The sequence below is a fragment of the Anser cygnoides genome, chromosome 2, assembly GCF_040182565.1.
Source record: "Anser cygnoides isolate HZ-2024a breed goose chromosome 2, Taihu_goose_T2T_genome, whole genome shotgun sequence".
NCBI lineage: Eukaryota > Metazoa > Chordata > Aves > Anseriformes > Anatidae > Anser > Anser cygnoides.
Genome location: NC_089874.1, coordinates 13,516,099 through 13,588,187, shown reverse-complemented (window position 1 = coordinate 13,588,187; position 72,089 = coordinate 13,516,099). Strand labels below are relative to the sequence as shown.

The following is a 72,089-nucleotide window of genomic DNA, read 5'->3' as shown; positions in this document are numbered from 1 at the left end:
CTCCGTGCTCCAACAGCTGATGGTGGGCCAGCCGAAAGGTGCGCAAGTAGCTGGTGAGCAGGGACTTGATTCCTGCCAGGCGTTTTGCAGCGTGTTCTTTATAGAATTGCAGGGAGAGGGAAACTCATGCAGCATCCAGAAGCGCTCCAGGGCAGGTGTATTGACGAGTGCCCAGTTCCCTTTCTGTGGAGGAAAGAGGAATCGGTGGATTTAGAAATGGTGTCGTCTGTGTCAGGGACCCAGTAAAATAGTGTTTCCTTACCTCTGGGGAGTAGTCCCAGATTCGTCCACAGCAGGTACTGGAGAGCTCTTGTCCGTTTTGAAGGTAGGTCCGTGCCTGCTCGTTCCCCTTGCGTCCTCGCAAGCATGCCTTTGTAGCATGTTTTGGATAAGTTGATGGTTTTTTCTACCTCCTGAGAGAGGTTTGGTTCTGGATAGCAGCCCCAGATTCCTCCCGGGCTGGTAACGGAGACCTTTTGTCGCTTTGGGTGGTAGCTGCATGCCTGGAAGCTACCTTTGCCTCCTCCTGGGCATGCGTTTAGAAACTTTTAGGATAACTCTGTGGCTTTTGGCTACGTCCTGAGAGAGGTTTGGTTCTGCATAGCAGCCCCAGATTCCTCCTGGGCTGGTAGCGGAGAACTTTTGTCTCTTTAGGAGGTAGTTGCATGCCCTGTAGCTACCCTTGCCTCCTCCCAGGCATGGCTATGGCAAGCATTTCACATGCTATCCGAGCTTTTTGTCTACCTCCTGAGAGAGGTTTAGTTCTGCATAGCAGCCCCAGATTGCTCCCGGGCTGGTAGCGGAGAACTTTTGTCTCTTTAGGAGGTAGGTCCATGCCTGGTAGCTACCCTTGCCTCCTGCCAGGCATGCATCTGGAAATTTTTTGGATAACTCTTTGGCTTTTGTCTACCTCCTGAGAGAGGTTTAGTTCTGGATAGCAGCCCCAGATTCCTCCCGGGCTGGTACCGGCGAACTTTTATCTCTAGGAGGTAGGTCCATGCCGTGTAGCTACCCTTGCCTCCTCCCGGGCATGCCTTTAGAAACTTTTTGGATAACTCTTTGGCTTTTTTATAACTCCTTAGGGTGGTTTGGTTCTGCATAGCAGCCTCCCATTCCTCCAGGGCAGGTAGGTGGGAATTTTCTTTTCTCACGACTCCGTGCTCCAACAGCTGATGGTGGGCCAGCCGAAAGGTGCGCAAGTAGCTGGTGAGCAGGGACTTGATTCCTGCCAGGCGTTTTGCAGCGTGTTCTTTACGGAATTGCAGGGAGAGAGAAACTCATGCAGCATCCAGAAGCGCTCCAGGGCAGGTGTATTGACGAGTGCCCAGTTCCCTTTCTGTGGAGGAAAGAGGAATCGGTGGATTTAGAAATGGTGTCGTCTGTGTCAGGGACCCAGTAAAATAGTGTTTCCTTACCTCTGGGGAGTAGTCCCAGGTTCGTCCACCGCAGGTACTGGAGAGCTCTTGTCCCTTTTGAAGGTAGGTCCGTGCCTGCTCGTTCCCCTTGCGTCCTCGCAAGCATGCCTTTGTAGCATGTTTTGGATAAGTTGATGGTTTTTTCTACCTCCTGAGAGAGGTTTGGTTCTGGATAGCAGCCCCAGATTCCTCCCGGGCTGGTAGCGGAGACCTTTTGTCGCTTTAGGTGGTAGCTGCATGCCTGGAAGCTACCTTTGCCTCCTCCTGGGCATGCGTTTAGAAACTTTTAGGATAACTCTGTGGCTTTTGGCTACGTCCTGAGAGAGGTTTAGTTCTGCATAGCAGCCCCAGATTCCTCCTGGGCTGGTAGCGGAGAACTTTTGTCTCTTTAGGAGGTAGTTGCATGCCCTGTAGCTACCCTTGCCTCCTCCCAGGCATGGCTATGGCAAGCATTTCACATGCTATCCGAGCTTTTTGTCTACCTCCTGAGAGAGGTTTAGTTCTGGATAGCAGCCCCAGATTGCTCCCGGGCTGGTAGCGGAGAACTTTTGTCTCTTTAGGAGGTAGGTCCATGCCTGGTAGCTACCCTTGCCTCCTGCCAGGCATGCATCTGGAAACTTTTTGGATAACTCTTTGGCTTTTGTCTACCTCCTGAGAGAGGTTTAGTTCTGGATTGCAGCCCCAGATTCCTCCCGGGCTGGTACCGGCGAACTTTTATCTCTAGGAGGTAGGTCCATGCCGTGTAGCTACCCTTGCCTCCTCCCGGGCATGCCTTTAGAAACTTTTTGGATAACTCTTTGGCTTTTTTATAACTCCTTAGGGTGGTTTGGTTCTGCATAGCAGCCTCCCATTCCTCCAGGGCAGGTAGGAGGGAATTTTCTTTTCTCACGACTCTGTGCTCCAACAGCTGATGGTGGGCCAGCCGAAAGGTGCGCAAGTAGCTGGTGAGCAGGGACTTGATTCCTGCCAGGCGTTTTGCAGCGTGTTCTTTACGGAATTGCAGGGAGAGAGAAACTCATGCAGCATCCAGAAGCGCTCCAGGGCAGGTGTATTGACGAGTGCCCAGTTCCCTTTCTGTGGAGGAAAGAGGAATCGGTGGATTTAGAAATGGTGTCGTCTGTGTCAGGGACCCAGTAAAATAGTGTTTCCTTACCTCTGGGGAGTAGTCCCAGATTCGTCCACAGCAGGTACTGGAGAGCTCTTGTCCCTTTTGAAGGTAGGTCCGTGCCTGCACGTTCCCCTTGCGTCCTCGCAAGCATGCCTTTGTAGCATGTTTTGGAATAGTTTATGGTTTTTTCTACCTCCTGAGAGAGGTTTGGTTCTGGATAGCAGCCCCAGATTCCTCCAGGGCTGGTAACGGAGACCTTTTGTCGCTTTGGGTGGTAGCTGCATGCCTGGAAGCTACCTTTGCCTCCTCCTGGGCATGCGTTTAGAAACTTTTAGGATAACTCTGTGGCTTTTGGCTACGTCCTGAGAGAGGTTTGGTTCTGCATAGCAGCCCCAGATTCCTCCTGGGCTGGTAGCGGAGAACTTTTGTCTCTTTAGGAGGTAGTTGCATGCCCTGTAGCTACCCTTGCCTCCTCCCAGGCATGGCTATGGCAAGCATTTCACATGCTATCCGAGCTTTTTGTCTACCTCCTGAGAGAGGTTTAGTTCTGCATAGCAGCCCCAGATTGCTCCCGGGCTGGTAGCGGAGAACTTTTGTCTCTTTAGGAGGTAGGTCCATGCCTGGTAGCTACCCTTGCCTCCTGCCAGGCATGCATCTGGAAATTTTTTGGATAACTCTTTGGCTTTTGTCTACCTCCTGAGAGAGGTTTAGTTCTGGATAGCAGCCCCAGATTCCTCCCGGGCTGGTACCGGCGAACTTTTATCTCTAGGAGGTAGGTCCATGCCGTGTAGCTACCCTTGCCTCCTCCCGGGCATGCCTTTAGAAACTTTTTGGATAACTCTTTGGCTTTTTTATAACTCCTTAGGGTGGTTTGGTTCTGCAGAGCAGCCTCCCATTCCTCCAGGGCAGGTAGGTGGGAATTTTCTTTTCTCACGACTCCGTGCTCCAACAGCTGATGGTGGGCCAGCCGAAAGGTGCGCAAGTAGCTGGTGAGCAGGGACTTGATTCCTGCCAGGCGTTTTGCAGCGTGTTCTTTACGGAATTGCAGGGAGAGAGAAACTCATGCAGCATCCAGAAGCGCTCCAGGGCAGGTGTATTGACGAGTGCCCAGTTCCCTTTCTGTGGAGGAAAGAGGAATCGGTGGATTTAGAAATGGTGTCGTCTGTGTCAGGGACCCAGTAAAATAGTGTTTCCTTACCTCTGGGGAGTAGTCCCAGGTTCGTCCACAGCAGGTACTGGAGAGCTCTTGTCCCTTTTGAAGGTAGGTCCGTGCCTGCTCGTTCCCCTTGCGTCCTCGCAAGCATGCCTTTGTAGCATGTTTTGGATAAGTTGATGGTTTTTTCTACCTCCTGAGAGAGGTTTGGTTCTGGATAGCAGCCCCAGATTCCTCCCGGGCTGGTAACGGAGACCTTTTGTCGCTTTGGGTGGTAGCTGCATGCCTGGAAGCTACCTTTGCCTCCTCCTGGGCATGCGTTTAGAAACTTTTAGGATAACTCTGTGGCTTTTGGCTACGTCCTGAGAGAGGTTTGGTTCTGCATAGCAGCCCCAGATTCCTCCTGGGCTGGTAGCGGAGAACTTTTGTCTCTTTAGGAGGTAGTTGCATGCCCTGTAGCTACCCTTGCCTCCTCCCAGGCATGGCTATGGCAAGCATTTCACATGCTATCCGAGCTTTTTGTCTACCTCCTGAGAGAGGTTTAGTTCTGCATAGCAGCCCCAGATTGCTCCCGGGCTGGTAGCGGAGAACTTTTGTCTCTTTAGGAGGTAGGTCCATGCCTGGTAGCTACCCTTGCCTCCTGCCAGGCATGCATCTGGAAATTTTTTGGATAACTCTTTGGCTTTTGTCTACCTCCTGAGAGAGGTTTAGTTCTGGATAGCAGCCCCAGATTCCTCCCGGGCTGGTACCGGCGAACTTTTATCTCTAGGAGGTAGGTCCATGCCGTGTAGCTACCCTTGCCTCCTCCCGGGCATGCCTTTAGAAACTTTTTGGATAACTCTTTGGCTTTTTTATAACTCCTTAGGGTGGTTTGGTTCTGCATAGCAGCCTCCCATTCCTCCAGGGCAGGTAGGTGGGAATTTTCTTTTCTCACGACTCCGTGCTCCAACAGCTGATGGTGGGCCAGCCGAAAGGTGCGCAAGTAGCTGGTGAGCAGGGACTTGATTCCTGCCAGGCGTTTTGCAGCGTGTTCTTTACGGAATTGCAGGGAGAGAGAAACTCATGCAGCATCCAGAAGCGCTCCAGGGCAGGTGTATTGACGAGTGCCCAGTTCCCTTTCTGTGGAGGAAAGAGGAATCGGTGGATTTAGAAATGGTGTCGTCTGTGTCAGGGACCCAGTAAAATAGTGTTTCCTTACCTCTGGGGAGTAGTCCCAGGTTCGTCCACCGCAGGTACTGGAGAGCTCTTGTCCCTTTTGAAGGTAGGTCCGTGCCTGCTCGTTCCCCTTGCGTCCTCGCAAGCATGCCTTTGTAGCATGTTTTGGATAAGTTGATGGTTTTTTCTACCTCCTGAGAGAGGTTTGGTTCTGGATAGCAGCCCCAGATTCCTCCCGGGCTGGTAGCGGAGACCTTTTGTCGCTTTAGGTGGTAGCTGCATGCCTGGAAGCTACCTTTGCCTCCTCCTGGGCATGCGTTTAGAAACTTTTAGGATAACTCTGTGGCTTTTGGCTACGTCCTGAGAGAGGTTTAGTTCTGCATAGCAGCCCCAGATTCCTCCTGGGCTGGTAGCGGAGAACTTTTGTCTCTTTAGGAGGTAGTTGCATGCCCTGTAGCTACCCTTGCCTCCTCCCAGGCATGGCTATGGCAAGCATTTCACATGCTATCCGAGCTTTTTGTCTACCTCCTGAGAGAGGTTTAGTTCTGGATAGCAGCCCCAGATTGCTCCCGGGCTGGTAGCGGAGAACTTTTGTCTCTTTAGGAGGTAGGTCCATGCCTGGTAGCTACCCTTGCCTCCTGCCAGGCATGCATCTGGAAACTTTTTGGATAACTCTTTGGCTTTTGTCTACCTCCTGAGAGAGGTTTAGTTCTGGATAGCAGCCCCAGATTCCTCCCGGGCTGGTACCGGCGAACTTTTATCTCTAGGAGGTAGGTCCATGCCGTGTAGCTACCCTTGCCTCCTCCCGGGCATGCCTTTAGAAACTTTTTGGATAACTCTTTGGCTTTTTTATAACTCCTTAGGGTGGTTTGGTTCTGCATAGCAGCCTCCCATTCCTCCAGGGCAGGTAGGAGGGAATTTTCTTTTCTCACGACTCCGTGCTCCAACAGCTGATGGTGGGCCAGCCGAAAGGTGCGCAAGTAGCTGGTGAGCAGGGACTTGATTCCTGCCAGGCGTTTTGCAGCGTGTTCTTTACGGAATTGCAGGGAGAGAGAAACTCATGCAGCATCCAGAAGCGCTCCAGGGCAGGTGTATTGACGAGTGCCCAGTTCCCTTTCTGTGGAGGAAAGAGGAATCGGTGGATTTAGAAATGGTGTCGTCTGTGTCAGGGACCCAGTAAAATAGTGTTTCCTTACCTCTGGGGAGTAGTCCCAGATTCGTCCACAGCAGGTACTGGAGAGCTCTTGTCCCTTTTGAAGGTAGGTCCGTGCCTGCACGTTCCCCTTGCGTCCTCGCAAGCATGCCTTTGTAGCATGTTTTGGAATAGTTTATGGTTTTTTCTACCTCCTGAGAGAGGTTTGGTTCTGGATAGCAGCCCCAGATTCCTCCCGGGCTGGTAACGGAGACCTTTTGTCGCTTTGGGTGGTAGCTGCATGCCTGGAAGCTACCTTTGCCTCCTCCTGGGCATGCGTTTAGAAACTTTTAGGATAACTCTGTGGCTTTTGGCTACGTCCTGAGAGAGGTTTGGTTCTGCATAGCAGCCCCAGATTCCTCCTGGGCTGGTAGCGGAGAACTTTTGTCTCTTTAGGAGGTAGTTGCATGCCCTGTAGCTACCCTTGCCTCCTCCCAGGCATGGCTATGGCAAGCATTTCACATGCTATCCGAGCTTTTTGTCTACCTCCTGAGAGAGGTTTAGTTCTGGATAGCAGCCCCAGATTGCTCCCGGGCTGGTAGCGGAGAACTTTTGTCTCTTTAGGAGGTAGGTCCATGCCTGGTAGCTACCCTTGCCTCCTGCCAGGCATGCATCTGGAAATTTTTTGGATAACTCTTTGGCTTTTGTCTACCTCCTGAGAGAGGTTTAGTTCTGGATAGCAGCCCCAGATTCCTCCCGGGCTGGTACCGGCGAACTTTTATCTCTAGGAGGTAGGTCCATGCCGTGTAGCTACCCTTGCCTCCTCCCGGGCATGCCTTTAGAAACTTTTTGGATAACTCTTTGGCTTTTTTATAACTCCTTAGGGTGGTTTGGTTCTGCATAGCAGCCTCCCATTCCTCCAGGGCAGGTAGGTGGGAATTTTCTTTTCTCACGACTCCGTGCTCCAACAGCTGATGGTGGGCCAGCCGAAAGGTGCGCAAGTAGCTGGTGAGCAGGGACTTGATTCCTGCCAGGCGTTTTGCAGCGTGTTCTTTACGGAATTGCAGGGAGAGAGAAACTCATGCAGCATCCAGAAGCGCTCCAGGGCAGGTGTATTGACGAGTGCCCAGTTCCCTTTCTGTGGAGGAAAGAGGAATCGGTGGATTTAGAAATGGTGTCGTCTGTGTCAGGGACCCAGTAAAATAGTGTTTCCTTACCTCTGGGGAGTAGTCCCAGGTTCGTCCACAGCAGGTACTGGAGAGCTCTTGTCCCTTTTGAAGGTAGGTCCGTGCCTGCTCGTTCCCCTTGCGTCCTCGCAAGCATGCCTTTGTAGCATGTTTTGGATAAGTTGATGGTTTTTTCTACCTCCTGAGAGAGGTTTGGTTCTGGATAGCAGCCCCAGATTCCTCCCGGGCTGGTAACGGAGACCTTTTGTCGCTTTGGGTGGTAGCTGCATGCCTGGAAGCTACCTTTGCCTCCTCCTGGGCATGCGTTTAGAAACTTTTAGGATAACTCTGTGGCTTTTGGCTACGTCCTGAGAGAGGTTTGGTTCTGCATAGCAGCCCCAGATTCCTCCTGGGCTGGTAGCGGAGAACTTTTGTCTCTTTAGGAGGTAGTTGCATGCCCTGTAGCTACCCTTGCCTCCTCCCAGGCATGGCTATGGCAAGCATTTCACATGCTATCCGAGCTTTTTGTCTACCTCCTGAGAGAGGTTTAGTTCTGCATAGCAGCCCCAGATTGCTCCCGGGCTGGTAGCGGAGAACTTTTGTCTCTTTAGGAGGTAGGTCCATGCCTGGTAGCTACCCTTGCCTCCTGCCAGGCATGCATCTGGAAATTTTTTGGATAACTCTTTGGCTTTTGTCTACCTCCTGAGAGAGGTTTAGTTCTGGATAGCAGCCCCAGATTCCTCCCGGGCTGGTACCGGCGAACTTTTATCTCTAGGAGGTAGGTCCATGCCGTGTAGCTACCCTTGCCTCCTCCCGGGCATGCCTTTAGAAACTTTTTGGATAACTCTTTGGCTTTTTTATAACTCCTTAGGGTGGTTTGGTTCTGCATAGCAGCCTCCCATTCCTCCAGGGCAGGTAGGAGGGAATTTTCTTTTCTCACGACTCCGTGCTCCAACAGCTGATGGTGGGCCAGCCGAAAGGTGCGCAAGTAGCTGGTGAGCAGGGACTTGATTCCTGCCAGGCGTTTTGCAGCGTGTTCTTTATAGAATTGCAGGGAGAGAGAAACTCATGCAGCATCCAGAAGCGCTCCAGGGCAGGTGTATTGACGAGTGCCCAGTTCCCTTTCTGTGGAGGAAAGAGGAATCGGTGGATTTAGAAATGGTGTCGTCTGTGTCAGGGACCCAGTAAAATAGTGTTTCCTTACCTCTGGGGAGTAGTCCCAGATTCGTCCACAGCAGGTACTGGAGAGCTCTTGTCCGTTTTGAAGGTAGGTCCGTGCCTGCTCGTTCCCCTTGCGTCCTCGCAAGCATGCCTTTGTAGCATGTTTTGGATAAGTTGATGGTTTTTTCTACCTCCTGAGAGAGGTTTGGTTCTGGATAGCAGCCCCAGATTCCTCCCGGGCTGGTAACGGAGACCTTTTGTCGCTTTGGGTGGTAGCTGCATGCCTGGAAGCTACCTTTGCCTCCTCCTGGGCATGCGTTTAGAAACTTTTAGGATAACTCTGTGGCTTTTGGCTACGTCCTGAGAGAGGTTTGGTTCTGCATAGCAGCCCCAGATTCCTCCTGGGCTGGTAGCGGAGAACTTTTGTCTCTTTAGGAGGTAGTTGCATGCCCTGTAGCTACCCTTGCCTCCTCCCAGGCATGGCTATGGCAAGCATTTCACATGCTATCCGAGCTTTTTGTCTACCTCCTGAGAGAGGTTTAGTTCTGCATAGCAGCCCCAGATTGCTCCCGGGCTGGTAGCGGAGAACTTTTGTCTCTTTAGGAGGTAGGTCCATGCCTGGTAGCTACCCTTGCCTCCTGCCAGGCATGCATCTGGAAATTTTTTGGATAACTCTTTGGCTTTTGTCTACCTCCTGAGAGAGGTTTAGTTCTGGATAGCAGCCCCAGATTCCTCCCGGGCTGGTACCGGCGAACTTTTATCTCTAGGAGGTAGGTCCATGCCGTGTAGCTACCCTTGCCTCCTCCCGGGCATGCCTTTAGAAACTTTTTGGATAACTCTTTGGCTTTTTTATAACTCCTTAGGGTGGTTTGGTTCTGCATAGCAGCCTCCCATTCCTCCAGGGCAGGTAGGTGGGAATTTTCTTTTCTCACGACTCCGTGCTCCAACAGCTGATGGTGGGCCAGCCGAAAGGTGCGCAAGTAGCTGGTGAGCAGGGACTTGATTCCTGCCAGGCGTTTTGCAGCGTGTTCTTTACGGAATTGCAGGGAGAGAGAAACTCATGCAGCATCCAGAAGCGCTCCAGGGCAGGTGTATTGACGAGTGCCCAGTTCCCTTTCTGTGGAGGAAAGAGGAATCGGTGGATTTAGAAATGGTGTCGTCTGTGTCAGGGACCCAGTAAAATAGTGTTTCCTTACCTCTGGGGAGTAGTCCCAGGTTCGTCCACCGCAGGTACTGGAGAGCTCTTGTCCCTTTTGAAGGTAGGTCCGTGCCTGCTCGTTCCCCTTGCGTCCTCGCAAGCATGCCTTTGTAGCATGTTTTGGATAAGTTGATGGTTTTTTCTACCTCCTGAGAGAGGTTTGGTTCTGGATAGCAGCCCCAGATTCCTCCCGGGCTGGTAGCGGAGACCTTTTGTCGCTTTAGGTGGTAGCTGCATGCCTGGAAGCTACCTTTGCCTCCTCCTGGGCATGCGTTTAGAAACTTTTAGGATAACTCTGTGGCTTTTGGCTACGTCCTGAGAGAGGTTTAGTTCTGCATAGCAGCCCCAGATTCCTCCTGGGCTGGTAGCGGAGAACTTTTGTCTCTTTAGGAGGTAGTTGCATGCCCTGTAGCTACCCTTGCCTCCTCCCAGGCATGGCTATGGCAAGCATTTCACATGCTATCCGAGCTTTTTGTCTACCTCCTGAGAGAGGTTTAGTTCTGGATAGCAGCCCCAGATTGCTCCCGGGCTGGTAGCGGAGAACTTTTGTCTCTTTAGGAGGTAGGTCCATGCCTGGTAGCTACCCTTGCCTCCTGCCAGGCATGCATCTGGAAACTTTTTGGATAACTCTTTGGCTTTTGTCTACCTCCTGAGAGAGGTTTAGTTCTGGATAGCAGCCCCAGATTCCTCCCGGGCTGGTACCGGCGAACTTTTATCTCTAGGAGGTAGGTCCATGCCGTGTAGCTACCCTTGCCTCCTCCCGGGCATGCCTTTAGAAACTTTTTGGATAACTCTTTGGCTTTTTTATAACTCCTTAGGGTGGTTTGGTTCTGCATAGCAGCCTCCCATTCCTCCAGGGCAGGTAGGAGGGAATTTTCTTTTCTCACGACTCTGTGCTCCAACAGCTGATGGTGGGCCAGCCGAAAGGTGCGCAAGTAGCTGGTGAGCAGGGACTTGATTCCTGCCAGGCGTTTTGCAGCGTGTTCTTTACGGAATTGCAGGGAGAGAGAAACTCATGCAGCATCCAGAAGCGCTCCAGGGCAGGTGTATTGACGAGTGCCCAGTTCCCTTTCTGTGGAGGAAAGAGGAATCGGTGGATTTAGAAATGGTGTCGTCTGTGTCAGGGACCCAGTAAAATAGTGTTTCCTTACCTCTGGGGAGTAGTCCCAGATTCGTCCACAGCAGGTACTGGAGAGCTCTTGTCCCTTTTGAAGGTAGGTCCGTGCCTGCACGTTCCCCTTGCGTCCTCGCAAGCATGCCTTTGTAGCATGTTTTGGAATAGTTTATGGTTTTTTCTACCTCCTGAGAGAGGTTTGGTTCTGGATAGCAGCCCCAGATTCCTCCCGGGCTGGTAACGGAGACCTTTTGTCGCTTTGGGTGGTAGCTGCATGCCTGGAAGCTACCTTTGCCTCCTCCTGGGCATGCGTTTAGAAACTTTTAGGATAACTCTGTGGCTTTTGGCTACGTCCTGAGAGAGGTTTGGTTCTGCATAGCAGCCCCAGATTCCTCCTGGGCTGGTAGCGGAGAACTTTTGTCTCTTTAGGAGGTAGTTGCATGCCCTGTAGCTACCCTTGCCTCCTCCCAGGCATGGCTATGGCAAGCATTTCACATGCTATCCGAGCTTTTTGTCTACCTCCTGAGAGAGGTTTAGTTCTGCATAGCAGCCCCAGATTGCTCCCGGGCTGGTAGCGGAGAACTTTTGTCTCTTTAGGAGGTAGGTCCATGCCTGGTAGCTACCCTTGCCTCCTGCCAGGCATGCATCTGGAAATTTTTTGGATAACTCTTTGGCTTTTGTCTACCTCCTGAGAGAGGTTTAGTTCTGGATAGCAGCCCCAGATTCCTCCCGGGCTGGTACCGGCGAACTTTTATCTCTAGGAGGTAGGTCCATGCCGTGTAGCTACCCTTGCCTCCTCCCGGGCATGCCTTTAGAAACTTTTTGGATAACTCTTTGGCTTTTTTATAACTCCTTAGGGTGGTTTGGTTCTGCAGAGCAGCCTCCCATTCCTCCAGGGCAGGTAGGTGGGAATTTTCTTTTCTCACGACTCCGTGCTCCAACAGCTGATGGTGGGCCAGCCGAAAGGTGCGCAAGTAGCTGGTGAGCAGGGACTTGATTCCTGCCAGGCGTTTTGCAGCGTGTTCTTTACGGAATTGCAGGGAGAGAGAAACTCATGCAGCATCCAGAAGCGCTCCAGGGCAGGTGTATTGACGAGTGCCCAGTTCCCTTTCTGTGGAGGAAAGAGGAATCGGTGGATTTAGAAATGGTGTCGTCTGTGTCAGGGACCCAGTAAAATAGTGTTTCCTTACCTCTGGGGAGTAGTCCCAGGTTCGTCCACAGCAGGTACTGGAGAGCTCTTGTCCCTTTTGAAGGTAGGTCCGTGCCTGCTCGTTCCCCTTGCGTCCTCGCAAGCATGCCTTTGTAGCATGTTTTGGATAAGTTGATGGTTTTTTCTACCTCCTGAGAGAGGTTTGGTTCTGGATAGCAGCCCCAGATTCCTCCCGGGCTGGTAACGGAGACCTTTTGTCGCTTTGGGTGGTAGCTGCATGCCTGGAAGCTACCTTTGCCTCCTCCTGGGCATGCGTTTAGAAACTTTTAGGATAACTCTGTGGCTTTTGGCTACGTCCTGAGAGAGGTTTGGTTCTGCATAGCAGCCCCAGATTCCTCCTGGGCTGGTAGCGGAGAACTTTTGTCTCTTTAGGAGGTAGTTGCATGCCCTGTAGCTACCCTTGCCTCCTCCCAGGCATGGCTATGGCAAGCATTTCACATGCTATCCGAGCTTTTTGTCTACCTCCTGAGAGAGGTTTAGTTCTGCATAGCAGCCCCAGATTGCTCCCGGGCTGGTAGCGGAGAACTTTTGTCTCTTTAGGAGGTAGGTCCATGCCTGGTAGCTACCCTTGCCTCCTGCCAGGCATGCATCTGGAAATTTTTTGGATAACTCTTTGGCTTTTGTCTACCTCCTGAGAGAGGTTTAGTTCTGGATAGCAGCCCCAGATTCCTCCCGGGCTGGTACCGGCGAACTTTTATCTCTAGGAGGTAGGTCCATGCCGTGTAGCTACCCTTGCCTCCTCCCGGGCATGCCTTTAGAAACTTTTTGGATAACTCTTTGGCTTTTTTATAACTCCTTAGGGTGGTTTGGTTCTGCATAGCAGCCTCCCATTCCTCCAGGGCAGGTAGGTGGGAATTTTCTTTTCTCACGACTCCGTGCTCCAACAGCTGATGGTGGGCCAGCCGAAAGGTGCGCAAGTAGCTGGTGAGCAGGGACTTGATTCCTGCCAGGCGTTTTGCAGCGTGTTCTTTACGGAATTGCAGGGAGAGAGAAACTCATGCAGCATCCAGAAGTGCTCCAGGGCAGGTGTATTGACGAGTGCCCAGTTCCCTTTCTGTGGAGGAAAGAGGAATCGGTGGATTTAGAAATGGTGTCGTCTGTGTCAGGGACCCAGTAAAATAGTGTTTCCTTACCTCTGGGGAGTAGTCCCAGATTCGTCCACAGCAGGTACTGGAGAGCTCTTGTCCCTTTTGAAGGTAGGTCCGTGCCTGCTCGTTCCCCTTGCGTCCTCGCAAGCATGCCTTTGTAGCATGTTTTGGATAAGTTGATGGTTTTTTCTACCTCCTGAGAGAGGTTTGGTTCTGGATAGCAGCCCCAGATTCCTCCCGGGCTGGTAACGGAGACCTTTTGTCGCTTTGGGTGGTAGCTGCATGCCTGGAAGCTACCTTTGCCTCCTCCTGGGCATGCGTTTAGAAACTTTTAGGATAACTCTGTGGCTTTTGGCTACGTCCTGAGAGAGGTTTGGTTCTGCATAGCAGCCCCAGATTCCTCCTGGGCTGGTAGCGGAGAACTTTTGTCTCTTTAGGAGGTAGTTGCATGCCCTGTAGCTACCCTTGCCTCCTCCCAGGCATGGCTATGGCAAGCATTTCACATGCTATCCGAGCTTTTTGTCTACCTCCTGAGAGAGGTTTAGTTCTGCATAGCAGCCCCAGATTGCTCCCGGGCTGGTAGCGGAGAACTTTTGTCTCTTTAGGAGGTAGGTCCATGCCTGGTAGCTACCCTTGCCTCCTGCCAGGCATGCATCTGGAAATTTTTTGGATAACTCTTTGGCTTTTGTCTACCTCCTGAGAGAGGTTTAGTTCTGGATAGCAGCCCCAGATTCCTCCCGGGCTGGTACCGGCGAACTTTTATCTCTAGGAGGTAGGTCCATGCCGTGTAGCTACCCTTGCCTCCTGGCAGGCATGCATCTGGAAATTTTTTGGATAACTCTATGGCTTTTGTCTACCTCCTGAGAGAGTTTTGGTTCTTGATAGCAGCCCCAGATTCCTCTATGGCTGGCACCTGGGAACTTTTTTTTTCTTTTGGAGGTATGTCCGTGCCTTTTATTTCCCCTTTATTCTTACCGATCATGCCTTTGTAACTGTTTTGTATGACTGTATGGCTTTTGGCTACCTTCTCTGAGTTATTTCCTTCTGAATATTTGCCCCGGATTCCTCCAGGTCAGGTACCTGAGATCTTTTTTCTCTTTTGAATGTACGTGTTGTGTGCCACTTCGTGACGCGTCCATGACACCCCGGGGTTCATCTCCAATCTTTAGGGGTTCATGAACGGCCGTTGCTGCCTTTGTACGCAGTTTTCCTTTCATTACAAGGTGAGACGCTGAGTTTTGCAGGGAAATGCTGTGGATTTTTTCTAATTAAGCTTTCTGAAGGCCATGGTTGTTTTTTTTCCTACAGCATTTTCCTGGAGACCTGGGCCAGAAGCTTTTGAAAGTGAACACTAAACATAGCTTATTTAATCAACAGAGCAAGAAGGTATGAGAAAGGACAATCCATATGATATCAATTTCCAATCCCTCCCATTTCGCATGCCGAGAAGCATTTCTAATGGCAACAATTTGTCATCCCCCTAGCTCCCCGTCCCATTCTGTTTTTCCCATCCCCACAGTTTCTAACCGTAAAGAGGAGTTTTGAGGAAAGATGATTTTTGGAAGGGAAGGGATGGGGCTGGTGGCGGTGGCCTTGGACACTGGTGTTTGTGCTGTCCCTATAATGGCAGCCAGGGCCAGGACACACTGCCCAGGTAGAGCACTAAAGAGGGACGAGGGCAAGGCAGAGGGAAAGGGCAGAGGAGCTTGGCCGCATCAGGAGCGGGTGCCTGCCGAGGTGTCTGTGGCTGCGTCCTGAGTGTGCCTGGGCACTGCAGGGGCCATAGAGGAGTGGAGGGCTACGGGTAGCCAAACCTCTTGGCTATGGCCATGTCCTTCTCCGGCTGCTAGAAGAAGTGCCCGGGGCTCTGTGTGGGGAAAAGCCAAAGGGGGTGCTGGGGTGAGTTGTGGGGCCCTGGGCTCACCTGCAGGGCCGCAGCCCCCGGAGGAGTGGGAGCCAGCTGCTGTACCTGCCATGGTGGCTGGAGAGTGGGGCACAGGGGGTTCCATCCCAACGGCCAGCGTTCCGACCAACCCCTCGCCGGCAGGCTTGTGATGATTTGATTTTGGGTACCCAAGCAGGTTTCCCATCTCAAGGATTTCCCATCCCAAGGAGGATTTCCCAGCCCAGGGAGGATTTTCCTTGCCCAGGACAGTTTCACATCCCAAGGATCACCTAGCTCAAGAGTAACTTCCCATAGCTAATGGTGATTTCCTACCCCAATGATTTCCTACCCCAATGATTTCCCATCCCAGTGGTGATTTTCTCTTCCCACAGTGACTTCTCTTCCAAACAAATTCCCATCACAACCATCTTTTCCTATCCCAGTGAAACAATTATTATAAAACACCAACTACGTAACACAGTAAGCTGAAGGGATATCTGAAATTGCTAAATTGTTCTATTGGCCGCATGCCATAAGCCTCAACTCTAGCTACAAAATCAAGGCTGAAGAAGGAAGACAGTGCCCAAAGTAGAAGTTAAACAACTGAATTAGCTGAGTTTGAAGAAAAGCAAAACTGCTGAAGTGGTAAACAACGAGAGAACATGCGCAGAACAGAAAGGAGAAAAGTACAAGGTGAAGAAGGCTACGAGCCTTCATCAGAAGGAGCTCAAAGTGTGACAGCCAGAGGGTACTGTGCATGCGAAAGTAGGAGGGACAATATGATAATTAGTTCTCAGAAACATTAACATAAATCCTGCCCTTTCTTGGAAAATTGAATGAATATATATGTCACCGTACCTCAAATACCGTGAATATGTATGTCACCATACCATACCTCTGTCTTGCGAGAGGAGCTCGACAGGCGGCGAAGCATCCAGAAATCTGAGGAAGAGACTGATGCTTGGTATCAAGCACTGGCACAGGCTGAGCAACAGCCCTGCCTTAAGTCCTCTCAAGGGACTGGTAAAGGAGCCTCCAAGCCTGAATTGCCACAACTGATGAACTTGCGAGACAAGGGAAGCTGGACCCTTGTCTCTGCTTGGAGCAGGAGGAGGAATCTCTCCCTTGCCCCTGAAGTGCCTCTATGCAATAGGTGTGATGCTCTGGGGTAAAAAACAAAAATGGTAATGCTCAGGCCCTAGGAAAGGGCAACAGTATAAATGTGGACCAGCAAACCTTGTGTGTAAGAACCAGTGCCACAAAGAAAGCACGAAGGGTGCTGGTGATTGGAGACTCCACTCTGAGAGGCACTGAAGCACCCATCCGCCATCCAGACAATCTCTCTCGAGAAGTTTGCTGCCTGCCCGTGGCCCGCATCTGTGACATCACAAAGAGGCTACCAAATTTTGTTAAGCCACGGGACTACTGTCCTGCTACTTGCCGAGGCAATCGGCCCTGGGGCAGACGCGCTCTGCAGTGGAGCGGGGAACTGAGGCAGGGTTTTTTTTTTGGCATTGAGGCCACTCGAAGCAGCTGAGGGAGCCGCCAGGACCCGGCAGCCCTTGCGAGGGAGGCTGACGAGGCGTAGGCGGAGCCAGCAGGGCCCCCTTCCCTGACGTTCAAAAGCAGCCCCTAGGGAGTCCGAGTGACCAGGAGCGCGGCAACCAGGACGGGCAAACAGGGCGTGGTGCATCAGAAGTGCTGGGTGTGGCAGTTTGTGCGGCAGTTCACGCAGGCAGGGCAAGCAGGGAGGACCCCTCGCGGTTCTTTTGCACGTATCCTGGGGTGCATCAAGCACGGCATTGCTAGTCGGTCGAGGGAAGTGATTGTCCCGCTCTACTCTGCGCTGGTGCGGCCTCACCTTGAGTACTGTGTGCAGTTCTGGGCACCACAGTACAAAAAGGGTGTTAAACTGTTGGAGAGTGTCCAGAGGAGGGCGAAGAAGATGGTGAAGGGCCTAGAGAGGAAGACATATGAGGAGTGGCTGAGGTCACTTGGCCTGTTCAGCCTGGAGAAGAGGAGGCTGAGGGGAGACCTCATCTCATCTCAGTCTACAACTTCCTCGCAAGGGGGAGTGGAGAGGCAGGGGCTGACCTATTCTCCATAATCACCAGTGATAGGACCTGCAGGAACGGTGTTAAGCTGAGGCAGGGGAGGTTTAGATTGGTCATCAGGAAGAGGTTCTTCACCAGGAGGGTGGTCGCACACTGGAACAGGCTCCCCAGTGAAGTAGTCACTGCACCGAGCCTGTCTGAATTTAAGAAGCGATTGGACTGTGCACTTAGTCGCATGGTCTAAAATTTTGGATAGACCTGTGCGATGCCAGGAGTTGGACTTGATGATCCTTATGGGTCCCTTCCAACTCAGGATATTCTCTGATTCTCTGATTCTATGACTACCACCCATTCCTACTTTTCCACGTAGGGACAAATGAGGTTGCAACAAGGAAACTACGAAACATCAAAAGGGACTTTATGTCCCTTGGAAAGATGTTGAAGGGATCGGGAGCACAAGTAGTGTTCTCCTCAATCCTCCCAGTTGGAGACTGGGACCCAAGGAGGAGGCAGTGTACAAATCAGGTGAATGATTGGCTGTGTAGCTGGTGCCATGCTCAGGGTTTTGGGTTCTATCATCTTGAGCATTTTTCTGAGAGACCAGGAATGCTGACACCAGATGGGGCAAGTCTGACGAAGTGGGGCAAGAGCGTCCTGAGTAGCAAACTGGCTGGACTCATTAGTAGGGCTTTAAACCAGACTTGGTGGGGGAAGGGAATGTACCTGTAAGAGACGCAAAAGAACCAGTGGATGCCAATACACTAGAAAACAATGGGGAGACACCAGTGAATCATCCTGTAGGAACTGGGAATGACTCCTCTAAAAAGGTAATGCAGCCCATAGCCCAGCTGAATTGCCTCTACACCAATGCACACAGCATGGGGAATAAGCAGAAGGTTGGAAGCCATGGTGCAATCAGAAAACTATGATCTAATTGCTATCATGGAAGTGTGGTGGGACGAATCACACAACTGGAACGCTGGAATGGAGGGCTACAAGCTGTACAGGAGAGATAGGCAGGGAAGGAAGGGTGGGGACATTGCCCTTTATGTTAAGAAATGGGTAGATTGTGAAGAGTTGCCACTGAGAAACAGCCATGAGCGGGTTGAGAACATGCGGGTAAAAATTAAGCATCAGACCAATAAAGGGCACCTTGTGGTTGGGGTCTACTACAGGCCACGCGATCAAGGGGAGCCTTTTGATGAAGCCTTCTAGATCCAAGTACAATAAACATTGTGCTCACAGGCTGTCATCCTGCTGGGGGATTTCAATCACCCAGATGTCTGCCGGGAAAGCTACACGGCAGGCAGTAAACAATCCAGGAGACTCCTGGAGTGCATTGAGGATAACTTCCTCATCCAGGTATTAGACAAACCAACCAGAGAAGAAGCGTTTCTGGACCTGGTGCTCACTAATGTGGATGACCTCATTAAAGAGGTTAAGATTGGAGGCAGTCTGGGTTGCAGTGACCATGCCCTGGTTGAGGTTGTGATCTCGAGGGATGTGGGCCTGGCAAAGAGCAAAGTCAGGACCTTCAACTTTAGAAGAGCAAACTTCCAGTTATTCAGAGAATTAGCGGATGAGATCCCGTGGGACACTGTCCTTAGGAAAATAGGATCTGATCAGAGCTGGCAACTATTTAAGGATATTTTTTTAGAGCGCAAGAGCTCTTCATCCCCACGTGGGGGGATCCCCGCATTTAGACTACACATTAGGTCAAAATTCTTCACTGTAAGGGTAGTGAGTCACTGGAACTGGTTGCCAAGAGAAGTTGTAGATTCCCCATCTCTGGAGGTGTTCAAAGGCAGGTTGGATGAGGCCTTGAACAATCTGATCTAGTGGGTGGCATCCCTGTCTATGGCAGGGGAGTTGGAATTAGGTGGTCTTTAAGGTCCCTTCCAAACTGAGCCATTCTATGATTCTGTGTGAGGATAGGAGTGACAGTAGTCAAGGAGTGTAAGAGCTGAAGCTTTTTTTTTTTTTTCTTTTTTTAAGTACATCTTGTACTTTGCTAAGATGTTACCACAGTACTGGGGTCATTGTGGGATTGAATATCTCCATCATGTTTTGAACACTGCAATTAAAAACTAATAATAAATGTTTATTCAGAGGAACTTCAAAACCTCTTATCTCACAAGTTTGACAATGAAGATTTTTGTGATGCAGATGTTGCAAACATAGAAACCCTGTTTAAAAGTCAAACTTTGATTATTTGATTGCAACAATGGGCCAAAAAGTGTGGGAGATATCAAGGAATCAGTCTTCTCCCTTGATCACATGGGGAGTGTTGTCTATAATTACAATTACTACACTTTACTGATTGCAGAATAAGTTCCTGAATAGCATTGATAGCTAGACCAGGGCTAACCACATGACACCTACCAGAAAAAAAAAAATATAAAACCACTGTGTTCTTTTAAAAGAATGGCACAGCAGCTGTGGAATGGCTCTTGCTAGGCATAGTTCTTCCTTCTTATTTTTTCCTTGCAATAAATTATTAAGCCTAGACAGAATGTCTTATGTCTTCCTGTCTCATACATGTTTTGAATTATTGAATCCATACACAATCACAGCACTTGCACATGCAGTTTACTGTGCAGTCATGTAAAAGTTTGTTTGTTTACCAGTTAGTGTAAATGTGAAAATTGCAACATATATATACGTATATATGTAATGCAATTGACACAAAGAGAATAACAGAAATATGCAAAAAAAGTCAAGTTCAACTGATAAGCCCATCTTCAAAGGCAGAGAGAAGCCAAACTTGTGTTTCTGTTTTTTTTCTAAAGATTCTGATGCTTGCATGGTTGAAGTGGGTGGGCAAGTATGGCAGAGGATGAGACGTGTAAAGATCTAGCAGCCTACATCAGCAGTAAATTTAAAACAGAATTGTCTATTTTTTGACTTTTTAAGTGATGAAACGTGACATGGCAGTTATGTTAGTATTTTAAGGGGTATGTTAGTATTTTTTAAGGGTAAAAAAAATGGAAAAGAGAAGAAACCATTATTGAAATATAAATCTTCACTAGTTAATACCTCTACAGAAGTGTGAAATAAATAAATAAATAAATAAATGAAATCCTGCTTCTTATTGAATTCTATAAACTGGCATTTATGTCAGTAATAATGGAATTGTGCTGTCTTTACTTCACAGCATAATGCTTTGGTTCTTCAGGGATATATTTCACTGTCAATTCACATTAGGCCATTAAAGCAAAAAGAGCCTTCCTAACTTTGGATGGAAAATAAATTTTACTGTTGTTGCTATGACTAACATAAAATAAAGACTTTTGCTTTGAAAATTGGTACATTTTTTTTTATCACTGATTGATATTCTGTGCCATATAACTGGCCCAATACACAAAGGGTTTAATTTTCTTGTGTCTTTTTGTGATAATGTCACATCCATGAACCGTTTGTGATATGTCAGTGTTTCTGCCTCTCTTCTCATCATCATCTCAGTTCCTCTTGTCTCAAGAGGGAACACAGAACCACCAATTATTTGAACTCCAAAGAACAATAGAACTAAATGCTAGCCTCTGATGATCAGTTAAGGCTTCTCCTGAATTCAGTATTGCATATTTATATATATCATTTCTGATATTGAAAATTGCTGAGTGAGCTAAATTAACTTAAATATTTTGTTTTTATCTCGGTATGTTTTTGGAAGGTTTTATTTAACATTCTTGTCATAGATTTTGAATCATAAATATTCTGTTATTTATTTTAGCAGTCATTAAGGCCTCATAAATATAATAACCATAACAGGACTTGACTCATGACTTTAAGGCTCATACATTAAGATAAGATATCTTTTGACCCCTTTGTAGGATATCTGTTTCTTTAAATCACTACACCAAGTTTAATTTACTGTATATTTTTCTTCGTTTAAAACAAAAAAAAACTTTCAAGGGGATGAGGAAAATGTGAATGAATAAATTAACACAAACAATTTCCTTCTAGGGAATACAGCAATTTTTTCTTGATGGTAATAATAGAACCTATATCCTTCTTAGACAATCATATATATTAGGTGTATATCCTAAATTTACTATATGTAGTTCTAGTCCAAATTTTAAATGGAAATGAGCAATTGATTTTTATGTTTGTAATTTTTTGGTCTCATGAATTGCTTTAGAGAGAATTTATTGTGCAGTGTGTGAAATAAAGCTTGCTTTACCAATATAGTAAAAGTAAACCTCGTTAAATTATTCATTGTCAAAATATTTAGTTGCAAATGTAGCCCTTTTCATATTAATTAATCATAGACATAGTGGTCCCAATTTCTAAAATATATGAACTTGCCCTAATTCCCCATTTTGTTATACAAGCAGTAGGTGGATGTTCTGAAATAGAAGAACAAATGTATGGTAGCATAAAATTAAAGAATTATTAAACAGAAAGTAACGATTTTTGTTCATTAGAACTTTCTAAGTAATGCTCGTTGAACACATAAGTAGTTTGCAGACTTTAATAACAAAGCTTGCAAACTGGGGCTTTTGGTTAGGGCGGCTGTTCATTTTTTTCATAGTGTCTGTTCCACTCTATGGTTTATTTTTTCTATAAGATACATTTTAAAGATAGAAAGAAGCCATTAGGTCCCTTGCATTATCTTTGCAGAAACATGTGTGAGCCAGTTTTTACACCATATACAGAGAGAGAGTGTGTAGTCTGTTATTTACTCACTGTTGGCATGTTTCATATATAATCTCAGCAGTTGTACCTCATATGCTTAGCTGTCAACACTTTAATGAAACATTCAGTAGATCAAATTATGTCTGTACCTTAGCATACATGCTAAGCAAAGGATTGAATCTGCATCAGTTTTACTTGCAAAAATATGGACATTTTTTCCTCTTCTGAACTTATTAATAACCTAAAATGAAAGCTAGTTAAATTCAAGGAACTTAACGTCATAGAAGGTACTGGAAATAAAACAGAACTGATACTTTTAAATCTGTGGACTTTTCCACAAGTACCCTTTAGGAACCAGTAAGTATTTAGATGGTTTCAGGTAACTGATTCTGACTTAAGCCTCATCTTGCATTTGTTGATGCTGTGACAAAGTTCCCAGTGGTACAGACATAACGCAGTATACAATCAGCTCTTGTTTTACCCTTTTGAGGGACTGCCAATGTGCATTGCATCAGCTTCTCATGAAGTCCAATGTGTGTCAGTTGCCCTGTGTGGAAAGAGACTGACAGACATATAGCTTTCACCTCCTGCTTCTGAACGTTAGGCATTAGTAGCCTTACAACAGTTTTTTCTTCTGCATTTTAATTTGACTTTGTGTATTATCAAGATGCATATTCATGCTAGGGGAGGAATATTGGCAAAATTTCTGCCTATATTTCTTAAGAGTAAAGAACTTGTTTTGTTAAGGGGATGGAAAATGGACTCTTAATTTTATTGTTGAAGCAAAAATGCCTGAGGGTAATTTGACACCTAACAGTTGTTCAATACAACAGAAAGAATGTGAACTTCTATTGTTTGCTTTAGAGTATCAACAGTTCAAACAGCTAAGAAAATGTACTAGGTTACACCTTCCAAATACAGCAGGTGTAAATACACATTAGGCACATACTTTGAATTACTGATAGGTTGGGCTTTAAAGAGCTAAAGAACAAAAAAACACACTGAGAAATCATTTGAATCATTTTCAAAATAAACCACTCCCTGTACTTGACCTTAAAGATTTATAGTTTAGCATTTTTTAGTTTATCCCATCTATTTATGAGTAATACCACCCCTCCCCCCTGCAAAAAAAAAAAAAAAAAAAAAAAGACGACTTGAGAGTCTTGCTTTTATACAGTAAGGTTAGTTAATAATTTATGAAGGGGATTATTTCTTACAAAGCAAAATTATTTTTTTCCCAGTACCCAATTTTAAAACCTGCAATGTATGAGATTAGAGATTAAATAAGCCAAAATGAAAATGCATACTTTTTTATGCTCTGTTTTAGTATTGCCATTGTAATTAAAAAAAAAAAAAAAGTAATTAAAATAAAATACATAGTGACATAAGCCAATGTTTTGAAAGTTCAGAGTCTAAATTAAGACACTTAAAACAGAATTAATTTACTTTTCAGGAGTGCTGAGCACTTACAGTATAACAACATTACGAGAAATGAGTGTTCAGTACTGGTGTAATGAAGACCAGTAAATTGGGAAAAGGTGTTTGAACAGCCTGCCCTTCAGCATCCAGAAGTAAAACTGAAACCAAGGACTCCCTCCTGTGAAGGAAGCTTCTTGCAGGTCTCATATTGGTCTTTCCAGTCTGCCCTTTAAGTAGCCAACTCTAAATACCCTGACCTTTTTCCCTCACAGATGTATGGAAGCTCCTGGTCAATGACGGCACCTTACTTCATTTAGGGTATCAGTTATGAACTTTTTGTTCCATTGGAAACCTAAGCATATTGATCATTTCCACAGAAAAATAATGAAAACAAAAACACACATCAAAAAAAAAAAAAAAAGAGAGAATGACTACCTGCTACATGTTCTCCACTTCATCGTACTTTAATTGTTCATAAGAGAAAGAGGAGGTATATTTAGAAGGTATTTAAATTTGTCGTGTACTTCAAATACCCATACCAGCTGTCTTGGAACAGGAATTAGAACCCAAATTTCAAATGTTCCAGGCTAACAATTTAATTCACAGAGTATGAACTATTTGAGACTTCTGAAATGTCTCTTGCTGGATTTTTTTTTTTTTGACACCAAAAAAAAAGCAGTTTAAATATTCATCGGTACAAAAATGTGAAGATTTTATCTTAATAACTTACCCTTACATTACAGAATCACATACTTTCTACCTCTTCTGGCTACCACTCTTCCTCTCTGCTCTCATTTTGCAAGCCAACAATTATTAATTCATAACAATGTAAATTCAAGTGGGTTTCAAAGGAAATGCATGCTATAAGCCACTTAAAAAAGCTCTTCTTGCTTAAGTTCCTCTGTGGATCCAGCCCCAAATACCTACATTTCCATGTAGATACCATCTTTCAAATGAGTTTTAGACAAAGAATTGAACTCTAATTTCTTTCTGGAAGTGTGTTCTGGAGTGAGTAAAAAGACACTTTTTTCAGTGGCATGTTTCATATTTAGGTGTAGTATTGTTCATAATAAACTGCAACAAAAAGATTACAATGGTTTGCAATATTTGAAGATAGAGAATTAAGAATAACAGAAGTAGATACTGATATGGACAGTAGATTACCATTCTTTTGAGAGTTGTTTGCAATCTGGTAATGGTGTATGACAAATAAGGTGGTGCTTTGAATGATGGAAGATATGAATAAGGAAAGATTATCTGAAATAACATCTGAAGTCTAAATCAATGTTCTTCTAGAGTCAATTAAAATACTATCATTGCCTCAGTACAATTAGGATTAAAGTCCCCAAAGTTGTTACTTTTCATTAATACTAGTTCAATATTTTTTTCAATGTTTCTATTTTTATTGACTGTGTAAGTAGAGGTATCATTGGCTTTACTTTTAGAGATCTTTCCTTTTTTTCTTGACTTCTATAGTCCTTCTCTGTTGTCACTGTTAAGAAACATTTCAGGCTGTGCAAACAGCAGATCCCCAAATTGAGACCAACCAAAATTTAAATGAAGGTAGCAGTAACCTTCTCCCATAAGCCCAAACCCCTGAAAACCTGTGTCTAGAGTCAAAACTTAAGAGGCTGATCTGGTCCCTGAGCAAGTAACATCTCAATCCAAAATTCCCTGAAGTCCAACTAAGACTTCCAGGGCTTCAGTGCTGCCTATTGTCTAGAGACTAGATCTGACAAGCCTGAAAGCTGTTATTTTATCATCAAGAAACTGCCAGGGTGACAGTCAGGATTTTTTGACAGTTTGCCCAGATGGAGACATTCCATCTTCTTTTTTAAACAAACTTTTTTTTTTTTTTTAAACAATGAAATGTCACTCACTTTGAAAATTTCTGTCTCTAGTAGAGACTGCCGTGTAACTTTACTAATTTTCCCCATTACATTAGTTTAGACTGATAATATGTATACATGTGGTTGCTGTTTATTGATCTTCATTGAGGTTCATTAGATGTTGTCCGCTACACCTAGTAAAGTCTTTGTAAAGAAACAAAACAAAACAAAACAAAAAATATTGGTTTCCCAAATAAAGAACCAAAACATGTAATCCTGATACGTACAGCTCTTCTGTAGATTTCATTGCTTAACTCACTCTGTTCTTCTGCATGGACATTCTCCTTTACTACGCTATAACGTGTTCCAGGTCAAAGGATTCATCTGCACCAGGAGACATGGTCATTAACACACTCAGTCCAAACAGAAGAATGGAAAAATTAGATATGAGCTTCAATTTCCTTTTCACACACAGGCAAGCTAAAATACTGCAGGAAAAAATCAAAATGGAAAATGAGTTTTCTACAGAGAAAAAACAAAACAAAAAAAGTATATTTTATCCAAATGTTCTAGAGTCTAGACTTCCCTGATTTGAATGAGAAGAAAATATAATTTGATCCATTGATATTTACATAACAGAACAAAGTATCTGTAAAACTACAAGAATGTCCTAATTAAATTTTAGCATTTTCTATCTCATGAACTTGCATGGGATCAAAATATGATTTGAAAATCCTAGCAATTATTGCAAAGATTTACTCAACTGAGTCTGCAGTTAATTTGGAGCATGTTTGCTTAGTTTAAACAAGTTAGGATTTTCCTAATATAAGACATGTAGGTCTATTGAATTCTACATAAGAAAGAAGTTTTTATTAATTTCATATGGAAATGTTTTATTATGAAAACTTTTTAGCCTAGAAATTGCTACATAGAAGACAAAATTACTTAATGAAAACATTTAAATGCACCAGAATATTTTCCTCTTGTCATTATCAAGTAGCTGTTGCCAACAAATTAAATAGCAACCAATGTTTTTAAAGTGTTCTATATGAGTTGTTGCAATCAATCATGTTCTGAAGGCAACTTTCCATTGGCTAAAATTAACAAGAAGAAGGCGTGCTTGTGAATCTGAGTCCTTATGTCTTCTGTTTAATACAGCAACCTAAAACACACCTGAATTGAGTCATTTGACTGAATGTACATTCATTTGCATTTATATCTGGGCTTTTCACACTGAAACCTTATAGTCAGTACAGATTAATGTGAAACCAATAGTCATTAAAATCTGGGGTGTTATTTATTTCATTCTGGGTAGGCAAATAAAGTAGGTCAAATGCATCATGGCCTAAAAGTATTATATCCCTCTGTTGGTTAGTAAGGGACCCTGGAGAACCTAAGTTAGCAACTTCCCATGCATGGATATTACTCAGTAGGTTTTCTTGAAATCCTTGTTCAGATACTAAATGCCCTGAATTCTTGCTGACTCTCCCACGTATCTCAAAGGCGTATCACTCCTTTTGCCATGTTGAGCCTGGTTAGGATAATTAACTTAGATGTGGGAGGCTTGGTGTCTAATTATGCCTGTCCTCAAACACTGGAAAAGCTGACATTTAAAAACATTTTTCACCTTTTATTTTTGTACTCCAAGTGTTTTGAATACCAAATGACAGACTATACAAAGACTTAAGGATGCTGGGTGAGTACTCGGACTAAATCCACAGTACTTGGATATTCTTTCTTGGAGTTCTGACCATGTTTCATACTTTATTTATTCTGCAATTAAATATCATTAGTACAGTGAGAATGACTGAGCAAACAACCATTCGTATAGGATTTGGAAAAGTAATGTTCAAAACTTCAGAAAAACAGTATTCAGATACTTATCTATTCAAAATGGCTTACAACTAGAGAAAGTATGATACCCAATGACACTCTTTACAATTGTCAAAAGTGTATTTAGAGTGTTCTAAAAGCAGGAAGAGGTCTGTTTTTTGTTGTTTGTTGTTGTTGTTTGTTTGTTTGTTTGTTTTAAATCATTGATCATATTTGGGAGAAGTATTGAGTGACAGTACTCATAGCTCCTTCTTTCAGGCACCAACTTCTGACCTGATGGAACTTCTGGTAAGGAGAAGGTTTTGCGTGATGTTGGAAAACAAATATACATAAGTAACAGATGTGGATTTTTACATTTGCAATGCCTTTCTTTCTGAGTAGTGAGAGTCCTGAGAGATATTTTGACATAGCATGCTGACAGGAAACAGGAAACAGACATGCTAGGGATGAGCTAGAAGACCACTGAAGTAATTTAAAAGAATAAAGACTGTCAAAAGCAATAACATGAACATACTGATCTCTATTACAGGTGTCACAAGACAGATGAAAGAGATGGTGTGACAGATAGCCAGAATAAACTACTTATGGCACTGCATCAGGAGAAAACAACCACAATAGCAGTCTTCCAAATGTCCAAGAGGTTTGCAAGGCTACATTAGTAAGGACAATCATATGAGCTGATCTGTGAATGTTCTGCCTCTTATGCTGTATCCACTCATATAATCTTGTTTTGGTTATCTTGAAGCTGCATAAAAATTAAAATAGTTTTGAATTCTTAAAAAAAAAAAGTTATGATCAAGCATGAGAATTCAGACAATCTGAACACCCTCCCCAAGTCACCTTTATTACTTAAGCTAAATCATTATGAAAAAATAATATTTTGTTATTTATTTATTTATTTGATTTGTTGTATTTTTTGTTCTCTCTTTCTCTCTCCCTTCCCCTTCCCTTTTGCTTTCAGTAAAAGGCTTCAATGGGGCAAAAAATATTTATTTGTTTTTATGTGAATAGAATTTCAATGATAAGATTATTCTAGAAGCAAGGTTAGAAAAAAAATCAACACAGTAACTGAAACTTGTAACTGACAAAAAGGTGGAAAACTGCAAAAAGTGACACTGTTGAAGTTCCTGATGGTAAAAAGTAGACTTGTGTAACAAAGCCCCGTTAATTTTCAGTGAGGAGTGGATAACTACCTTGTCTTGCTGCTTTTGAAAGTGCTCCTATAATCAATCTTAAAAGAATTTGCACCATTCTGAAAATTTTGCTATAAAAAGTAATGTACCCTGTATTAATTTCTTGCATTGTCTTTGCAGTTATTTCATATATTTGAAGAGCTTTTCCTGTTCAGCTCAACATCAGTCTTTTGACTTGACTTGAATTTTACTACAGAGTCAAGTGCAAAGTCCACACATAGCTGACGTGGAAAACAAATGTGTAGTGTATGTGTACACCTGACAGTGACAAAAATCGTAATTAAGGGAAAGGATAGGAGATTCCAAATTTCCAGGGTAAATCTGGACAATAACCTGTTACTAGGGTCCTTAACAATGTTACCCTGAGAATAAAATGTTAACTAAGTGGAAAAAAATGTTTTTGTCTTCAAAAAGATGGGGCGGCCCAGCAATCACATCCACCAATTCCCTCAGCACCCTCAGGTGGATCCCATCGGCCCCATGGACTTGTGACAGTCCAGGTGGAGCAGCAGGTCTCTAACTGTTTCCACCTGAACTGTGGACTCCCCACACCCAGTTCAGGACCCCCTTCCAGTTCAGGAGGCTGAGTACTCTGAGGATAAGTGGCCTGACTAGTAAAGACAGATGTAAAGAAGGCATTAAGAACATCAGCCTTTTCCTTACCCTCAGTAGTCATGTTCCCCCCTGCATCCAGTAAAGGATGGAGATCAGGATAATCAACTGATTTTGTTAACCATAAGACGACCTCTGTTCAATGTAGTTCACAGATCACAACAAAGCTTCAGAGCTCCAAGTCAATGAACCTAATGGAGAGGATGACAGACTTTGGTTAACAAGTAGAATAAGTAAGCACATGAGACAAAACTCTCAGAATGGTGGAAAATGGAATTGGTTCATCAGTACATAAAAAATACTATTACTTTGTTTCTGTGGCATAGCTCTGGCTGATTGACTGCTTTTTATCATCTGAGGATTGGGCCCAGAAATAGTAGTTACATACATTAAAAAAAAGATGTAAATCAAAGAAAGCAAGGGAACAGATATATATATATATATATTATAACAGATTATGATATCATATTTGAATATTTCATAAATCTTTCTAAGAAACCTCCCCTGCAATTCTAGTCTATGATCAATAAAAAGGATATGACATAAAAAATATTACAAGAGATGATGAAAATGCAATTTCTGTCTTAGTAGATGGATGAGAAAACTTATTGTTTTGTCCTTAATTTTTAAAAAGTCACAAAAGCATGCTAATAAATTGGTGTGGTCCTTGAAGGATACTCAGAAAATTTGTCTGCTTCAGTTCATAAACCTCCCAAGTGTTTTGGAATTATCAGTTGCTTCAGGACATGAAAACAGAAACTGCTGGTTCAATGTCAGCTCTGCAAAAACTACGAATGTTTAAACAAATAATGAGATAAAATGCAATGCATAATTAAAGAGTTTCTTCAGAAGAAGTCTGGGTTGTATTTATTTTCAGGATGGCAGTGAAATACATTTGCACCTGTATATGCTCCAAAGGTGTCATTTTCACGAGTCTTACTGCACAAATAAGGCCTAAGCACATAATACATTATTAAAAGGGTTATGCATTTCAAAGAGAACAAAACTACATGAAAATAAATCTAATATTTGATTTTAATAATATATCAGAATTGCTAGTATAGTGGTCCAGAAGAAGACATTTAAACAAATGATAAAGAAACACAGATCTGATAATAATAATAATAATAATATAATAATAATAATAATTATTATTATTATTGTTGTTGTTGTTGTTGTTATTATTGTTGTTGTTGTTGTTGTTGTTTATGAGCAGTCTAGGAAAAAGTACCAGTTTGCAGCAGGGTAATTGACCCTATGAAAAGGGTAACAAAGGTGAGATCTGTTCCCTGTTTTATAGTTTCTCTGTGAAGATACTAATCTGAAATTGGTCTTTATTAGTACTGTAGCAGCAATATTTAGTTTCAGCAGGCAATCCAAACATATTTGAAGTGGCTCAGTAACATAAGTTATGTGGGATAGTTGCCAGAATAGGCTTTGTGTTCAGAATTCAACCCCTATCTAATTTAATGAATCAAGCAATAGAAACTGGCTTCCAGGCTCAGTCAAAGGCCTTTCTGATTTGGGCAAATAGCCACTAAATCACTCTGCAGATTTCTGCAAATATGACATACAAACCACGTGAGTAGTTTAGCTTACTTCACTGAAAAGCTTAAGTTAGGGAACTAGTCCCTTTATATCCTTTATTTCTAATTGGAAAGGTGTCTTGCTTTACTTTTTGAGGTTCTGAAGAGAGAGAGGTGATATACTGCAAGCAGTGCTCTATGGCAAAAGCAGATCTGGAGAGCAAAGCAGTTCTTGCTGAGAGACAAACTTCCATTCTTCCACAATGCAAACATAAGAATGATAAGACAAGAAAACTGGGAAATTTGTTGCAACAGTGTATGCCTCATGTGAGCTAACATTCCTGTTTGAAGACCCTCATAAGCAATCCCAAAAAATGGCATAGTTTACCTAGCACTCTGGTGGTTTCACCTTGATGTGCAGATATTGTCTCTGTTCTAAACCAGAGACCTCAGATCCTTAAATTTAGCTGTGGTTATTCTGGTCTAATAACTCTGGCCTAATACATCCTGCATTCTGGACAAGCTTCAGGAATATATTTATCTGAATATTCCATGAGCTCCACCATGCCCATTGTGAGCTGTTACGATGCATCCTATTTTTTAAGTTGTTACTGACAAAAGACACATCTAAATTTGTACTTCCTGAGACTGAATGAACAATATACATATTCTCAGCTCTATCTTGCCCTTTTTACATTTCATTTCAATGATAAGCAGTCAGAGTTGTCAATGTAAATATACAAATAATTGTAGATGATATTACTATTATTATTATTTTATTTTGTGAGATTCTGGGGTATGTGATCACATAGTTAGGAAACTTTATTCACATAGTCAAATGTCTTTCAACTGTATGCATCAATATCAGCACAATTATGGGCACAGAAAAGAAGAAGTGAAAGACTGGAAAAGGAATCTGAATGAAGTTCAGTGGCTTTGTTTTTCTTCCCTTTTCTCTCCCCTGCACGTGTTCATCCACACAGATGACTCACCAGTTATTAATACCATATTTAGTGAAGATGACCAGAAAGCTAGTGGAGGAATACAGACTTCTTTGTTTGAAGAAAGAAACCTTAAGAAGATGTAGTTCCATGCATCTCATGAATAAACAATTCGAAAAGTTATTGAAGCATCTGAAGTGGCCATCACATTCTGGACAGGTAAGGGTCTGATTATCTCTGTCTTCTGCACTGCAATGTGTCTCCTTCTACTGTAACTAAAATGCTGTGAAAAGAATGTACTCAATTTTTAATGTTAAAACCTGAGTTTTAATTAAAAGTTGTTTCAAGAAACCTCAGCTGACACTGGCTAAGGCTATAAAAGTTCCATAGTTTAATTACTTGGAAATCTAAGAATCCTCCTTCTTGGTAAGCCATCCAGATTTGCAAGCTAGTCATTATCTCTTTAGATACCAGTAGTTAAAAATTGAGATTTAGTGTTACTGTCTTTCATGTTGTTTTCAAAGCATTCCCATAATGTCTCAGAAGTGATTTCGCTTTCCAAATATCTTTTTGGCAGGTGTCCGATTGCTAGCCTCAATAATACTCTTTGTATTATTTTCTTTAAAATTGACAACCCCATTGAGCCAATGCCTGTGTGAAATGTGATTCTAACACTACTGTGAGAGTTAGAGGGTGATCTATAATCAAAATTTGAATCCAGTTGTGTCCTCAAGCAATTGAACTGTATTTTCTCTTACTTTGTCTGCTTTTTGCTTATGTCAAGGTTTTATATTTGAGACAAGTTTCAACACATTGCACAACAGAATGACACAGTGGACAAGGAAAGAATGAATCCTCTAATAACCATGAATTATTTATTGCAGATTTGAGAGGGATTCAAACACTTCTGATACTCCTTTTGCTAGAATCAGGAGTTGCGTTCCAAGTGGGATCCATTGACATGAACCATGTATTGATTCAACCACTCAGATTATAGCCAATTTCTTCAACACTCCTTTTAAAATAAGTGTTCAAATAGGAAATTTATCATGCCCTTACTCTACCTGAAGAGGCTTGGAATGTAAAAAAAGACAGTAAACAAGTGTTTAAACACCCACAGCATTATTGAAGCCTCTACCAAGGCTAAGTTACAAATGCATTGGCAGTAGTAGTAGTAATGTCCATGTTTTTCTCTTTAAGTTTCTTATTTTCTTAAGATGGAGGATAATCTCATGTCCTTTATAAATTTACATAAAATTGTTTGCTACTTCCTATAATAGTATATACGAAATATGTCAGTGGTGACTGATGATAGTCACAGGGAAGTCAGAGTTAGGTCACTACACCTATGCAGATATAAACTATGCAGATATAAAGCTTCTATTTTAGTGTCTCAAATCCTTTCAGAAATTTAGGAATTCAAGGCATTTAGACATTAAAAACAGTTCTATTCTCCTAAGCAACTTTTTAGATCTGGACCACACTCTTTTGTTGCTTTTGTGACCCTGATCCCATAGGCATGAAGGTAAATAATTCTTTTGACTTTATCATATTTTGTTTTGTATCACAAATAACAAAGAAATGCCATACATAGTAACTCTTTCCTTCCCATTCATACTCACAAGTAAACAAGAAAAAAAAATGTTTAGCAAACCTGAGGTCCCTAACATAATTATTTTTGCTCTTAACTGCAGCACAACACATTCAAACTCTGAGGTCCCATGAAAAAAATTTCTCTGGCTTTATAAATAAATAAATGATTGTGTTACTGTTTTCTGAAGGGTTCATAAGAAGGTGAAAGCATACACTTTTTTCCTGTATGGTTTTCCTTGCATAGCCCATGAATACAAAGCAGATCTTAAGGAACAAAGTTAGCTTGTTTGTTTGTTTGTTTTCATCTAAATAAAGTCTGGAATATATGTAGTTAAATAAAGGGTATGTGCTCAAGGTGAAAGGCAAGTCTGCTAACTGGAGTTAGCAGCGACGAAATCTCTGATAGAGAAGCCTGAAGGCTATCAGAAGGGGACTTCAGGGGTTTGGGGTGATTAGTGGATGGAGTGGCAACACAGGTGGTGTTTTCCTCTATACCTTCAGTGGCAGGGAGGGATACTGAGCAGATCTGGAAAGCCCAGCAAATCAATACATGGCTGAGAGATTGGTGCCATCAAAATATTTTTTTTTTAATTAATTATTTTTATTTTTTTTTGATCATGGGGAGGTTTACTAAGCACCTGGCCTGATGGCTAAAGATGGGTCACACCTGTTTCAAAGGGAGAAACAGATTCAAGCCCAGGAGGTGGCAGGGCTCATCGAAAGGGCTTTAAACTAGGAATTGGGGGAGATGGGGATGAAATGAGGCTCCATAGAGATGAGCCTGGGGGTGCAATCCCAGGGTTTGGGGTGAGGGCAATGGCACAATTGAAGTGCATCTATACCAATACACGCAGCATGGGCAACAAACAGGAGGAGCTGGAAGCCATTTTGCAGCAGGCAAACTATGGCCTGGTTGCCATCACTGAAATGGGGTGGGACCACTCCCACAACTGGAGTGCTGCAATGGATGGCTACAAGCTCTTCAGAAGGACAGGCAACAAAGGGTAGTGGTGGTGTGGCTCTCTATATTAGAGGGTGTTTCGATATTGTTGAGCTCAGGGTTGGGAATGATAAGGTAGGGTCCCTGTAGATAAGGATCTGGGGGATGGCCAAGAAGGTGAACATCCTAGTGGGGGTCTGTTATAGACTGCCAAACCAGGATGAAGAGACAGATGAGGCGTTCTATAAGCAGATTATGGAAGTCATGCAATCACCAGTGCTTGTTCTCATGGAGGACTTCAACTTCCTGGACATACACTAGAAATAAAATACAGCCGTGAGGAAGCAGTCTAGTTGGTTCCTGGAGTACGTGGAAGACAGCCTCCTGACTCAGCTTGTTAGTGAGCCTACCAGAGGGGGTGCCCCACTAGACCTGCTGTTCACGAACAGGGAAGGACTGGTGGAAGACGTGGTGGTAGGGAGTCTTGGGCAGAGTGATCATGAAATGGTAGAGTTCTCTATTCTTGGTGAAGTCAGGAGGGCTTTCAGTAAAACTGGACTTGGACTTCTGGAAAGAAGACTGAGCTGTTCAGGACACTGGTAGAGAGGGTCCCTTGGGAGTCAGTCCTGAAGGGTAGAGGGGTCTAGGAAGTCTGGGTGCTCCTCAAGAAGGAAGTCTTAAAGGTGCAAGAGCAGGTTGTCCCCGTGTGCTGTAAGATGACCCGTTGAGGAGGAAGACTAGCATGGCTGAACAGGGAACTTTTGCTGAGTGTCCAGGAGAAAAAGAGAGTTTATGTCTGGTGGAAGAAAGGACAGGCAACTCAGGGAGAGTACAAGGAAGTTGCCAGCATATGCAGAGAAAAAATCAGGAAGGCTAAATCCCAGCACGAGCTCAACCTGGTCACTATGGTTAAGGATAACAAAAAAAGTTTTTATAAATATGTTAATGTCAAGAGGAGAGCCAAAGAGAATCTCCATCCTTTACTAGACACAGAGGGGAACATAACTACTGAGGATAAGGAAAAGGCTGATGTTCTTAATGCCTTCTTTACATCTGTCTTTACTAGCCAGACCGCTTATCCTCAGAGTACTCAGCCTCCCAAACTGGAAGTGTGGAATGGGGAGGAGAAGAAAGCCCAGGCAGTTCAGGTGGAAACAGTTAGAGACCTGCTGCTCCACCTGGACTGTCACAAGCCCGTGAGGCCATATAGGATCCACCTGAGGGTGCTGAGGGAATTGGTGGATGTGATTGCTGGGCCACTCCATCTACGTATTGATGCCCATATATATATATGTATATATATATATATTGACGCCCATCTATAAGAAGGGTTATAAGAAGGACCTGGGGAACTACAGGCCTGTCAGCCTGACCTTTTTTTGCCAGAGAGGAAATGTTAATTAGACTAGCTTTTAGGCATGTCTTTGTGGGTTGTTTTTGTTGCTGTTGATATTTTCTCCTTTCTTTTTTTCCTCTCCTGCTTTTATGTCATGATACTCTGATGTAAAACTCACTGTAAATGCAACATAATGTAAAGAAATCTTGAAGGTATAGCCCAGTACTCAGACCTCCCTGTCTTTTGGATGAATGACCTAAGTGCTAAAAGTAAGTTTCTGAAGTGGTCTTGAGGTGCCTGGGTACCTATTCCTTTCTGAGTTTTAGGCCCTATTATGGGTATTTTCATTTTGCTAATTCCTTTTATTTTTCCACTTGAATTGAAATAAACCATTCTCTTCCCCCCCCCCCCCCCCCCCCCCCAAAAAACCAACAACAACAACAACAAAACAGTAGTATGCAAATCTCATCTTTCCACTGCTTACAGTTGATTACACCTGGAATCATTTATACCAGTCTGCATGGCTTCTGAGAAGTTGCACTTGGTTTTATTTCTTTTCAGTGTTGTATTATGATTCCATTTCATGGAAAAGGTCTGACCTAATCTTTACTGCTATTATTTCTAATTTTTAAACTACTTTAACAAATTTTAAGGTTAAGAGAGACTACTATGATCTGATTTTCTACTTTACACAAGCCAAAGAATTGCAAATGTCTGGGAAATGTCTATTGCCATAGAGATTAAGATTTTAGACAGATGGGTAGATTTATACTGTCTTGAAAATGTGTCTAACACGGTCTCCAGACATGAATTTCTGAGAGGAGACTTAGCTCTTCCACTTCTTTGTTAATTGGAATGTCAAGGTCCAGATTATAATTCCATGCCATTTGGGAAGAATTTTCTCTCTTTTCTTTTTTTTTTTTTTTTTTTTGAAAATCAAGGTAGTTTAGAAGCAGTGACCTCACCTTTCCTCAGATTTTCAGATTTTGAAACCAGGCACATTTTAAAAGACATTTTCTGTACTTGAGTGAAATAAAACAGAACTCAAGTTACTCTCATAATCAGTAGCATAGTGTCTTTGATCATGTAATATAAGAAGAACAAAAAATTAGATAATACCTAGGACATCATAATGTTTTATGTCTGAAGTCTTATGTAGAGAAACAACTTAAGAAAAATGACAGTACCTTTAAGCACCTGAGCTCCTTTAAAGGACATAGACATTAAAATCTTGAAGCAATACCAAAACATTATGCCAAAACAACTTTTTCAGTAAAGTATAATAAATGTTATTAATGACTGTTCTTTACCAGCTTGCATATTGTATTCCTAATGCTCTATTTATAAGGATATTCAGCATGATGGACAAACGCTTCAGCATCATAACAGTCCACATCTAAAACTGATTTCAAATGCATTGGCTTGATACTAATGTATCTTTAGATTTAGAGTTACTCTAGTAATACCAAATGTAACTGCAGTCAAAATGAGATCAATGTACATCTATATTTATGTCTCTTTTATCTCTATATATCAAGCAGTCTGTTTGTGCATGAGAAGTAGCTAGATATAAATAGACAAGCTTTCAAAAACAACTGTTTCATTAGCAAGAGATGGATTGAACAGACAGAACAGCAGGAATGAAATATTTATGAAGTATATATATGAGACACTCCTGGTGAGAAATCTAAGTTTGCCTGGAAGCAGCCTTTCTGAACTGAATGCTCGAGGCTTTGAAATTTTAGTATACTTTTTTTTTCTTTCTTTTTTTATTTTTTTTTCTTTCTTTATTTTTTTTTCTCTGTAATTTCTCTATCCTTCTGTAAGGGTTCACATTGCTACAACCAAAATCTTATCCATGACTTTTCATTCCATTACATATTTTGTTGGTGGCATTTTAGTATTATTATAATTCAGGCAATTCCTGAAGAAAATTATATTATTAATGTACAAACACCATTCATCCTTATGTGGAGAAATGATAGAAAATATTTTAAATGGTTAACTTGTTTAAACCATCAGCTTCTCAGTTATTACAATTATTGAAGGAAGCTTATAGGAATGTAGGTCAAAAAACTTCAGATAACTGCAGAAGAAGGCCTCTAGGGACAAAAATAAGAAATACAAAGCACAAAATAGTATATAAGTAGAAAGGTCTATAAAGTATAATGAAAAAGAATGAGCATATTGTTATGAAATGATGACAAAAGAAAGAACTGGTTTACTACTCAGTAAAGAAAGCTGTCAGTGGAGGATAATGTGAAGAATGAATTGTTTAATGTCACTTTTACATGAAGTACCAGTAAAATTTAGCATAATATTTAACATAATAAAATATGAGAGGTATTAAAATCAAGATAGAAGAAGATCTAGATATCTTCAGGTCAGCTGAACCTGGTGAAATTCATTCTGGATTCATTAGAGGAGCAACCTAAACAACCTCTAAAACATTATTGGCTATATTTTGAAAATGCATGGAGGATGGATAAATCTTTTGAAACATCATCAATAAATAAATGTATATTTTCTGCCTGACTTTAAGCATCTAACTCAAATATCTAAATGAGCTAATTGTCTAGAATTATTTATTATTCAATTAAAAAAATGTGTTGTCTATCTGTAGGAAGGATTGCCTAATTTGTCAAGATTCTTAATTAAAATGTCATAGATAAATGAATGAAGCTTTTTGGCTGAGGTTGTAACATATAACCATAAGAAAGGAAGAGGAGGAGCTGTGCAGCTATAGGCAACTCAATATTTTTTTAGTTACACAAAAATACTAGGTAAAATTACACAAACCTTTGCAAGATTTGTATTTCTTTGTACTGGGACTGGATGCTTAATATCTTTGTCAGTGAAATGGACAGTGAAATGAAGTGCACCCTCAGCAAGTTTGCCAATGACACCAAGCTGTGTGGTGCAGTCAACATGCTGGAGGGAAGGGATGCCATCCAGAGGTACCCGCACAGGCTTGGGAGGTGAGTCTCTGCAAACCTCATGAGGTTCAACAAGGCCAAGTGCAAGGTCCTGCATATGGGTTGGGCAATCCCAAGTACAAATACAAGCTGGACGGAGAATGGTTTAAGAGCAGCCCTGAGGAGAAGGACCTGGGGGTATTGGTTGATGAGAATCATAGAATCAATAAGGTTAGAAAAGACCTCCAAGGTCATCAGGTCCAACCATCCCCATACTGCCAATGTTACCCACTAAACCATGTCCCTAATTATCACATCCAACCTTTCCTTAAACACACCAAGGGATGGTGATTCCACCACCTCCCTGGGGAACCTGTTCCAATGCCTGACTACTCTTTCTGAGGAGAAATGCCTCCTAATTTCTAACCTGAACCTCCCCTGGCGCAACTTGAGGCCATTCCCTCTAGTTCCATCACCAGTTATCTGCTAGAAGACGCTGACCTCCAGCTCCCCACACCTTCCTTTCAGGTAGTTGTAGAGAGCAATGAGGTCTCCCCTGAGTCTCCTCTTCTCCAGACTAAACACCCCCAGTTCCCTCAGCCACTCTTCACAGGACTTGTGCTCCAGAGCCTTCACCAACTTTGTAGCCCTTCTCTGAACACGCTCCAGGGCCTCAATGTCCTTCTTGTAGTGTGGGGCCCAAAACTGAATGCAGTACTCAAGGTGCAGCCTCACTAGAGCAGAGTACAGGGGGACTAACACCTTCTTGGTCCTGCTGGATACAATATTCCTGATACAAGCCAGGATGCCATTGGCCTTCTTGACCACCTGGACACACTGATGGCTCATGTTCAGGCGATCACCAAAAAACACCCCCAGATCCTTTTCCTTTGCACAGCTTTCCAGCCACTCTTCCCCAAGCCCATAGCATTGCATGGGGTTGTTGTGGCCAAAGTGCAGGACTTGGCACTTAGTCATGTTGAACCTCATCCCACTGGCCTCTGCCCATTGATCCAACCTGCCCCGGTCCCTCTGCAGAGCCTTCCTACCCTCTGGAAGGTCAACACTTTTCCCCTGCTTGGTGTCATCTGCAGAGTTACTGAAGGTACACTGAATTCCGTCATCCAAATCATCAATAAAGATATTAAAGAGGATGGACCCCAACACCAACCCCTGGGGAACACCACTGGTGACTGGTTGCCACCTGGATTTCACTCCATTCACCACCACTCTGTGGGCCCAGCTGGCTTTACTGAAGTCTGGGTAGACTACATCAACAGTCTTTCCCTCGTCCACCGGGTGGGTCACCCGGTCATAAAAGGAGATGAGGTTGGTCAGGCAGGAGGACTTGCCTTTCATGAACCTATGCTGACTGGGCCTGGTCCCCAGGTTGTCCCACATATGCTGTTTGGTTGCATTCAAGATGACCTGTTCCATCACCTTTCCTGGCACCAAGGTCAGGCTGACAGGCCTGTAGTTCACCAGATCCTCCTTACAACCCTTCTTATAGATGGGCATCACATTAGCAGGTCTCCAGTCATCCAGGACCTTTCCGGACGACCTTGACCGCAGATAGATGATGGAAAACAACACAGCAATCACATTTGCCAACTCCCTCAGCACCTTTGGGTGGATCCCATCTGGCCCCATGGACTTGTGACAGTCCAGGTGGAGCAGCAGGTCTCTATCTGTTTCCACCTGAACTGTGGGGGTTTCTTCTCTCCATCCCAGACTTTCAGTTTGGGAGGCTGAGTACTATGAGGATAAGTGGCCTGACTAGTAAAGACAGATGTAAAGAAGGCATTAAGAACATCAGCCTTTTCCTTACCCTCAGTAGTCATGTTTGCCCCTGCATCCAGTAAAAGAGAATCTCAACATGAACCGGCAATAAGCCCTTGCAGCAAAGAAAGCCAACCATATCCTGGGCTGCATCAAAAGCAATGTGGCCAGCAGGTCAAGGGAGGTGATTCTCCCCTCTACACTGCTTTTGTGAGACCCCACCTGGAGTGCTGTGTTCAGCTCTGGAGACCCCAGCACAAGAAGGACATGGACCTATTAGAACAAGTGCAGAGGAGAGCCGCAAAGATGACAATGGGGCTGGAGCACCTCTCCTACGAAGACAGGCTGAGGGAGTTGGACTTTTTAAGCCTGGAGAAGAGAAAGCTCTGGGGAGACTTAAAGCGGCCTTCCAGTACCTAGAAGGGGCCTAAAGAAAAGCTGGGGAGGGATTCTTTGTCAAGGAGCGCAGTGATAGGACACAAGAGGTAAAGACTTTAAGCTAAAAGAGGGTAGGTTTAGATTAGATATAAGGAGGAAGTTCTTTACTATGAAGGTAGTGAGGCACTATCACAGGCTACCCAGAGATGTTGTGGATGCCCCATCCCTGGAAGCATTCAAGGCCAGGCTGGATGGGACTTTGAGCAACCTGATCTAGTGGGAGGTGTCCCTCTCCATGGCAGAGGTATTGGAGTTAGATGATCTTTAAGATCCCTTCTAACCCAAACCATTCTGTGATTCTATGATTCTATGATTCTAAGAAAAAGGAATTTATTTATTTTTTTTTATTTATAAAATGACAAATTAAGTGGACAAAGGAACAGTAGTTGTTATGTATCTCAGCCTGAGGAAGGTTTTTTAAATGTTCTACATGACCTCAAAATTTGTGTATGTGTATCTACTGTCACATACAGGCAAAAACAGCTAGAAGATTGTACTTAATACCTAATGACAAACTGTTCATGTTTATAGACCTCTGGGGTTGTAACTGGATTGGATACTTCTCTGTTTTCACTAATGACAAGAATAAAAGAATAAAAGGTCTGCTCATTTAAATTACAGAAGACATTAATTTAAAAGTCTTTGGTGTCATGTTAATGTGCTGAATTGGAGATACTGTAAGGAGAAGTGTTCTGAAAAGAAGAAATAGAATGAACTTCTGTTAAGAATACTGCAATTATCTAAATTTATGTGAAAAGTCATCAGCACAGATTTAGAACAAGGAAGTCAGATTTTTTGTATTAAATAGTGTAGGGATATAATAGACCACAAGCTGAATAAAAACAAGTTATACTGGTGCAGCAATGGGCAAATATCAATAGGTATGTGTAAACAGATGTAAGAGCCATAAGTACTCTTTTTCTTTTATAAAGCATTAAAGGAACTTCAGCTGAAATTTATGTCCAGTATTGGAAAGTGCATTCAAAAATGAGAATCAAAGAGAGTTCAGATGAGTGCTACAGGAAACACCTACAAAGCATGACCTGAAGGAAAGAGGAAAAGAACTGCAGTTGTCATTTTTAAAGAAATGATCCTGACAAGTGAAAAGCTAAAAGGTAAGCAGAAATCGAAGTAAGAGGAAGATAAATTGGACATTGAGGAAAAGAAAATCTGACCACAAGAAAAGTTAGCTACTGGTACATATTACCTGGTTTATCACATAGTGGTGTTATAAGAAAAAGTTAGAAAAATATCCCTTGGGAAGGCTGGCCTTGTCTTAGAGTAGGTGATGAATTAGATGACCTTTGAGATCTCATCCAGGCCTGTTTTGCTTTGAAGCATCACCAAACACTTTCTCTGAAGAAGCTCCCTCTGAATACTAGACAGAGTGAATGACAAATCTGAGAACAAGATTGGAGAAGCATTAAAGTCTACTTGACCGTGCTTTTGGAGCATTTTTTGTTCACCAGATGAACAGGGGAAAAGTATTTTGTCTGCAAATCAAAATTCTGACCATGCATTAATAGCTCTCATTTCATTGGAGTGTGTGTAAAATTTTAAAATGCCAGATAGACTTATCTGAATAGAAGGAAATTGAAACTAACTTTAGTATAGGAAAGAAAAGCTGGAAAATATAATCTAAATTTAATGTTACAGTCTAAGAAACCAAGAGGTAACTTAAAGGAACACAAGTGTACCTATGTTGGAAACTATGATTTTTAAGTCAAGTTACTAACTTTGGTGACTACAACTATAATGATTTGTAAACATTTTCAGTTGTAATAGATACATGCAGCAACTAAGAGTACCAAGAAATAGTTCATGCTCAAAAAACCTGTCTGAGCTCGTGAAATCAAAGTAGAAATAAAGTCCAGCAAAGAATAGGAAAATACTGAACAAACAAACAAACAAACAAAACACATAAAACAAGGAAAAAATAATATAAATTAATGGAAAATTTGCAGAGGAAAAAATGTGGCTGAAGTATTTCAGAGGATTGCCTGGTGCTGATCACAACAATTTCACATATTGAAAAATGTTGCTTGTTCTGGTTGAAATCCATTTCTTGGGATGATATGAAACAATTAAAATGAGATAAAATCATGTAAATAGGTAAGGAGCCTTTTTGTTCGAGACCATATATTTGCTCATAAGCACAAGTGTAAAATGAACAGCAAAATAAAGAGAACCAATAGCATTTTCTCTTTCAGACTTTAGGTCCAGGTGATCACTGGAGAATAGATACTTCTACCTGTCTTCTCTCCAGCAGCATAGCAGCCCAAATGGAGAAGATTCATCCTGCATCCAACATCCACATTGTTTGAGCGGTACGATTAGCATACCTACATAACAGCACCTACATCTGTGAGAATTTAGGGAGATTCTGTAAGGACCTAATTCTGGCTATGTAGGTAAAGCACAGTCTGTCTTTCTACAAGTTCTTTTTTCTTCGTTCTTAAGTGATTCCAAACAAATTGTATTCATCACCTTGCCCATCTTCTGTTTACATTTCTAGTGTAAGCATCAACATAGGTTATACATGCATGAGGAATACTGCCCAAAACTTCAGTTTCATAGAATCATAGACTATCCTGAGTTGGAAGGCAAAGCTGTAAGGTCCAACTCCTGGCTCCACACAGGACCGCCCAAAATTCAGACCATATGTCTGAGACAGTTGTCCAAATACTTCCTGAACTCTAGCAGTGTCATGACCACTGCCTTGAGGAGCCTGTTCCAGTGCCTGACAACCACCCTCTCAGTGAAGAACCTTTCCCTAACACACATCCTGACCCTCCCCTGTCCCAGCTCCATGCTGTTCCCTCGGGTCCTGTCGCTGTCCCCAGAGAGCAGAGCTCAGCGCCTGCCCCTCCGCTCCCCTTGTGAGGAAGCTGCAGGCCGCCATGAGGCCTCCCCTCAGCCTGTTCTGCTCTGAGGTGAACAAACCAAGGGGCCTCAGGTGTTTCTCATATGTCTTCCCCTCTAGACCCTTCACCATCTTTGTAGCTCTCTTTTGGATTCTCTAGAATAGTTTTAAGTCCTTCTTCTGTTGTGGTGCCCAGAACTTTTTAATTTAGTTATCACCTCAGCCCAATCACATGTTGATAAAATTATGATTTGATGAAGACATTGCATAATTAACTGCCCATCAGATATCTCTATATTAGACACTAATGAACACTGGTTTAGAATGAAAAGTTTTGAACACGACAGTAAATATATGTCCACCAACTGGTTGAAAGAAAAACAAAATACAAAGATCCTACTCTAAGAGAAACTGGCCCATGTTAAGAACATTACAGGCAGACTGTGGTCTTTAAGACAGACCAACGCTTTTGTTTGTTTGTTTGTGGGTTGTTTTTTTTATTTTTTTCTTTCTTTTTTTTTTTTCTCTTATATTAATTTCACAGTTTCATGTACTGCAATAAATGTCTTTCAATTTAAAAGCTGTATTTTACTTGTATGGTGCTAAACATTTTTTTTCAGTTACAGCGGCAAACTGCAGGCAAACAGGCAGCATCAAGAAGGAAGAAAAAATAAAAAATAAATCCAAAATTATTCTTTTGGCAGTAGAGCTAGTGCTCCATTTATCTTATGTAGAAGTGATGGCTATTAACACTTGAAAAATTAATCTATTTCTAACCTAAATACAACCTGGAAAACTGTTCCTACACTTAAGTGGTGAGAAATGCTGAACAGGGCCCCAGACAGTCTAGCTTTGTGAGAAACAAAGTTGTGTTTTTGCAGCAGAGAATTACTTTTCTGTATTCCAAGGTAGTTGTGTAGTCATAATAAGGAGAAATGCTAAGTAGACAAGTGGACAGTAGAAGGCCTCACTGTTCCAAAATAAGGTAGAAGCTTGAGAAAAACAGGATGAGCGGTGTGAGAACAGTAAAACAAAGATCACAAGTTCTCAAAACATACGAAAGGAGAAATTAAAGAGTTGAAAAAAAGAAAAAGTGTACATATATGGTATAGAGGAGCGTCGAGTAGCTTGTGAACCTGTAGTACTCAGCCAATGAGGAAACAGGGGAGGTGATCAGGCATTGGGTAATAGGGAATAAAAGGTTATGATTTGTTTACTAAAATGCGCTCCGTATTGACAGGATGCCCGCCATTGCAATAGTGAATAAAATAGCTTCACAGAGGATCCTGTCTGAAGAAAATTATTTGAGATTTTTCTCACAGCTTTGTGTGTGTGTGTTGCACTTTCATTTCTTCAGTATTTAAATAACTGTGTAAGAGGCACTGTACACAGCTACACTGTAGATGTCAGGAACATAGACTATGATAACTGTACTTGAAAATAGTCAGTCCTGCCTAAAGTGGAGTAAAAGATTTCATTTTAACTGTCTCTAGAGGGTCAGATAGTTAAACACTTTAAAATTATGTTCTGTTATCTCTTGTACTGCTACATTTGTGCATTTGTGTTTATACTGAAGTTCAGCTCTTAGCAATGACCTGAGCCAAGTACTGGTCCCTCTGGAATAGATAGGAATTTTGTTTTTTACTCTGTGGAAACGCATATTTGTCTATCAAGACTGAAGCTGCTTCTGAAGCTGCCTTTTTTTTTTTTTTTTTTTTATGTGCCTATGTGCCAAAATCAAAGGAACATATCTGTGGGTAACTGAAGACCTATTCCAATTCCCCCTGAACTCAGCAGAGTAATCTGTTGATTTCTTTCAAAACTGTGGCAAATCATAAAAGAGCGGAAGCAAAAGTACATTAGTTACAACACAATGATATTTTTCCATCCATTTTCAATTTGCACCAATTTTCCACTACAATTTATCTCACTTGGACGTTTCCAAACTACTACTACTACTAGTAACAACAACAACAACAACAACAAAAAAAAACGCATTTATGAATTAGATTCCACACACTTAGTTCAAACAAATGTGTTTTAAATTTATACTTATAGTCTTTGGGAACTGATTTGAGGACATTGTATTTCTGAAAGAATGACTTTAAAAAAAAAAAAAAAGAAAAAGTGTATGTTAAGACATCTCTTAAAAGATCAAAAAGATCAAAAGAAGGTTTCTAAAATAAGACAAATCTGTGTCCAGACAACAGCAGGGCCAGAAATAAGAGGGAGAGTGTCGCAACAAATGCAAAAAGCGTCAGCATCAGCTACGTACTTACAACGAATCAGTCATTTGGAGATCAGCAAATAATGAGGCTGTTCAACAAATAATATTCTACAAAGTTTAGAAATAAATCTCTACCTGACAAAAGGCCGAATGGAGTTTCAAAGTTGACGAGAAGTTAATAGATTCCAGTATGCTAAGCCAGATATATTTCTTTGGCACAGAAAGTCTTAACTAACTAAAAAATTGCCTGTAGCTTGACTCCTGCTGGCCATTCATGCTAATTATTTACTATAGATTCATAATAGTTATGGCCAGCAAGACAGGCATGTTCATAGTCTTAATTTCACAAAGTTACATTGAGGGTACTGTCCAAGTACTTTGGAAGTCTCTGATAATGCAGAGACGTCTATTCAAAAATGACTTCCTCATAGACAAAACTAATTTTAGAAGCTCACATTCATTCTTCAAGTTCATTTGGACTAGTGCAGCTCTCCCAGTGACATCAAATGGAACTTCCCACGTCTAAAACAATATACGATATCACAGTTATGAGCTACTCCACTGGACGTCATGTTCATTACAATACAAACTGCAGTTGAATTGCAATTCAAGTCCAGATATCTATGCTTTTGTTTAGTTGTGTGGTGTTTTTTTGTTTTATTTTGTTTGTTTTTCTAAATAAATGTCAGTACCATTTTACTTCTGCTATTATTTTATACTCATGGTAAGCGTTCGTATTCTCTACAGATACTGGATGGAATTCAGTACAGTCACTTTGGATCTCAGACATGAAAGATCCCTGGGATTCACTGGCATATGGATGGAAAGCTAATAGAAATCTCTGTTAATACAGTCACAGGAAAGGAGTCCCTATGAAAAACTTGGTGACATTTTACCACTGAAACCAAAATGGTAATGAAATTACTAAATTTAGTTCAGCCATAGCTGTTGAGCTGTGTATAGAAAAAAAAATAATGTATATATATGTCTTGCTGTAAGTTGTTGTATACATTCTTATTTCTTATACTATGCATGTATGCATGCAAGTAGTGATACTTTTAATTAATTAACTTATTTATTCATTTTTATTTATTTATTTATAACTAATTCCACTCCTTTGATAGTTTCTGTCAAATGCTAATCTTCCTGGAATAATTAGGAATTTTTCTTATTGAAATTATTGGACAGGCTCCCATTTACTTTGACTGGTCTTCAAAGAAGGTTTCAGAAAATTTAAATTGAAAATTAGGTAACCCAATCCATTCATGTCCCTAGAGCTTAGAAATTCAGAAAGTCTACAATATAATTTGTTAAATACCAGAAATACGGTGAAAAATAGTTTTTTATGCTGTTTCAGTCTTTTGCTTTCATTCTTATCTAAAATCAAAAACCGAGTATTAAAAAAAAAAAAAAGCCAACAACCACCAAACAAAAATAATTAAATCAGCAAAATAAAAGGACTAACTTTCCTAAACTCAGTTTTATAAACATCATTCTTTGAGAAAACTAATTTCTTAATATACCTTTGGTATTTGGTATTTGTCCGTTTTGGTACTTGTCCGTTACCTGATGTACTGCACACTCATAGAGTTGGATTCATGGAACTGGAATATTCCTACTCATAGCTCTGACTATGGTACAGTCATATGCAATTTCTGACTTAGACTGAGATGTATGTTCCATGTAAGTATCTTTTAATATTTAGTAGTACAGAAGTACAAGTTTAGTCTTACCATATACTTGTTAGTGAAAGGTAAAAGTTAGGTAAAGAACCATGTTCGGATCATATTTATGATTATTTGCCTGAAAGAATTTGAGAAAAGAAAGTGCTTTATTTTTTTTTTTTTATTTTATGTTCCTAATGTTTCAACCCTTCAATAAATGTATGTTTCCTCCGGGAATTCACATTTCCAGGAGTGTTTTACCCAGGAACTTACACTACAGGAGAAGCTACTCTGAGAAGCTACTCTGAGGACAAGAAAAGACTTGACCAGAGAGTTCGACCCTCCAAAACAGTATAGAGAACAAGAATTAGAAGTATATGTTAGTCACTAGGAGATTATAGAAGCCTTTTCTGAGCAGTGAAACAAAGCCTTGTTTCATTCACCGTAGAGCTAGAAGTTTAATAGAAAAGGATAAATGGGAATCAGAGCGAACTTAAGCTGAAGACTTCTGACAGAGTCACGGATATGTCTTGGGGAGCTTTATGTGCTGCCTCTTCAGAAATGGAAGAAGTGGGCACATAATTACTGTTTTTAGGGGTGACACTTGCAGTATCCTACTAACACAAACACTTTCTGATGACACACAAGTCCTAGTCTGGCTTTTCTGGAGATCAAACACAGAAAAAGATGACAAAGTGGACAACCTCTCTCTCCTTCTCCAACAATCTTCCACCTAGTGCAACTAGGAATGGTCCTGTTACTTCTTCTTTCTTTGGTCCTTACTCCTCTGAAAAATCCTAATGGAAACTGGACTGTGGAAAGCCCTTCTAATATACAGAAACATGATTTAGCAGATTATCTTTTTCTTTTATTGTTGCTCACTATAGATAGCTACGTCATGTAGTATTATCAGTCATAATATTGATGTCTTTTTGCAGGCTTTGGTAAAAGAATAGAAAAAGCTGTATCCAGATCCTTTTTCTCCTGAAAATTTATTGTCAACAAGAAAAGTAAAATATATTTTTATACTGATAAATAACAAATAGAAGAAGGCTGATAATAAATAATAATCATTCTTCATTTTTATTTGACCTACACTAAAACATAAGTTCCAGTTTTCATGAGTCATCCTAATTAAAGCAGTAATTGAAATTAGATTTGTTTTTCCATCATAAATAGGTCATCCATTAGAATAAATCATCTTATTGTCTTGCAGGAGCCATGCAGCACACTGGGTTCTTGAAGCACTGTGTTCTGGACAATCAATAAGACAAATTTATGAACATGATTTGTTCAGTGAGGTAATTTAATTGTATGTAATCTGATCAAGAAGGATTTAGAAAAACGAAGTTGGGAATTGGGAAATGAGTAAGGCAGATGCATAGTAACACAAAAGCAAACCAGTAACATGAAGCTACCAAAATGTTGATTCAAGCTTTCATAGACTGGCCTATCTTCCTGGCTCAGGAAGCATTTTGTATTAAACTCTGGCAGAATTTACACAGTGAAGCCTGGCTGATACTGACAAAGCAATTTGTACCATTGTGAGAATACTGGCACTGGTCCACCCAGTGGGTTCCTGCTTTTTATATTTGCAGAAATTGAGTGGATAGAAAAGTTTATTTTTATACTTCAGGGGACTGATCCTTAATGGCAGTGTAAAAAGCCTTCTGGAGCCAAATAAATTATCACACGTCCCATTATTTTTAAAAACAATAATAAATTTTAAAAAAATCTTGCATATATTTTACATTCCAAGGTACTATTTGCTGTCCTCTAGAAACATCTTAATTGTTCATTAAAAAATAAATAAATAAAACATTAGTTCAGAGTTCAGAATGCAGTAGACAGGCTCACAGGACACAGTTAACCACAAGAATGAGATGAGGTTTACAACTCAGGTCTCCTATTTCTGAAGGAAGTCCCCTGCAAAATACTTAAAGAAACAATTTTCTAATTTATGTTTACAGCTTTTGCAATCTACAGTCAGCCCTTTGCAAAGATTAACATTAAAAGCCTAAATAAATGGACTTTACACAGACATAAATGGAATAACCCCACCTACTTATCAGTTAAGTAAGACATGCAGGATAAAGAGGTCTTAGTGCATTCTGAGTGGAAAGCCAACCTTCCTGGTGTAAACATTGCACATTGGTTAAAAAGGTCTCTCTGTCAATGCACCCAAATACTCTGCAGAGAGGAGGGGTATATTACCCTGAGCACATTACTGTATTTTTTCCATGCTCCAAAGCTGGAAGCTCCCTTTTAAGCATGCTTGATCACTGGCAGGATAAGGTCACATTTTTTCCTTATGCCATGTGATCAAAATGACATAAGTGACAGAATTAAAAAAAATATCTCTTCTGGGTATGGCTGGAAAGCTGCGTGCAAAGTGAACCATAATTCTTACCTCAATAAGCAGGTTTGATCTGAGTCTGTCTACTACCACCCTATCAGAGACTACAAGAAATTTATAGTTTCTAACTTCTTGTAACCAAGCAAGATACAGATGCCAGAGCATGCCAAATCAAGGACTGAACATAGTTCACCCTGAGCATCTCAGTGAGGCGATGTCTTGCACTTCTGCAGAACTTCAAATGTATGATTAACTTCCTACCCTTAATTGACCTTTAGAGTAATAGGGCCCAAATCTATAAATGGAGCCTAGATGTGCATTTTCTTTTAAACGGAAAGAAAATAACACAAGGCAAATGGAAGTTTAATATATACAATGGTTCCCTTGAGCATACTAGCATAGTGTTTAAAACTGATTATTGTCAAACATTTCCAAGTGCTTTTTTTATTTAAGCCTGTGTGACATCTACAACTCTGAAGAATATATCTCACTACCCAGGTCTTCCCTTGTTTCCACAGTGAGAAAGATGCTAAAAATCTCTTTGCAACTAACTCTGGGAATTTGGTTTTGTCAGGGCCCTGAGTGTACTAACAGGCCTTGATGGCCCTGACCACCCTCACCTGGGCTTTCCCCACACCCTGCTTATGAGCCTGGGGCTACATTTGAGCTCATTCTGAGTGCATATTGTTCTCTTTTTAGCAATACTGTAGTTGTGTCTATTCCTTGCTTTACCTCCTTGATGGACCTTGGACATGTACTGTAGATAGGCCCTAGCCTTGTTTCTGGCTCCACCTTCTTTTGCTCCTGACTGGACACCTTGGATGCATCCAGGACATGATTCATCACCTGCCTTGTTGATAGCTGTTGATGGGCCCTGTTATTAACCCGTGCAGGATGGTGCCCTACTGTGGTAGGCACTGCTTGTCCTGGGTCACCTTAGTTTCCTTGGCCCTGAAGGAGTAGCCAGCATCTGCTGTTCCCTGACAGTGTGGATTTTCTTATTTAGAAGAAAGAATGTCCATGGGTGTAATTGGTAAACTACATGAGACTAAGATACATTAATATCTATATAAAGATATAATCCACAGGAAGAGTACCTTGTCTGCTTAAGTTTTTTAAATTAATCTCTTCAGTCTATATTCTTGTTTGATGTCTCTTGAATGTTTTCTGCTGTCTTATGTGTTTTTAAAATTAAATATATTTTATGTACGTGTGAAGAACAGAACAGACCCCACAAAAATGCTTAACTGGTCTAGGGAGAAAAACCTTTTCCTTTCTGACAGGAATTTTCATTCTTACACTATTTTTGCTTCCAAATTATGTGATGACATGTAAAACTTGAAAACTTATGCTAAACAATATTGGATCAGCTCATATCAAGCTCATGTGAGAATGTTTCCTTTTTTTGTTTCCTTTTTTTTTTTTTTAAATACATTGAACACATTGTGAAATAGTTTATTTGAATAATTTAACAAGGTTTCCTATCAAGTTGGAATTTAGTCAAAAGTACCACAAATTTCACTCAGTCACTATTCTTAATGGAAAAACCTTGAACAAAATATATTTAAAACCAATTCAATTTTCAATAAGGTTGTTGCAGCACACTATTTCAATCAATCACTGAGAAAAATACAGAAATAACATAATAGATGCTCTTGAATTTAACCCTTATCTGGAAGATTACTAGAGCATTTATAAAGATATACATAGTAATTTAAGTGCATGTAATTCAATCCATTTTTAGTTAGGCTACCATTAAATGTGTACAGGCCAACTCACATCTTCAGTTATAAAAGAATGCAAAGAAAATACCAGTCAAGTGCTAAAAAACGGACGAAAGGGATATTTTTAAGTTTGCCATGGGTTTCAAAATTTACTGTATGTTATGAAAGTCTTGTGAAGTTCATTACCCTCATTGCCATAATATTGTTTGTTTATTTAACTGTGGCCTTTTTTAAAGATAAGATACACCAAAATGTTTAATTAAATAAAGAGACGTGAGATATTCAAACTTGTCTGTAGAAAAAAAAATAAAAAATATATATAATAGGGAATTCATAATGAACAACGTTTCCTTGTCTGTCTACAAAATGATATGGGTATAGGAGATTTTAGCTCACCTGTTGACTTACGCACCTATTAAAGAAGGTCGATGATAAATGTTCGGGGGTGAATGTATGCATGGATTTGATTTCTCATGTGTTTTAAATGTTTGTTACCAACATTCTCTAGTTGACTGCATGGTAAATGGTACAATTCTTCTCACTATCTGCTTCCATGGTGTGATCTTTGAAGAATTTGTTGATTGCTCAGTAATGGAAAAAGACAGCTTTGCTGATATTCAACTTGATAAGGCAGTTCTTCCTGAAAAATCACCTCAGAAAGATATGGATCGAAACAGGAAACCAAAGGAGTTTAAATTTCGGTGTAGATATAATTTTGCAGCAATACATTTCCTACCTTTCCAATGGATTTAAATGACTTGCAATTCTTTAAGGCAGCAAAATATGTGCTTCCTAAAAAAAAAAAATTTTATCTGATTTACTTTTTATCTTGGTTTAAAGCAACAACAACAATGCAGATCTCATTAAAAATATGCATAATTCTTCCCATTTAATAATAAAATTATACTGATGATTAGAAGACAGGATAAAAATACACTGACTTTTAATTGTAAATATAAGTGAAATAAGGTACTGTACAAACTTATAGTAAATGTTTGCTGGCACCTAAAAGCTATACTAAGTACCATGTAAATATGAATTCATGAAAGAGACTATTTAAGACATATTCTGTAACATGAATATAGAATGTTAAATCTAATCAGATGTTCTTGGTGAAAACAAATTTAGAGAGTTGAAATAGGATATTATATAATAGGTGATTAAATTAGTCCTGTTAAAATTACGGAAACAAAAGATATTGCATTATTTGAGTCTTCATGACAAATTCAGACATTAGTTGGACTTGCCAATCTTTTGAATAATTTCCACTAGGCACAGGAGGAGAATCAAATTCCTTTCATCTGCTTTGAACTGTTCCCACTAACCCAAGTTTGAAAGACTGAGTCAACTGTGCTGTCTGCCCTTGCCTTGACAGAAGCCAGCCCTCATGTATTTGTTAGAGAAACAAATAGAATTGAATCAGAACAAGTTCATATAATATTCATTTTATATATACAAAAGAATGGATGTGGTGATACAGTGAAATTATAAATTGTAAATTATAAAAAACACGGGGGCCAGGAAAGAACATTCTGGATGAATAAATGGAGTTCCTTGTTTAAAAAAAAAAAAAAAAAAAAAAAAGCAAGTTGGTCTTTAAGATCCTGCACAATCAACCACATTATATCTAATTTATCTAGGCTGTTTCGGGCCTGCTCTGCACTGACTGCTGGAGGTATCATCGTAAATGCTTTTTAGAATCATTGTCATCATTATTATTATCATAAATTATTCAGCATTAGCTGTGAGTTTTATTCAAAAACATACATTGTGTATGATGCTAAGTGAGTCCTTGGCAAAGGAAGAAAAAGTGGAAAACAAGGTTACCAACAGTTTGAAGTTTGTGTTTGTCCTTTACAGAAAGCTTCTCAAATAAATTCTTCCATTAATGGTCAATACACATATTGATTCCAGTATCATAACAGCTTTGAAAGACAAGTTGTTTTTATTTTGTTGTTGTCATGTAGATTTACATGTGTAACTTCCTAAATTATTGTGTTAGTGCTGTAGGACAGAACTTGGCATTGTCTCAGAATGGTAAAATATGAAGGTTTCAAAGTCAAACTGATAGAATACAGTTAAGCATTTTTATTGTTTCATTTTGAAAGAAATGTGCCAAGTACTTGGGCACTACACTACTTGACTGTATTAAATATTAATTTCCACACAACATGAAATATTCATAACTTTAACATGTGACAACCATGGTTTCGTGTCAGTCTTGAAAAGGGAAGTCTCTTTTCCTTGTTTTTTGACATCTCTAGTCAAGTCTTACTGGCATCTGTTTTTGAATCATCTCCAAAGTTGCTAATTATTATACCATAAACATTATTTTTTTATTTTATCTTGCCAAAGTGGTGAGAGGTAATCATCAGTCTCATGAAATATTAACAACTGGTCTTCATTTTGCTGTGATGGATTCACTGAGAGGCTTTGAGAATCTGCAGAAGAAAATATTTCTGAGGGTGAGGGGAGGAAAAGGAATTGGGAGATAGAGCTCTAATCCAAAGTCGAAAAATTGTTAAATCTGAGTGTTCCAAGATGGATTTGTAATTGTAAAAATCACATTTTGTACAATGATCAGCACAACCCTCCAGTCTTATTTTAGTTTAGTCCCAGAGGAAACTAAAGATTGCCACTTCCAGTTAAATTTTCAACATCACTATTTTTTGTTTGCCTTTTTTTTTTTTTTTAATATTTCTTCTGTCTTTAATGAGATTTTCATTAAAAATTTCCCAGGATCCTTAACAGTACTTACAATTTGTTTAGGATATAATTTGTATTGCAGTTTTCCCTCCACCTTTACTGATCTTATTTACTTCTTCTGCAGTCTGTCTCTGTCCTTCTAATAAGTGGAAAGATCTGCCGTTGTCCTTGGAACAATGATTTCTGTTGGTCCACTGCTAAATAATATACAGTGCTGTCTGCTTTTGACTTATATCCATAATTGTTTCATAAAAGAGGTGAGTTTGATTCAGTTATTCAGTTCGTCCACCTCCAATGATGCATGAGAATTTAATACTAAGTATTTTGAATGACTGAGTTTTTTTCTTAGTTCTCATAATAATTTTTTAACATATTAAAGCTGATTCTTATTTGCAGAACCCAACTGGTTCAATCAGCAATGAGAAACAAGACTTTGCCATGAAAAGTATCCAGTTGTTTCAAAGGAGCTACCTGCTAAATTATATTCATTATTTATGGATAAGGTTCATTTCACTAACGCATCAAAACTAGGTGCTCTTGTTTTAAACCAGTTGACTAATCCATTTATAGATAAAAGGGGAACTTCCAATGAGTGATGTAAAGACCTGAATCTTGTGACTCATTGCCACATCCAAGAAAAAACTTCCCACCCAAATTGTGTGAATCATCTTGGACATGCTTATCTGTCTCTATGGACTACATAGTAAAACTATGACTAAACTATACACAGATATCTAGCCCACATGGGGTATCAAAGTTTTAGGAGCCTTGAGTTAGGTTAGATGAGAGCTGGCATCAGATCTGTGTCAGAACACAACTCCAAACCACATAATTATCTTTGACTTTAAAGTGGTTATTTAGATACAAGACATCATCGTTCAGTCTAGTTTAATAGAAAGAAGTGTTAGCTGAGATAGGATATTACGTCAGGTTAAGTTTCTTATTTCACTATACTAAGAGGACTTTTTAGTATATAATCTGATTATCTGCATAATTTTGGTTATTCCACAATATTTCTTTGATAAAATATATCACTTTATCCAATGAAAAGTATGACAGTTTCTTTTGTTCTTCTGAAAATCAGAGCTTAATTGCAGTTTGTAACAGCGGTGTCTAACTTACATATCTTGATCTAAATTTATTTCATTAAAGGTTTAAATGAAATTTTCCTGTCAGAGCCTCAGAAGTCCTACTGATTAATCTAAATCTCCAGCTGTGAGATGTAGAGTGCTACATCTTATGTTCCTCTCCTGAGTCTCTTGGGAAACCACTGACATTTCTTGCCTGTAGAGTCAACCCTTACATATGCACACTTATTTCAGAGAGCAAATCTTTTGTATTGCACATCTGAGAACTTTAAAATACAAGCTTGTAAACTGGACTAAAGATTATAACTAATATCAAATTATGATGCCAACTAATAGATATTTCATTAGTTTCAGAGCATGAAGTAGTTGCTAATAAAAAGGGAGGAAAAAAAATCCAATTATTTTTTGTTTGTTTTAATTATGGAAGCATTTTTGTTCTGTATCCTTAAGAGATGCAAACTGTTATAAAGCTGTAGTAAAAGTACAAAGATGATGGAGTATTAGCCCTCCAAAAATGTGTTCTTGACTGCAAACAAGATTTTTGAAATGGCTGTACATGGGTTTTAGGTGAATTTTCTCATCTGAATAACAGGTTATGACAATATTACCTGAAAAAATAGATCACTAAGCTTTTAAGAAAGCTATAGAATAAGAATTAACCAAGCCTATATATTCCTATTCAGCTGAAGTTTAATATTATAATAAAGATATCCATTTTTTTGACTTTCTTTTAATACATTACGGAAAGAAACATGCTTGGGAAAGAGTGCTTCCATTTTTAGTACCTTTTGTAGAATCATTAAGGTTGGAAAAGACCTCCAAGGTCATCAGGTCCAACCATCCCCTACCATCAATATTACCCACTAAACCATGTCCCTAATTATCACATCCAAACTTTCCTTAAATAGCCCCAAGGACGGTGATTCCACCACCTCCCTGGGCAACCCGTCCCAATGCCTGACTGCTCTTTCTGAAGAGAAATGTCTCCTAATTTCCAAACTAAACCTCCCATGGCGCAACTTGAGGCCATTCCCTCTAGTCCCATCACCAGTTATCTGCAAGAAGAGGCCGACCCCCAGCTCCCCACAACTTCATTTCAGGTCTCCCCTGAGCCCCCTCTTATCCAGACTAAAAAACCCCCGTTCCCTCAGCTACTCCTCATAGGACTTGTGTTTCAGGCCCTTCACCAGCTTCATAGCCCTTCTCTGGGCACGCTCCAGGGCCTCAATGTCCTTCTTGTAGTGAGGGGCCCAAAACTGAACACAGTACTCGAGGTGCAGCCTCACCAGAGCGGAGTAAAGGGGGACAATCACTTCCATGATCCTGCTGGCCACACTTCCTGATACCAGCCAGGATGCCATTGACCTTCTTGACCACCTGGGCACACTGCCGTCTCATGTTCAGGCGAGTACATTGACCAACACCCCCAGATCCTTTTCCTCTGCACAGATTTCCAGCCACTCTGCCCCACACCTGTAGCGTTGCATGGGGTTTCTACACTTGAGTCTTATTGACCACATTCCAAATGGCCTCCCTAGTTACACTACTGCAGCAGTTTGTCACTGCATCAGAAAGCTCTGATGCTACCAAAAAAAAAAATAATAATAATAAATAAATAAATCATATTCAGAGAGGAACAAGCAAAAAAAATGCTATTCGAAAACATCAGTTAATTGGATTCTAACTTGTCAATACAGTCTCCATTCATCTAATCTTTTGTTTACTGTTCTTTGTGCTTGCATTTTGAGAACAGATAAATATGGGCTTAAAACAGATATGCCTGCAGTTTAGGGGACACTGGTCATGTAGAACTCTCATTGCTGAGCTTTTCTGAAATTAAGTACCATTTCAAAAGTACAGTGCTTATTAGCATTGCTCCATCACATACTTTTGGGCTTTGCCATGCAGCCATCAAGCAGCATGAAGTCACACCTGCCCCAGTTTCCAATGGCAGAAGGTAGCTCTCATCAACAACATCAGAGCAAACAAGCACAGTGGGACAGAACCATAATGTCCACACATAAAAGGAAGGCAGTATTTATGCAGCATCTATTTAAAGAAAAATGTAGGAGGTATATGAGTTTAGCTAATAGCATTTACAGATTTCATGTAATGGTATCTGTTGTTTGTATTGACCAGTGTCACTGCCTTTATGCTCACACATTACTCTTAACTTTCAAAATAGTCAGTTTCACAGTTCAGAATTTAAGCCATCTAGAAAGATCAACAAAACTGTCAGCTAGTCAAGATTAAGGTAAATCAAATCTCAGCTCTTCTGGGAATCATGGTTTTCATTTAAAGTGGGTAGAACACCCACTATCAACAACCACAACAAGAAAAATTGTTGAATTTGTATGCAGGATATCTGAAACAGCTTCTCATTACTGCAGGTAAATTTTGTTGTCTGTAGTCAAGGGCATAAAAAAGACCTAAGCTACAATGTATGTGGAAAAAAAATGTGATCACATCCTAATATAGCATATATAGAATTGTTATTTTTGTCCTTTCATTTTTCTGTATTTTTTTTAAAGGTTTAGTCTTTTTGAATTTGATGAAGGAATTGGAACTACAGAAATGTATCTCATGTTTTGTGTGTCTCTCTCCAGGACTCTGAGGTGGAATGCTCCCAAAGGTGCTTCTAAGCTACATATAATTTTGATGTGGAAAAATTAGCAGGGTGTATACTGATTCTTCTTCTTTGAGGTTCCCTATCTACCACAATTTTATCATCCCAAGAATGTGAATACACTTAAGCACAGAGAAATGCTTTCCTCTGGAGAGATGTGAGATGGCCTTAATTGAATAGTGCTGAACAAACAGTGTGACATTTTACCCTTTGCTATGCTTTAAGTCTCTCTCTTTTTTTTTCTTTTTTTTTTTTTTCCCAAGCCTTCATAGCATTTTTCACTGTTCCTACAACACTATCAAAAAGACTGAACCAACTTTATCATGTCTGTATCCCTTCCTCTTCTTCATCTTTTTGAAGTAAAGAAACAGTGTGACCCATTTTCCCTATCTTCAGATCCGTCTTTGTCTCTTGAAGTGAATAAAAATTGAGTGAACTTGTGAAAATGTTGCTAATGCTTTGCCAATTTCATCCCCCACTTCCTCCAGCACTCCTGGGTATGTGTAATCTGGCCAAGAAGGCTTGTCAATTTTAAAAGATTATAACCTTTTAACAACCATTTTTTGCTGTATTTTACATGCTTCCTAATTTCTCATCTGCCTTCCCTGGATGCCTGATTTGGATACAATGTAATCTCTTTCATATATAAAGGCAGATGTAAGGTAGGATTTCATCTGTCTTTATTCTCTTCTAAGTCCTTACTGTCTTTCATGTGCTCTCAGAACTTCTCAAAAGCAAGTATGTGACTGATAAAAGATATTTAACTCTATCTGCTCCAACCAAAAATTCAAGTGGTATAAGCCACCCATTAGTTTGTTATTAACATCAACCGCTCTTTTATATTGATACGTTGTAAGATTAAAAATAGAGTTGAGACTGATGAGACTTTGAGTTTTGTCAATATAATTAGAGTTTAATTTTTAAATACTTTAAAAACATTGCTTTTTAAAGAATGAATACATTTTAGAAACTTTTTTTTTTTTTCATTTTACAGGCAGTCTGTTATCCATTGAGGGGAAAAAAAAAAAGAAAAAAAAAAAGAAAAAGGATGAGGAATGGATTTTAAAAGGTGGGAGAGATAGGGATCTTCATATTATATCATCTGATGCCTCCATGATGTTTTTAATTTTATTTATTTACTTATTTATTTTAAGGTTTGGAATCTCTTAAGACATCGAATTAATAGATATACTTATTCAGATCAGAAAAATGATATGAGTGCAAAAGCCAAAAAGACAAGATGCAGTGAACTTTTTATTTCATTATTTTTTTTCAGTGAAAATGTTTTACATCACCATGAAACTGGAATATTCAAGTAGCAAGTAGCCCACACTGAAATAGCTAAGAGTGTGTTAAGCAGGAATTTTCTTAAAATGTAGGGGAGGACGGATCTAGCTCCAGTTTTCCTAGGAGATCGTCAGGTAATTTGACCATCAGGTAATTTCTGATTTTTCAGCTTTTGCTGTGACCAGAAATTGCTTTCAAGATCTAAAAAGTTTTAAAATAAAAAACAAAACCTGTGCCTACTATATTCCTTTGGGGGGGGGGGGGGGGGGGAGGAGGAGGTTGGAGGTTAAATTTAATGTATGAGTTTTTTCCAAGTAAAAATGGTTTGCCTAAAATACTCCTCCTGGTAGTATCTTCTGAGATCAACATTTGGCTTATCCTGGCTTTCACTCTTCATCTTTGTCTGATATGCGATGTGTTGGCTAAAGAAGGGCAATCACAAAATTCTCACGGACTTCCAGGGTCAGAAGCAGGATCATCAGCAAGTAACAATTAATTTTGTGTTGTGCAACTCAATTACTATTTTACTATAGATAAGGAGTGGAAAGAAGCACCATTTTACTATAAGAGGAGTGCAAAGAAGCACAAAGAACACAAAGATATCTCCCACTCTAGTCGAGAAAATAGGCAATCTTCTGTACTTTCCTTTCTGGGTCACCTAGCTGGTATTGAGAAATCTCATCTATTGTTATTAAAGAGAGTTGTCAGGATAGACTGATTCATATACTCACCAGTATCATGGTTTCAAATGATTTGGAAAGACTATTACCAAATAAATGGACATTAAAAAGAAAAAGGATTAGTTTATATAAGCTGGTTAGTATGAGTTGATGAGAGGAAGATAGAAGGTCACCTGGAGAAACAGAGAATGAAGCCTACAGTGTTTTGGAATGGATTTAAATCCATCTATTTGCAAATGCACTAGACTATGATTGCTTTGCAAGGAGAGATCATGCAATATGCTTTTGCATTCTCCTATGAAGGTACTCCAGAGTAGTCCAAGCACAATCATTCAGTTCATAGATTTGTCCCATTGAAGGTCTCTGGAGCTTCAAGATCTAATATATCAGAAAATAAAGTGTACCTCTAATAGCACCCCACAAAAAATGATCTCTATTAAGCTAGCATTTCACTGTTTAATCTGATGGATAATGTAGAGTGAAGGGATGTGACTGTTCTGTCACTTCCACACTTATACCACATACCCATCATGGAAATATAACATGAAACTTCAAGCAGGACTTAGTAACATATCTTGATATTGCTTATGTGTTTCATACTCCTACACTGGAAGTCAGCTCACTGTCATTTTCTCCTTTTCCTTTCCTACTACATGGGAGGTTATTATTATTATTATTATTTTTACATAACCTTACATTGCTGAGCTCTGTTGGCTGGCTTTTTTCCTTGTTGAAATGAAGAAATACAGATCAAAATAGCAATTCCTGTACTCACATACAGCCATCCAATTTTATTCTTCTATCTCACAGCACTCCAAAGCTTCACAGAGAAAATATATCCTCTCTCCCAGCATGTTTTGCTAAAATATATTAATGGTTTGTCTTCTCCTGCCAGTCCATGTTTTTCACTTTATTTTTTTTCCAGTTTCTTCTGTTACAGAACTTTTGAACATGCGCACAGGTCTGAGTTGGGTGGAAAACTACTTCCACTACTTGCAGGGTGCTCCTGCAGCACCCTGATTTTAGATATTTGTTCCACATTTCTGTGCTTTTCATTTTATTTTTGATCGATGTACTGCATTGAGACTTTTCCTTTTCTGAGGAGGCTCTTATGGGTATGTCAAGACAAAGATAGTTGTGCCAGCAGGAGGTGATACCACTCCACACTAGTGTGAATACCTGAAAAAGAGTATCAGTATCTGCATTAGCACAGTATTCTGCCTGGGCTCATTAAACTCATTCTCATGAGAGATTGACACTGTAATAAAATTTCCAGAGTTGTGGAGAATTTTTGCAAGCATTAAACTATGTTGTGATGATATAACCTTCATTCATCCATTTCAAATAAGTTGCAGAGTAATAGACAGTTATTAGAGAAGTGGCTGTTCATCTCAGTCCTCATATTCAGTACTTCTGTCTTCATTGCTCCTCCACTTTTTTTTTTTATTTTTATATTTTATTTTATTTTATTTTATTTTATTTTATTTTATTTTATTTTATTTTATTTTATTTTATTTTATTTTATTTTATTTTATTTTATTTTATTTTATTTTATTTTATTTTATTTTATTTTATTATTTTCCAAAGTAGTTTCTGGGCTCTGTGGGCCATTCTAAGTTAGGATGTTTGACCCTTGCAGCCTGCTGGGTTCATGTCCACTCACAGAGTATTTATCTTGCAGCAGCTGCCTGGATCTGCGCTCCAATCTTTATCTTTGCAGGACAGGAGACATGATTAATGGGCACCTGGTGAGTAACAGACACTTGGGGGAGAAGGGGGAGAGGGAAGAGAGAGAAAGAGAATGAAACAAGCTCATAATAAACCGGAAGGGCCAAGGGCACACCTGTCCTGTTAGTAGTGGTCAAATAACAACTCTGACTAGGCTATGTGTCACAGTTGCCTTGCATTCATAACTAGTGAGTGACATAACACTGGAGCCAATGGCTTCATTTAGAAAGAAAAAAAAAAAGTTTTTCTTCTAAAAGGTATCTATAAAACACCTTCTAAAACACACACTGTCAATCAGATCTGAAAAGAACCTTGTAAAGGCCTGTTGCTAATTACATGGTAGTCAATATTTTACTATTTATTATTTAAAAAAAAAAAAAAACTTTTCACTTAACAGGAAATGTCAAGGTATTAGTAAATCACTTGTTTGGCCTGTAGCATTATCTTTGCAAAGATAAAGTAGAACTGTCTTTCATTGTCTCTTGGCTTGAACACTGGTTCATTAATGCTCCACTACTTCCAATAAAAAGAACATAGAAAGACATTAGCCCTGAAATTAAAACATATGAAGCTGGCAAAATGCTGCAGAGGAAACAATGTACAGTAGGTCAAACTGCCAGTCTCTGAGCATCCCAGAGAAGAATTGCATTCAGAACAAATCACTCCTCTTGAAGAGATGTACATTTACCTCCTGCAGCCAGAGCCTTTTCTTATTTGTAAGAAATATGGACACATCAGTTTGTCTGGTGAAAATGAAATAGTCAACTGTTCGAATCATTATTTTGTTAAATGTACATTAAAAAGTGTGCTTTACTAGATGGATATGATGATTGGATGGGCTCTGTAATTTATTGTCCTTGAGCACACATTCATATAATTCAGTAGGATGTATAGCTAATAGGCTTATAAAAAAAAGCTACATTAAGATAATATTACTTAGATGACATGATTGCATTTCAACAAGATTCAGCTCATTTGGTGCACAGATAATTTACTTTAAACTCTAGATATGCTATGTTAAGCACTGCACAGGCAACTTTAATTTTGTCCTGTGCGTGCTTGTCCTGTCTCCTAAATGAAGCACAGGTCCTCTTAAAACAAACTCTACAATGACATTTGATGAAGCACATTTCTTACAAGAACAGTAACCATCAAATGGCCTGATCCTGAGTATAGTCTTTCCTACCTGACATCCCTGAAAAATTGCAACAATAATGGTCTCTGTTCCACATAAATACCAGAGACTTATTCTGCTGTTGTCAAAGGGAAGTTAGCTCACTCTTGCCATACAGACCCTAACAGAAAGCACACATTATTTAGATGGCAGAACATTCTTTTGAGCAGGCTGGCTGAGTTAATTAGGAATTTTGATTAGTATGACTACTGATTAGCTTTTTCTATATAGAAAACACGTGTTTTCTAAAATAAGTTTCCATCCACTAGGCTAGAGAAAAGGAGAAAAAAACAGTGTTTTCTATGTTCAGGCTGAGATAGATCAACATAGTAGGAAACTACATTCTCACTGAGAACATGACAGATTATTTTACACAAAACATTATAAATTGTTGCCATGTTAGAGGTTGAAGGTTGGATTACCTGTCCAACCTTTCTTAGGAATGCAATTTTAATAAGCATCTGGGAGAGCAGAGAGAAATGCAGAGAGAAGCTGGCTGGGTTGCTACATAACATTACACATCTTCTGGTCTGCTTGTGCATTACCATCACCTCTCAAAGAAGGTGTTTTTTTGATCTGCCAGCTGGAAGTAAAATGAAATAGTTGCCAGCAAAAATTCATCAAGAAGTTGAAAACTGGGAGAGGTAGGAATAGACTTAAACAAAAACAAAGGAAAAAGAAAAAAAAAAGACATCTTGATAGCTTCATATCTGAACTTCAGTATGTACATTCCTGCAGTATCTTTTGTCAGCAATGAGATCCAAATACTTCATGCAACAATACGTTGAAGAATAGCCATTGCCCAGAAAATTTCTGATGCAGGAAACAAGACATCAGTCATGAAGTTATTAGAGAATCTCTTATGTAGGCAGAATGAAGTTATTCATGCTGGAATTCAGTGAAACCAGCTAGAATTATATTCCTCCTCCTCTGTAATAAACACCTGTAATACTGTACTCACTCAGGGCTGTAGTGTTAATTTTCATGTGAAGGACAACTCCTACAATAAAGTGTACCCTAACATCTGAGAAAGAGACCACTATCCACTTCAGGCTGGATGGGACAAGGGCCACTAAACTGGTGCAAACACTATTTTCTGTATACCCTGTGTTTTCCTGGATGGAATTCAAAGAATTGTTCAAGTCCAACCTTTCTTAAACAGTTAGAATTCATGAAATAAAGCGTAAGGTATTTAATTTACCAAGGAGTAGTTAAGGACATCCTCAGTATGCGTCTGTGTGGATGATGTATGCTTTAGAGAGTCACATTCCTCTCCTGCTAAATATATGAGGAACTAACCTGCTATGTGATATTTAAAGGGTATTATCCCTTGCATTTGGAAGTTATGTAAGAAAATAGTGCCTGGGAACCTTAGTGTGTGTGATTTGGCTTGGAATCAATGAACTCAGTGGAGACATGCTGAATTACGAGCTGAGGATGTGGGCTGAAACTGTGGCTCTCCTGAAGTCACTGGCAAATAGTCTACTTATTTTAATGAGGCAAGAATTTCATCACTGCATCACGCAGTAAATCTAATAATAGGCATTACAATTCTCCCATGTGAAAATGCAATTACTACATTGTTTATCATCTCATGCTTATAGCTAAATTCTTGCAATATCATCCAAACTACACAATTTATCTTGCTATTATATTGTTTAAATGGAATATTTGAGGTATGAAAGTGAAAGAAAAGAGGGAGATGATTTTTTTTTTTTCATTTTAATGGCTACATTTTCTTTTGGTGTACTTTATTATTGGATCGTATTTCATTATTACTACTATTGCTACTGTGATGAATGAACATATGATAATTATTTTATCGAATGTACTTATTAGGATTTCTTAATTTTAGTGATGCTTTGACTGCTTCTGGATGCCTTTATTCATTTCATCTTATTCTTATAATAGTTATTAAAGATTAGAAAGAATCATAAAAATTCTCTTTAAGAATAAAAGAAAAGCAAGTGATACTGGCTTTCACATAGGCTTGAAACACATGTACATGTAGTCTTAATTCTATTGTTAAGCAATGGTTGGAATAAATCTTATGTAATAATACATACAGGTTTACAAAAGTGTTTGCTAGAAAAACTGAAGACACCTCTTGACTTAAATTCACATACTCAATGTTCACTGGATTGAAAAGGGAATGAGTGTGAAACGTGTTTCACTATAATCTTTTCCCAGCGCACTCATACATCAGCTGAAATCTGGGACAAAATATCAACAGACTTCACCATGAAAGTGACCCCATGGACTTCAGATGAGGTTTTGCAGTTCCAAAGAATGCCTGGTAGTTCTTGGTATTGAAATGAACATTTTCGTAGCTTGCTTTGATTTCTGAAATTTAGGATGTATCAATTTATGTTAATGTAGTAGCTCATGAAACAGTTCATTCATCAAAAATAAGGACAAAGATTAAATCTTTGAATAAAGCATAGTGACTGTGTGTTCATGAAATTGAAATAGAAAATGAAAACAGAACTTAATGGAGCCAAAACAAACTATAGTTTATTTTAGATTGTTCATACTACAGAAGTTATACATGCTTTTGAAAACAGAGTAAATTAAATAATTTTTTTGATAAAGATTTAACTGGACTTTTACAGGTAGGTTTTGAATCACAGAATAATGAAACAATATTTTTTAAAAACATCTCTATGCATTTAAACAATGTTCCTCACCGTAATTCCTCTTTACACCTCACTGTAATTCCTTTTTAAGTGAAAAACAAAACAACAACAACAACAACCACATAAAAATAATAAAAAATAATAAATAATATCAACAAGAAAAAATATTACCCTAATAAAAATATTCTATTGAAGGGAATAAAATAATAAATAATGTATATATAGAGAGAAATAAGTTGATCTACAGGAAAAAGTAAGATTGTCTGTGTTTGCAATGTAGATTTTTTTGAGTTTTTGCTGTTAACACAGATGATATGATAGGTGAAAACACATGTCAAACAGTGTCAATGAATAGGTACTGGATACCTGGTATGAAAAGAGTAATTCAAAAATTATTATTAAAGGAAAAGCCAAAAATATAGAAATAACACCACTGTGACACTAAAAATTCAATGAAAGAACACATCTAGAAACCTAAGAATAAGAATGTAGTTACAATTTTTTTTTTCCAAAACAATATTAAGAAAATAAAATGATAAATTAACTTTCAATCTAAGTAAAATATTGAGGATAAAATAGTGTTTCAGCTAAGTTCTACAGATTCACGATGAAAACTGCCATTGAAAACTGTCATGCTGTTTCATTTTTCTTTTCTGTTATCTTCAGACTCTTAAAAAGGCCATATTTAAAACCAATAGTCCTTAAGAGTCATGACATACCAATAACACTGGAAAATAAAAATAAAATAATAAAATAAAATAAAATAAAATAAAATAAAATAAAATAAAATAAAATAAAATAAATTTTCAACTATCTTAAATGAAAAAAAAGAGACAAGAATGATGAATGCACATATGCATTTTTGCTATATGGTCTGGTATCAGATTGTAAGCAATAAGCTAATGCTGAATGAACCAACAGATTGCTTAAACATGGGTTATATCTGAATGGGAGGAACATATCTTTTGATTTGTAGATAAAGTGTTTCACTGTATTTGTTAAGATTGCAAGACTTATTTCAGCTAAGTATGTTTCAATTATGAAAACTTTAAGATAAAACAGATACAGATGAAGTGTCTAAAAAAAAAAACAAAACAAAAAACTTTAGTTTTAAATGGTGGTGTCAAAAGAAAAATATTTAAATCATTGTGGAAAGTAATAGTAAGGGTTTTAAGATTAGGTTTGTTTTTCTAAATTACATACCACAGGCCATGTTTCGGTGGATCACAATCATAACATTAATATGTAAGATGACATTTCTCCCATTTCTCCTCCAAGAATCAACTGATGTCATAGAGAATAGTGCTGATGATAAACACTCCTACAATAATTTTAAATTACTTAATTAATTCACTTTTTGGTAAAATGTTTGAAAAGTTGCAATAAAAGTATATTCAATGGAAAATAATATATGTACTCTCAAAGTATTTTTAAATGCTGATTGAATTCGCTGGTAAATAAGTTAGAATCAGCAGTAAAGAAACTATCCAGACAGATGTTCATCATACTGTTCAATACAAGTGGGCAATCATTCTGGCACTGGAAGACTTAGATTCACCTGTAACTCTGGCTAAAATAATATAGATTCATGTCTCCTTCACCATAACAGGAAAACTCTTCCTTGTCCTTCCCATGGGAGCTGTTCCATGCTGTACAAAATATTTTTAAAATTTTAATTGAGAAAATGGGTGTGTTAATTGTGTATTGGGTTATGTAAAAATGGGGTTTATGTAAAAAAGGCTTAATTGTTCACACAAGGTGAACAACATCAAAGAGAAATACCCAGAGAAATATTTTATGCTATCCTTGATTATTCCCTCTCTTAATAATTTGGACCTTTTTTTTTTGGATATTTTTTGGATATTTTGGCAGTTGTGTACATGTATGCCTCTGTCAGGAGGAAGAACTGAGCATTAAACCTCCCCTTAGCAAGTTCCTTACCTAGTAAGCTCTTTCATAAAATTGCTGTCTTCCTTTGTTGATATTTCTCCAAATCAACATTTGTTTATTTATTGTGTCTTTCTTCATATCTTCTGAAAGGAAATGATTCAACTGCTGTTTAAGAAGACTTTTTTTTTTTTTTCTTTCTGTACTTCTTACAGATTTGGTCTTCTGAAAATGTCTTGACAAAAATTCATCCTCAACTCACTACATATAGAAAAAGGCATATGAGAAAACATAAAAAATAAAATGTTTTTCCATATACTTATATATTTAGGAGTATGTTATAGGCAAGCATACACACAGGCAAATGGATTCACTTATTCATTCAATACAATCAATTTATGCATATTTTATAATTACATATGTCTCAAGAATAATTCAATAGAGAAGGCAAAAAGTAAATATTGCAGTCTTTTTGTCTATGTGGATATTGTTCATCAATTTTCTTTAAAAAATCAAATATACTTTTTCATAATCATTGTTTCCAGTATTTTAACTAGTGCATAAATGGCCCTTCTGCTGCATTTTTGTTTAAAAGCTCATTAAGAAAGCCTTGTGGTCTCTCACAGTTTCCTCTGCCTCCTTTTTTGTCTCCTGTTGGTTATAGCCTGAAGCTCTGGACAGGAAAACAGATAGCATCTGCCCAAGGGTGCGAGATTACATGAAATCTTAATCTTCTAAACAAGAAAATACAGAAAATATACTTTATTTGCCAAACTTTCACATTTTCCATCCAACCAACATTTTTTATTTTTTTTCTAATCACATGCTGTGTCACAACACCAAAAAAATAGTTTCAGTGTATGAGTAACAGAGAGCTCTTCTACATGCAAGTGTTGCAATAACAAAAATAAAATAAAAATAACATAAAAAAAAAGTAAGAGGATATGCCACGAACAGATGCCCTTTTTATTTTGGGAAGCATTTAGATACTGAGAGCTGAAGCAATTCCAGATTTCCTTTCTGCTGGAAGTCCATTCAAAAAGCTAGAAAGAAAAACTATGAAGCAATCCAATCCAATTTTCAACAAGAACCAGAGATTCCAACTGTTCTGGCTTTATGCCAGGTTATTATGTGAATGACTCCATGTGAAATCTTGTTATTTGGTGGGTGCTCCAAGAGGAATTTGTCAGCTGTAAATCACCCCCATTCCACAGAAGCAACTATTTTGACACAAATGATGGGGAATCAAGTAGGTAAAAAGAGAACTGGTAGAAATGAATTATTGATTTCATGCAAATGATTTTACTCACCCACAAACCAAAATGTCACTTATTTTCCAGTCTTTCTGACTACTATTATATAGATGTACAACTATGGCATAATGTTATTTCTTAACCATAATGAGCTCAGTGTTGCATTTCCTCCCATGGTATAAGCTAGTAAGCTCTGCATAAGAACTTAAACAAAACAGCTTTTTACACATAAGACTGGCAAAGCTGATAACATAATGCTTTCTGTCTTGATACTACAAAGTACTACAAAGCTTGCACTCAAGTTAATTTACATTAAAAATAAGTCTCCTTTTGACACCAGCCTTCATGATTCATATGTATGTAATCAAGGATGTGAGACAGGGTCCTTCAGGGAGCAACTATCCCATCCCCAAAAGACATCTGAGTAAAGTGGGATCACACTCTAGAAGTGTGATATTCTGGTTCCAGATGAGAAGGTGCTCTTTCCAGCTTCTCCAGAAAGAGTCGTAATCTAAATATTTATCAAAATTTCTATTGAAAATTGCTAATAGGCAAACTCCAGATACAAGAATCAATAGCAGAATACTGCTTTATTTTTTAAATTATTTTTGTTTTTATTTGGAAAGAGAATATACATGAGATCTTCAGTGAATATAGCTTTGATACCTACATCACATATAGACACTTCCATCTGGTCATTTTGTTCTGTGAATTGAATCATACCTGTGATGTTAAGAAAATAATTTCTCTTTTAATATGTGTAGGTTATTAGGAGATACTCTTTAACAGATTCTAACTGTTGCTGATCTTCTTTTGGAGAAATGAGTTTAGGATACTTGCTAGAGGACTAGGCTGCAGCAAATTTGGTTTCCTTCAAGATCTGACCTTTGCAATGGACTGCAAACTGCCTTGTCACCATGATAAAGCATCAGTGTTGGCTTGGTCTCTCCTGCTCTGAAACACTGCAGCACCTGAGCTGAAGCAGCCTCCCAGGGCAGGGTGTTGGCAGGTCTCTCTCTTGGGTTGCCCTCACACTGAGCTGGGTTCAGCAGGTGAGTATCTGCCTCACACACCTTTTCCTTTCTCTTACCTCCCACTGCCAAACATGGCAAAGCATGTAGAGAAGTAATGTCCTACTACATTCAAAATAAAACAAGTGTACGGAACGATGAAGCTCATAGGAAAATGGATCCAGATGTACAAAATCTATTCTTCCTGCACATCTTCGTAGGAAGAAAAAGTTTGCAGCTTCTAGAGATCAAACGACATATATTCAGCACAAATAAAATTTTACATGGTATAGCTTTACCTGACAGCACTGTTATGTCTGTACCAAGTGATGAACAATCTCCCCAGCATCTCCCAGTCCTTCACAGTGCTGCACTCCGCTGCTTCCATAGCAACCAGCAGTGCTCAGGATGAGGCCAAAGTGCTGCAGAAGTCATCAGTGCTCAGAAAGCTGGATACAAAGTGATAAAACCAGGCCTCCTCATTTCCAGCCATTTGACTGTGGCAGAGTGGAAGAACAAAAATCCTTACATAATAACCATGGGGTTATTTAGTTTCTAGTAAATCACTAAACCGATTGTGGGGGGAGGAGGGGGGGAGGGAGAGGGAAAGAGGGCAGGGGAGAACCAAACCTGCTATTGAGGGGCATTTGTTGTTGCTGTGAGCATGAGAGGGAGGTCTGGACTGGATTTTTATTTTGGAAATCCATGACCTTTCCCAGAGGGTTACTTAAATATTTGAAGCCACAGTGATCTCAAATATGCACTGATGTATATTCTTATCAGAAATTACTGTAGAAATTATGCTTATGCTGCACTCAGTAAAGCATATGTTTACAGTTCATTTCATTTTCATATTGAAAATGTATAAGCATATCAATTTCACCTTGAAAAACACTCACAATGGGGAAAATAGCATAGTTTATTTAGATTTTTGTGTGTGAGAATATTTCTGTACAGCTTTCAACTTTATCGAAGCATACAACCCAAAAAAAGCCAAACTGCCAAAAAAAGAATGGGAAGCAGAGGAGATTCCACAAATCTTTTATTTCTTTTGATTCTCAGAGACCCTGTCCCTTCCCCCATTTACACAGACTTTGATATTAAAAACATCTGGCTACTTTAATGCCCTAAATGTTCTTAAAAGTAGTAGTTCTCCTTAATAAGCCTTAAAACATTATCTGTGTAACATGTACTTACCTTATTTGTTTGGCCAGAGGTTTCAAGAGAGGCCAGAGGTTTTCAAGAGAGAGCAGCTTGTGTGCAAAGCCAACTTAATACAATCCTCATCTTCTTCTCCTATTTTTCCTGGAAGCTTAACTCTGAGGTTTTAGTGATCCTAGCTAAAGCATCCTCCCCTACCAAACTTTTGTCATGGCACAGCTCAAGAGGAAGACAAATATTAGGTGGAAGCAGAAAAATACTGTCTAGAGCTGGCTTGAGAAAGGAAGCAAGAACATCTTAACTTTTAATATTATGATATTACTGCCACAAAAACTAGAAAATGCAAAGCATCTTTGGAAATGTGAAGTTTGATATTTATGCTATAATTCCAGAAGGTATTTTAAGGTACAAAGAAGTTATAATTTATACTTATTTCTCAGCTAACCACAGCACCCCAGTAAATCTATTACAAATATTGAATGAATTAAATATAAAATGTCTGTTGTGTTTTGTTGTTGTTGTTTTGTTTTGTTTTGTTTTTAAAGCTATTAAAAAAAAAAAAGCAAAAAAAAAAAAAAAAGCTGTGTAAAACAGATTTTCTGTTGACTGACCTGTCATAACAGGCTTATTCAGCAGAATAATCCAGATCTCATTTTAGCTATGCATTTCAGCCTTAACTGAACTTTGAGGCTGTGCATTAGTCATGCTTCAGACAGGTGACACATTCAATGGCTGAGCTGAACTGTGCCAATTGGTATATATTAGGTTTTACTAAGACAGACTCATGCTTTACTGCTGCTGGATTAGATTGTGAGTTTCTGTTAAATGACGGTCTTAGTTTCAGCTGAGATAGAGTTAATTTTCTTCCTAGTAGCTGGTATGGTGCTGTGTTTTGGATTTAGGATGAAAATAATGCTGATAACCTACTGATGTTGCAGAGCAGTGCTCACAGAAAGCCAAGGACTTTTCAGCTTCCCACACTGCCCTGCCAGTGAGGAGGCTGGGGGTGCACCAGGAGCTGGGTGGGGATACAGCCAGGACAGCTGACCCCAGCTGGACACAGGGATGTCCCGTACTATGGAATGTCATGCTGAACAATAAAACTGGGGTGGTTGGCCAGGGTGAGGGCAGCAGAGGCTACTGCTCAGGTGTAGGATGGGCATTGGACAGTGGGTGGTAAGCAATTACATTGTGCAACACTTCATTATTATTATTACTAGTACTCTTATCCTTTCCTTTTCCATCCTATTAAACATTCTTTATCTTAATCCATGAGATTTTACCTTTTTTTCCGATTCTGTCCCCCATCCCACTGGGGGGAGGGTATGTGAGCAAATGACTGTGTGGTGCTTAGCTACCTGCTGGGTTAAACCACAACAATGACACAGGAAAATTAAAATTTATTTAAAAAAATACCTATGTGGCCTTTTCACTATGGTATTATCACTACAGTAGCATTCTTTGCACCCACTGAAACCCAACTTTCCCATCCTTTCCCAATGGAATTTGAAAAAAAAAAAATCATATGAGCACATACAAAAAAATCATGAGTAACAGCACACAGTTGTCAGTGAGAATAAAAAAAATAAAAGGTGAAAAACTGTAGAAATGAGAAAGAGCCGATCTCAATAGACTTTTCATCTGGCAGAAACTGGGCCAGAATGAAAAAGTGAAGGAGTAAATAGGTGTAAAAATCAATCCGCTAACAAAGATGGATATATTTGGAAGTATTTGGGGATGTGCATACATAGCTTTCTATGTCTGTGCTCCCTTGTGGTCTGTGTGAAGAAGTCACAGATGGTGTAGCACTACATGCTCTGAGATACTTTGGAAAAAGAGTAAGAAATCTACTACATCACATCCAAAAAAATCCATGTAGTTCTCTGGCTTTACTGTGATTGTCTAGCTCTTACCCATTGAAAACTCATTAAAGCTGTAGGCCTGTGTAGTGTTTAGGAAACAGGAAAAAAGAAAAGGGGGAAAAAATGGAAAGAAAGAGTTAGAAATTTATAGTTTTACATTTTATTTTTCTTTTCATTCACATGCATAACATCTACAAACTGCATTTCTACAGTCAGGCACATACTCATGAAAAAATATTTAAAATGTGTTTATGGTCAAAGTATAGAAAATATTATGAATGTGGATAACCTCTTTTAATCCAATAACATTAGAAGAACCATAATCGTCT

The 72,089-nt window shown here is 39.9% G+C and overlaps 2 long non-coding RNA genes across 3 annotated transcripts; one reads left to right on the top strand and one right to left on the bottom strand.

The window, feature by feature from the left end:
- The first annotated feature begins 30,676 nt into the window (after window positions 1-30,676).
- LOC136790006 (uncharacterized) lies at window positions 30,677-65,985 on the top strand. Of its 2 annotated transcripts, XR_010829071.1 has the most exons (8): window positions 30,677-31,046; window positions 40,761-40,943; window positions 42,039-42,155; window positions 45,666-45,830; window positions 46,833-53,625; window positions 57,063-58,151; window positions 60,731-60,797; window positions 64,142-65,985. It is a non-coding gene; the product is annotated as an uncharacterized lncRNA (long non-coding RNA). The 2 variants fall into 2 exon arrangements; XR_010829072.1 differs by having other exon boundaries at window positions 47,799-58,151.
- LOC106038901 (uncharacterized) lies at window positions 59,522-69,293 on the bottom strand. The gene is made up of 4 exons (XR_007158101.2): window positions 69,037-69,293; window positions 66,529-66,735; window positions 65,791-65,908; window positions 59,522-60,228 (listed from the first exon to the last, which is right to left on the bottom strand). It is a non-coding gene; the product is annotated as an uncharacterized lncRNA (long non-coding RNA).
- Between the last annotated feature and the right edge of the window lie 2,796 nt (window positions 69,294-72,089).